This window comes from Emys orbicularis, chromosome 16, assembly GCF_028017835.1.
Source record: "Emys orbicularis isolate rEmyOrb1 chromosome 16, rEmyOrb1.hap1, whole genome shotgun sequence".
Classification (NCBI taxonomy): domain Eukaryota; kingdom Metazoa; phylum Chordata; order Testudines; family Emydidae; genus Emys; species Emys orbicularis.
In genome coordinates, this window is record NC_088698.1 from 15,822,253 (window position 1) to 15,894,341 (window position 72,089).

Here is a 72,089-nt window from a genome sequence, read left to right on the forward strand (position 1 = left end):
TAAAGGTTTGTTTGTTTGCTTAAAGAAAGGCAACTATAGTATGTGTCACAGTTCAGGATAACTGCACCTGGATTCCTTCTCTGTGATTCTTCAAGGGCACCCATTCTTGATTCCTGGCTCTTTAGCCATTACTGCTTTTGGGCAGAGACCACTGTCTCTCTCCCTCTTCACTAGAGGTCTTCCAGGCTGCACAGTTCCTTGCCTACACAGTGATATCCTCAGCAAGCCAAACCACCTAAAAGGCAAGCACCTGCACTTTGCTTTCTCTCCAGAGGCTATGAATAGCATAAATATCCCATAGTTAAAAGTTAGCACCTAGTTCTTAATAAGCAAGCACATTTATTCTTAAGGTGAAAGCATTATAGAGAAAACATATTAAAAACATTAAAAGAACCTGCGTGCATGTTAAAAATCTTACCAGAGGTCACTCCACCTCCAACCATGGGCTCTGGTAGATGTCAGTCCTTCAAAACCTACAAATGGATTTTTACCAAGTTCACAACTATCTCATATTTAGAACCAGAACAAACATGAATAGTTCAGTCTTTCCTTTATACAGCTTGGGTCTTTGATCTTAGCCTTGTGATCAGCAAACAAAAGCCCATTCCTCAGGATGTAGCTTCAAAAGGCTAGGTTTTCATTCATCACCCCCTAGATATTTCCCACAAAAGCCACTTAACACTTTTTGGGCTCATCTACACTACCACACGGGGTCAATCTAAGATATGCAACTTCAGCTACGTGAATAGCGTAGCTGAAGTCAACATACTTAGATTTACTTACTGCGGTGTCTTCACTGCGGTAAGTTGACAGCTGACGATCTCCCGTTGACTTCGCTTGCGCTCCTCGTTCTGGTGGAGTACCGGAGTTGATGGGAGAGCACTCAGCGGTTGATTTATCGCATCTATATTAGACACAATAAATCGACCCCTGCTGGATCGATCGCTGCCTGCCGATCTGGTCGGTAGTGCAGACAAGCCCTTAGTTCCAAAAGTCCATTCTTAGCTGCTACGTTGTTCAATATAGTCCTTTAAACCCCCCAGGTCTCACATCTTCCACCCTTGGAGGTTACATACAATACCAGCCCACAATAATATATAAACCATTCATTTAATACAATGGACCCCAAAGATACTTAAATTTAATTCACCAAGGTCTCCCAAAGATATTGCAGGAAGCTGTCATTTCCCATTGTATATAACAAACATTCAGCTCTAATAAGTTGTTACCATTATCAGTCAGTGCAATGTCTAGATTTTTCTAGTTAAACTAGACATTTGGTAAGTGCTACAAAAACAAATCCAAGAGCCAAATTAGTTGATGTATGAAAAAAATTATAGCTAATAAGCCTTTAAGCTGGCAACACATCTCTTTGTACAGGGCTGGTTAACTCTGGTGAACTTCTTTGCTTTAGGTGGGATGTTTTCTTTTGCCAAAATTATTTTACGTGTGTATGTATTTGTCAATTTGAATATCAAGAAAGTACAGTTTAAAATATGTTCTTGGTACTTTCATAGCCTCAGACAGAGATTAAAAGTAAAGATACCAAATAGTCACTTCATTGCAATGAAAAGCAAAACATTCAGTCAACATTCAGCAGCATTTTAGTATACATAGTGTGCGTGTAAGGGCAGATGTGTATGTGTGCCCATTTAAAAGTCACCTTACAACATTCATTTGCTAGTTTTATAGCCAGCAAATGGATTTCTCTGCAAATATCTCACTACTCCATTTCAGGATAGCTGTGAGAACCCATCATATTTTCAGGACAAATTAGAATGACATTTAATGTTGCATTATGTTCTAAAAACCCTTGCCCTTTTTCTGGTCGTATTCCCCATATGTAATGGCACCATTGTGTTTGTTGGGGTATGTAAAGTCTTCATTCAGTATTATACAGTGCATTTTAAGATTTCTTCCTGATACACCAAGCTGAGGAAGAACTTGTTAAAAAATCATTGCTATCTAACATGCTAAAATGTTGATCTACTGAGTCACCCTTAACATTACTTTACACACATTTCCAACTGCATAAAATGTGAGAGATGCTATTTCAATTCATTTTAATATTTATCCGCTTCAAGGGAGAATAAACAGCTTTACATTGAATGTACAAAGCCATTTTCTCTTTGGGATGTAATAAACAGTTTGATAACTCATTAGCTTCCTTCCCTACATGACCACTACCACTGTGAAGAACCAATTGGTTTTGTTCCTCTTTGTTTTGCACACTCACTTTAGAAACAAACACTATGCACGTGGCTTGTTGTGCACTGACTCCCCTCATATTGCTTCTCAAGGGTAGTGTATACTCTGTTTTTGTTGAAGTACTCCATGAACACTATGAACTAGTGAGATTATGGCATCATAAATCTGAGCAAGTGAGCATGGGATTTTTTAGGCAGATGCTTTGTTTTTGTTAATACCTATTTAAGACTAATTATTGATTAATATTTGGAGAAAAGTTTTTTGTTAAAAATTCAAACAAACTCTCCCTTCTTTTTCAACAGTGGGCTAAGAAAGCTCTTACTCCAATTCTTTGGTCCTCCAAAGAGTTCTCTACTCAAAACAGGGTAGACAAAATTTTATATTTGTAAAGTTAAAAAAAAAAGTAGAACTTTTAAAAATCCCAATATTTCTGAGCCTTTTTCATATATCATAAAGAAGCAACAGAGGGTACAAGCCCAATTCTCTTCCCTTTGTAGGCCACCTTTAAAGTTCCTTTGCATCCCTCCTCCTCACCACACTCTTTTTATTAGGATTCTTGTTTATAGAAGGGCTTTTTATGATTTTGGCTATAAATCACAAACCAGTGCTATTTCTAAAGCGTTATCAATACTGCAGTGTAATGACTGCATGGCATCTCTCCAAGTCCTGCACCCACTGAATTCCAAGGCTGTAAACCACACCCTACTGCTCTGATTAGAGTCCTGTAAAAATAAGAGACCCTCCTTCTCTAAACTCACCTTTAATAAGTTCTCTCACAATGCAAAGTCCATAATAAATATTGAGGCAGGAGCTGCTGCACTCTAGAAATCAATATTTGTAATTAAAACACTGAATATTATAATAGCAAAGATAAAAGGTGGCTGTGGTATAACTGGAGCATTACCAGGGGAGTTTATTGTTTTTGTTTTTTGACAGTAGCACCTACTGTCTCCACTCAAGATCAGGGTCCCATTGTGCTAGGCACTGTACAAAAACATAGTAAGAGACAGACCTTGCCCTAAAACACTCATAGTTTAACTAGTATAGAAATGACTACTTCTTAGTTTGGTCTCTTCCCTGTTTTCCATTTATTCAGACTATTTCCTGTCCATCGCCAAAGTTTCATTAGAAAATCCACAGTATTTTCAACCAAGTAATGTATCAGTACAGAAATGCAGGTCCATTCGGATAAGCCTTAACCTAAAAAACTGAGTGCATCCTTGACCTGTCCACATCTTAAAACAAAGGGGAATAGATGGCTATTCACCAGGGAAGCATGTCTATATGTTACCAGGGAAACAAACAGCAAAAATAAAGGAACCCTCGGTGTCCTTGTCATTTAGATTTTTTTCAACTGGAAACAGGGCCCGTGTTAAAATAATGAAGACATTGTTCTGCCTTCAGGACTGTGTGCTGTCCTCACTGGATGACATACATATCTTTCTCCCCATCATGTTGTCACTCATAAGGAGAGCCACCCAGGTATATATTCAGAGGAGAACCATTGATATTTTCTAATCCTGGAGCAGTGTGCAACACACCCATCTTCTAATGAACTCCAACCACCTCAAGCTGTGGTCATGGCAAATGTCTCATATTAAGCAGGGTCGAAGCTAATAAGTATTTTTGGACACCCGTAAAGAGGAGTTGGACTTAAACTGAATGCATGGTGGGGAGTACGGATACAAAGAAACTTTAAATGTGACCTGCAAAGGGAAGAAATTAGGCTTGTGCCCTCTTTTGCTTCTTTATGCTATATACAGCGATAGGTTTAAACTTTCAAAATAGTATAAGGAATTTTAGACAAATCTTCCATTAAAATTAATGGAAGATGTGTCTCTAAATCCCACAGACTGCTTTGGAAAAAAAAATCAACCATAAGTCATTGCTGCTTTTTCTTTCCTATGTCATATCTGTTATATTAAACTTCTGTGTTGTCACCCATTTTTCTCAATGTAAAATGTTTTAATTAGCATCAGAATTATTGTGGCCGTTTTAGAATTAGGACTACTGGTTACGTTGCCTTTTTCTTATCTCTAGATGTCTATTGAAATTTAATTGTTTTCCTTTGTCTCCTTTGAACAATAGTGTGTACTAATCAGAAACAAAAACAGACAGAAAAAGGAAAGATTACCAAAAAAAAAAAAAAAAAAAATCCTGCCTGTGAGAAACTGTGCAGGGTGTTAGCTGGAGCTGCCCCCAGAAACGATGATTTAGGGGTCAGGCCATGGCAGGCATCAAGGGAGATGAGAAATGAAGGGGGCTAAAATCCCTTTTTTCTTTGCACTAGTGGTGGCAGAATGCTACTGTCCCCAAAGGGCTCAAGGGGCCCCGATTTAGTCTTATCCCCAACCTATCCCTCATTTTATTGAATCTGGAAGTTTTAACAAGTGTTAAAGCGGGAGCGGGGGAGTATTTTTGGGGTTTGTGAAAATAATTAGTATTGGTGGGAGTCGTCGAGGGGCTCCCAATGGACGAGTCTCTGCTTGGCAGGGGGCCCTGTTGTGCAGCTCTTGTGTCCTGCCTCTTTCATTGCTCCCCCTTCTCCTTCGTGCCCCGGAGAGCGCGGATTTCACTGTCGGGCTGTCCTGCGCGCTCCGCTGCTGTGGGCTACGGTCATTGGTCCCAATCGCCGTCATCCCTCTGGCGAGCCGAGCCTGATCCCACTGGCCCTCTGGGGGGGGGGTCTCCTTGTGCAGACGGGGGTTTGTGGCTGTTACGTTCTCCTTGAGCCCGTGCCAACCCGCGCTCCGTGGCAATGGCACGGGGCCCTAGGCTCTCTCTGCCCCGAGTCTTAGCCCGGCTCCTGCGGCCGCGGCAGGCCGCGCTTGCGGCTGCAGCGTGGCTCTGCGCGTACCTCCAACCCCGCCGCCGCTCCATGAATGAAGTGACTCAGGGCGCAGATGCCAGCCGCACAGCGACGCCAGCTGGGGTAGAAACAATGTAGCAAGGCGGGGTCACCGTGCAGGGCTCGCGATCGCCCGAGAACACCGCACGCGCCGCCTATTATTTATAATCCCTGTCTCCCGAGCCAGACCGCGCGCAAGCAGCAGCCTCGCTTTGGCGCGAGGCCTCAATTCCCATTGGACACCCACAGCGTTCCACTTCTTTGCACGCAGGGAACTAAGGACGCAAACGACTAGACCACGCGCTCCCTTGTCTCACGCTCTCCCCCAACAAAAGAGGAGGAGGAAGGGGGATTTGGCGTCGCGCGCTTGAGTCTCGCGCTTTCCCGGGGGTTGACTGGTGGAGCGCGCTGGCTCTCACGCTCTCCCCCTACCGGCACACGCGCGCGCGTTCTGATTGGCCGCAGCCAACGTTCTTCGGAGACGGTTTAACTGCAGCAGCGAGGTTCAGTGAGAGGAAAACAAAACAAAGGAGCGTAGCGGCGCGGGCGCCGGGATGCCTCGGCCACCTCTCAGTCCCGAGGGGAGGAGACACGGGCCCGGCCCCCGGCTCCCCTGATGACCCTGGGCGCTGCAGCCGCCGCGGGGAAGACGCCCCTGAGTCTGGGGAGGGGGAAGGACCCCCCGGGCGCACGCAGAGCCACCACCTGAGCGGGGCATGAGGGGCCACGGCCACTAGACCCTCCCCTCGCCCCAGCTGGCAGCGACGGAGGCTGCTCCTTCCCCGTGCCAAGCCAGCCCCCCACGGAGGGAGGGAAGAGGGGCCACAGCTGCGCGGAACCCGCGGGGGTCCGGCCTGGGCAGCGGAGCCGCCGGTGAGTACCCAGCCCGCGCAGCGAACCAGGCAACAGCTCCCCCAACCCGAGGGACTCTCCCCCGCTTGGCCACCGCCGCCCCAGTCGGTAGCCAGCCGTGGCGTTTCCTCCCCGCGCCTCAAGGACCCGGCTGCGGCTTTCGGTGTCGGCGAGGCGGGAAGCAGAGGCAACTTTCCTGGCTTGGCCCGGCGGGCTAGGGCTCTATTTATAGCGCCTGGAAGTGACGGCAGAGCTGCCCCGGCCGGCTGCCGCCGCCGTGTTACCGGGCGGATTGTGAGGCTTTGCATTGCTGCGGGGGCAGCAGACCAAACGGCGCTGCGGGTCCAGAGGGCGGCTAGCCCCTTCCCAGCCGGGCTGATCCCCGACCCCTTCGCCTTCCCCTGTCCCAGCGCCGCGCCTCCCAGCCTCCCCTGCTGCAGCGGGCTAACTCGGCCAAACCCCGCCGGCAGGCGCCTGCCAGCCGCGGGGCTTTGTTTGTAAACAGTGGGGACGCTTCGAGCCCTTTCCAAGGTCCTGTGGTGCGATCCGAGGCAGGCCGCGGCGCACAGACGCTGTGGGGATCGCTGCTGGGGCCGGAGGTCGCTTGGCCGGACTGCAGAGCCCTGACGGATTAGGATCCCCCCCTACCTTGCATGCAAAGCCCTGTGAAATCTCCCCCCTCCCCCACCTGCTGCTGCATAACAGTGCCCAGGGCTGAGCGCGGGCAGGCTGCAGGCAGAGCAGAGCGTTCTCCTTCTCGCTGCTGCGGCTTCTATGAAAAGTTACATTGTCCTGTAAGCCTCGTAGATACTGTTGCAAACGAAAAGCGGCACCATTTACGGAGGTAACTTTGCGCGCTGATACTGAGGATGGAAACTCATTTGCAAAACGAGCTTGAAATGGGAACAGACGAATAATCGCTTACTATTTAAAACTTTCCAGTAGGGAAACCAAGATCGATCTGTCGAGGTAACTTTCAGCTTAATTGTGTTTATTTTAGTTTATCTATACACTGGCTACTAAAAATCAGGAATGAGATTTAATAATTGCCGATATGATATATTGCAGAGTGTTTGCTTGATCTGAAAACATGGAACCGTATCTGATTAAATTGACTTTCCTGCATTTCTTTTTTTAAAAGAAAGTGTATTCGAATCTTAGTTTATGAACAGTGTATGTGTATTTAAAACAAAAAACCCTGTCGGGCTTGTTGGTGCCAGACAAAACATTCATTTCCCCCATTTTTGTATTGAATGGATTAGGAGAGCGGCCCCTTAAATAGTCAGGTGCCTTGAGTTAACTATTTTCTACTTTATTTTATTTTTGTCATTACAATTCCTGGTGTGACTCTTGAGTTGATCTTACTAAGAGTGGTGGGAAAACTGCCTAGACAGTCATTCAACTGAATTAACTATTAAGTTGTCAAGAAACCGATATATTTTGGTTGACTTCATATATCTAACTTAGCTATGAATTTCTTAAGGACTGGGAATTTTAGTCTGTAGTTGCCTTGTTGCTGATGTAGGGGCCAAACTTAAATACATTTCAAATCAAGAATAGATTTCCTAAGTCTCTTTTAAAGCACGAAAGAGGAGTCAGTGGTTTACACACAACTCTATAAGGTAACCTCTCCAAAAAATAAGCTGTTAGGAATAACAATGAGAAATGCTGTGAAGATGGCATATTTATTAAATGTTAAAAGCTTTGAATAGCTAGCTATAGGTCAGCTGCTAACCTTGTTAAACAAGATTGACTAAAATGTTCAGTTACCTAGATCTGAAATTCAAGTACTCATGTCGGTTACCTGGTGGATAATAGTACTGTCCTTAGACTGCATCTGCTTTAACATGCTTCCTCTCATTGTTTGTTTACACATCCGGGAGCATGGTTGGGGACTGCCCACTTCATTACGATTGGCTGATACTTGGCTACCAAATTTGGACATCCCATTCAGTGATGTCATGCTGCTAGATGGCAGCAGAACTGAAATTACATGATGAAATATATGAATTGTAAGTTCAGATTTAAATGCTAAGTTTCTTTGTTCAAGAAGTTAACATGTTTTAAGAATTGTAAACGTTGTCAGCCTCCAATAACAGAGGGATCGAGAAGCAATGTCAGTAGATTGTAAATACCAAGGTGAAACTGAGAATTATCTTTAACCAATGTGATATATGCCATCATGTGCCAGCAATGCCCCCTTTGCCATGTACATTGGCCAAACTGGACAGTCTCTACACAAAAGAATAAATGGACACAAATCAGACGTCAAGAATTATAACGTTCACAAACCAGTCGGAGAACACTTCAGCCTCCCTGGACCCTCAATTACAGACCTAAAAGTCGCAATTCTGCAACAAAAAAACTTCAAAAACAGACTCCAATGAGAAACTGCAGAACTGGAATTAATTTGCAAACTGGACACCATTAAATTAGGCTTGAATAAAGACTGGGAGTGGATGGGTCATTACACAAACTAAAAACTATTTCCCCGTGTTAATTTTTCCCCACCTTTTTTACTCACACCTTCTTGTCAATTGTTTAAAACTGGCCATCCTGATTATCACTACAAAAGTTTTTTTTCTCCTGCTGATAATAGCCCACCTTAATTAATTAGTCTCGTTAGAGTTGGTATGGCAACCCCCATTTTTCATGTTCTCTGTGTGTGTGTGTGTGTGTGTATAGATATAGATAGATATATCTTCCTACTGTATTTTTCACTGCATGCATCTGATGAAGTGGGTTTTAGCCCACGAAAGCTTATGCCCAAATAAATTTGTTAGTCTCTAAGGTGCCACAAGTAGTCCTCGTTCTTTTTGCTGATACAGACTAACACGGCTACCACTCTGAAACCTTTAAAATGTTAGTTTCTGAAGCTCCATCTCCTACACCACACCCTCCAACATTCACTCTAATACTTAAATTTATTTTGTTTTTAATGCTTTTGACTAGTAAGAATCATTCCTCTTAACTCTGAACCCTTTTGCAACTGGCCCTCTTATTTCTGTTGCCAGATAATTGTGCAGAGTTGAGCTATTAACCCATAAGCAGACATTTAAAGTATGTTTGGATACTGTTGAGATTGTTTGACTCCTAGATTTTGTCATGGTGTTTGTATGTGCTCATCAACACCAAGCATAGTTTATGCATGGTATCTAAGAGTTGTAACTTTTGACACTACCAGGATTCTATCACTACTTTTGATACAACCAGGAGGAAGGTAAAATACTGAATATCTTTGATCCTGATTAATTTTATAAATATAATTATCAGTAACCTAGAACAAGCAACTAACTTTTGGAGTATCTTTAAGGCTAGTACTTCCTGAGTCATATATGCAATAGTTTAAAAGATGGTTAGACTGTACATATTTGCAGACTTATTTTCTTGTATTATGTTTGTGGTTATTCTGTAATCTCTTGCTTTCCAATCAAGAAAAGAGGTTGGGTACTTCAATATGTTCTTGGATTATTTGCTTGGTTTGGGACTGGGGGCTGTGTTTTCTAATTTTCATAATGTGTTATGGATACAATTTTATATTTTTCTCATTATATTTAGTGGCTTTTTTCTTTTTGACAGCAGAGAAATAGTGTGTTGAGTTATTTCAATAGGGAAAAAATACACTGAAGTCATGTGGTTCCTGCATCTTGGCATCAGAGAAACCATTTCTATTTTAACTAGCAAGTAAAAGGTTTTGCTCTGAGGATTATTATTTAACTCTCCATCTTTTCCCAACATGATTTATATTTTAAAAACTAGTGACAGTAAAATTCAGAACTTTCTTAAAGTCAGTCAGCTAATGCCTTCAGGGATATAGATAGTAAGCCTATAACCTAATATTCAGTCCCCTTTTTGACAACAGTTAAAATAGCTTGAGTTGGTAAAGTGCTTTTATGACAAATCTTATAAAAGGAATCTGCCAATTTTAAAAAAATTCATTCCACCTAACATTGAAGTTATGAGCTGTGTATAATTTTTTTAATGAGGAAACCTAAAATAAATCAGGAGCAAATGGTATTCTTTACTAATCACATATTGAATGTGTGCCCTAAGGCCCCAGTCAGGATATGGGGAGCACTGTGTTGTGAATTGTACTAACACTCAAGAAGACCGTTCCTGTCTGGAAGGGCATACAGCCTAAAAGCCACAAGACCAGATAAATTGTTGGGGGGAGGGGGAGGGTTCAGGCTATATCATGATAGTTTACGTGCCTTTGTTACTTTGTGTTAGTGAGGGAGAATGGATGAGGGAAATAGATCAACAACACTCTTGAGGGTGGATATGAAGAGGATGAGAGTATGGTGTTATGGAGAGAGAAAGAAGGATGTCAGGGGAAATAAGGCTGTTAACAGAGACACAGTGAGGGAGGAGTTGGAAGGAGGAGAAGGCAAACAGCCAGTCAGAAGAGACTGAAAGTGCAGATCTGATGACATCACTGCTGTCCAGTAACTGTGAAAATGCATTGCTGCAGCTCCTGCTTCCCAGAGGCCGGCCTGCAAGTGGCAAGCCTTTCCATCAGAAGTTCCTGCTATTCCTTCCCTAAACCCATATTGCTGGAGGGAAGGGCACATAGAGGCTGTTGTCTTGAATTGCACAGTTTGGAATCTGTGTAAAACTTCTCATTTTTTGACTTCAGAATTCTGTGTACATTCAGATTTTCAGGGCAACCTGTGGGTCATGGTCTTGGCTAGACATTTGTGGTGTAAGTAGCAATAATATGCAATTGTCATGGTTCTTGACAATCACTGCAGTTCAGAGACCTGTGGGAAGCTGCTCTGGAAACTGACCCTAGACATGTTTGGTTTTTTACTTCTTGGCACAGTTATGGGCAGTAGTGCTTTTTATCTGGCACTTTTTATCTGCAGGCTGAGGAAGAGAAAATTGCATTGACTTAGTTCAGGTTTGGAAGCTTGCCTTCCATTTTTTTGAAGCAACGTATGAAGGACTACTTTATGAGATGCAAAAAACCTGTGGGGTCTCTCTTCTTGGAGATGAGAATATGGTTTTGCCAAAGGAGCTGTGGAAGGTCTTGGGAATGTTTGAGGGCAACACTTTTTAATTGAAGGGTTAAAATGTCAAGTCTCTAACAAAAGACTTCCTTTATTCAGTTTCCATCACTTGGATTTAAAAGGCATGAAACTCAAACTAGAGTTTTAAACAATCTGACTTTAGAGTAGAAGGAATATTTTAAATTGGTTAACTTTCACTCCGTTACCTCTTGTAATGTCATTATTTCACTAGTTCTTCAGTCATCATCCTAAGAGGCCTGATCCAAAGCCCTACAATTTCTGTGTGTATTTTTTACTTTAGAAATTCAGACCCTGTTTAGTCTTAGAGACATGGGCCCTGATACAAAGCCCAGACAGTGGTTTTGGATTAGGCCTAAAGTCTCCAAATCTGAGGGGGCAGGGATATGGACAACTTTCAGGGCTTCTTAAGAGGTCATAGAGAAATGAGAGAGCAGAAGCCCCCCTGCCCTCCATTTGCAGGTTACCTTTAAAAATGAAAGCTGCAGAAATTGCCTTGGTCCCCTCCCCCCTACCTGGGAAAGTGGATTTTTCAAGCCCTGATGGGTTTTTGAGGGGTGGTTTCTTTCTTTGCATATACATTGCACTTATCCGTAGTAGCTTTCTATAAATAGACTTCTAATACTGTCGTTAGATCTTAAAATGCAGTGATATTTCAGGATGGCTATGCCGAGAGAATATAATGATGCCATAGTGATGTGCATTGTAATTAATCATGTATTGAAACTGACAGGAGTAGTGGCCTACAATAAAGAATTTTTTGACACAAATCCTTGTCACTGGCAAAGATGGGGAAAGGAAATATAAAAATGTATGACAACTTAATAGGTTTTTAGTAAAACGTTTTACATTGGGGTTAGGTCTACAATATTGGTGTTTATCCATGTGTCTTATTTGTCTAGATTTATTTCAAATGTACCATCTTGGGCTCTGGATGCATGTTAGGCAAACTGTGAAATTAGTTACCTGCCAGATCCTTTCCATTCTTCAAACCTCATCTTTCTCCACTCCTGCCCACCCTTATAAACTCTTGGGGAAAACAGGTAGGCCTTGTTATGAACAGAGGACATGCCCTTATTGGCAACATGTTCCCATTTAAAAAAAAAAAAAAATGAAGTAATATAGACATCCCTCTAAGTTTTTGTTGAGGACTGTTTCCTTACAGTTAATTATACAAATAGAATTCTCTGAAGTCCTTTAATTTTATAAAATATGCACCCATCCTTTTATTAGCTTGAGGTAAAAATTCAAAAAGAGCTGATGCGTGTGGTCTTTATACCTCCCGAAGCAGGCATTATATGTTCATATGGTTGTTTCTCAAGACAGTCTGATTTGTAATAATTTACTTATAAATTGCTTCCTTGAAGCAATCAGTGGAATACATGTAATTCAGGAGTGTAAACTTACATTTTGTGGCAATATGAGAAGTAAATCACCTTTCTGCATTTTGAAATGTTAACAATATTTCAGGTGGTGCCGCTTTCCCAACCGTTAACTAAAGCAGTTGAAAAATAAAATGCAAAGTTATGTAAGGGTGGGTGGGTGGCTTTAAATGGAAAACACATTGTCATGGTGGTCTCACATATGGTTTATGCTTGATATCATTTGTTTCATTCTTTTGTCAAACCAAATTTCATTTAGACCTATACAAAAATAGTTGGAGTTTCAGGTGGTGGTTGATTATTTCTTCCATATAGCAGCTAGTGATGGGCTGATTAAACTTTTTGTTTGAGTTTTTTTGGTTCATCAACCACAGATGAACAAATCAATTTTAGTTTCCAGCTATACTTAGGCTACTGCTTTGTTATTAACAGGAAAGAGTAGACTTTTTTTTTTCTTTCTTTAACTCTCATATTATCTAGCTAGTAAACCGAACATGTGCTCTTTATTCTCACTTTTCATAAAGCTAATAGAAAAGACCAGAAGTACAGTGAACTACATTGGCACTTTTATTTCAATACCTCTGGTATTGATCCATTGTACCTGCAGCATAATGATTGGTGGCATAATAGGTGATCTTTTGTACAGCATCACTGAATTAGTAGCCTTCATGCTTGGATTGTTCAGTTGCTTTGAGTCACGTAATATATTAAGTAATGTTTTAGTAAACAGATCTGTAGCTTGCAGATGCAAATTTTACTTTCAAGGTAGAAGATTATAGAAAAGTGTAGCCTTCATTTTTTGTATATTTATATAAAATGTCACAGTGTATGTAATACGTTATTTCCTTTAAGGAGATCTGAGGATCAAGAATGTGTACAGCATTTTGAACATAGAAAATAGAATTCTTAATATTTATGTGTAGGTTGTAAAATCTGTTCTCCGCTACTGAAATTTGTTAGATATTAAGATTATTTTGGTAGAGTAAGGGAAAAAAATAATAGTTGAAAGAACTGATTAGTCTTGGTGGACAGAAGACTGGTCTAAAAGGCTCTAACTTTGTAGCTGGGGAATAGTCTGATCTCAAAATAGTGCAAATTTTTGGTCAGGATTTTATTGTGTTTATGTATCACATTTGACTTCAAGTCCAGTGCTTGTGAAATGCCCTGGAAGTTGAAAAAATAGACACAACTCCCCACTGCCTCTGTGTTCTGGAGTTTAGCATGGGTTTATGAGTTTAGCAAGTGCAGGTTTCCCACACTACTTCCACTTCTTATTTTAGTGTCTACCAAAGTTGTTGAAAAGCTAGTTCAGTCTCCATCCCTTTTAGTACTTTGCCTTTCTGCTGAGACTGCTAAACAAAGATGTCCATTGCATTAGTGGGTTTTGGAGTTTTTTGAAGCGGAGGTGGAGGTTAAAGTTCTGAAATCCAAGAGAGTAGTTGAATGTATTTATAAGCTATTCCTGGCTTTTAAAAAGTTGTCTTCTCTGTTTACTTGCAGGTTGTGATTGTTTCTCTTGTGGCATCTGTGTGGAAAGTGCCACACACACTACAGAACAACAACGGCTTTTGCTTGCATTTTCCAGTGTTTTTTTTGTCAGCGAGTTCAGCAAAGTTGTAATTCTTCAAGTGCCAGCCCTGAGCTGAGTGAGGAGCCACCAGCAGAGATGGTAAAAATGACAAAATCAAAAACGTTCCAGGCTTACCTGCCGAACTGTCACCGAACCTACAGCTGTATCCACTGCAGAGCCCACCTAGCCAATCATGATGAATTGATTTCCAAGGCAAGTGATTTGTTTAGAGACTTCATGTGGGGTTTTTTAACCAAAATTGTTGTCATTGGGTCAGTACTTCCAATACATAAGTGGTATAAATCTGATGCATACTTCAAAGTATCTTCCCAAGAGCTCCATTCTTGGGTCATAGATGCATTATACTGAGGAATGGATGTTTTCTAGAAACTTCGTGTAAAGCCCCATCATCGCAACCCCCCACGAATAACAGGTAGGTGCTACTTTTGAGATGTGCCTGATCTTTACCAGACCAGGACTAGATGTGATAAGTTTGCTAAGGAAGGAAACTGTCTGAGGGAAGTATAGAGCTCAGGATTGGGAAATTATTCTTGTTAAATTGATTCAAAAGATTCATCTACTAGAGAGAGGTCACAAAATTAGCTGGTATTACACAATCCAGAGGATCAACATGAAGTCCATCACTACATTATCTAAGCCCTTCCTTCTCTCTCATTAGTATATACCATCTGGTTAATTTGTGGAGCTTAAAAAACTGATAACTCTGAGGAATGTTCAAGCTCAAGTTTAAATTTCATAAAGAAATTCTGAAGCTTTTGAAATGATCTAGCCCTGTCCTTTATATCAATTGTTGAAAGAAACTAAGACTCCATAATCATGTAGTAAAATTTAATACCGAGGGAAAAATATAAAGTGACGGTGCTTTAAGTCAAATTAGGTTTCTGATGGAGCACCCTGTAAATATTTTCTAAGGAAAAAATTCAATTCAATTTTCAAACTTTGGGTTGTTGTTTTTTAATGGGTGTGTGTTGGGGATGGGGGAAAGGATGGGACTTTCTCTGCCGATAGTGTCTCTTCAACAGGTAGAGTGGTTGAGCCAGAGAACATCCTTCTTGAGGCCGTCCCTTATTTCTTCCCATCTTCTCTGTCCCCCACCATCATCACCCTCTGTTGCTCCTGCCTGCTGGTATCTTTAGCAGCATTGAAGTAAAGCTGCTTCCTTGAGGAGTCCCAGGAAGTAAAGAAGCCACTCCTTTTAAGTACCTTCGGTGTTCCCTAGTCCTCTGCAGAGGCCTGGGGAGTGAAGGAGGTTCCTTGGGCCACACACCCCTTTACCTGCACCTCACCCTTTTGTGCTCCTCAGCTCCATGTACATCTCCTGGGAGGAGATGACATTTCTGGCTCCAAACACAAATGCGAGCAATATTGCTTGTAGATATCCTCTTGCAGGCCTGCTCTTCTCCTCTTCCATTCCTCCTGTTCCTCTTCTCTTCCCCCCCCCCCCCCCCCGCGCCCAACACAAAAAAACACACACAAAAGAAAGGGTGAGTGATGTGCTGTGCTAATGCACAAAGCAGGAAGTGTGACTGATCAAATGCAAAACATTGAAACTGACTATATACAAAGTGCTGTCCAAAGCATACATTTATTAAATTCAGAAAAGATACAGGCTCTTTAGTTCTAGTAACCATAAATATTGCTTTTAAAAGAAACTGTAGGAAAATACAAGCAGAAATGTGACTCAAATTTCTTTTAATCACAAAGAAAAATATTAAGGTAAGAATCACCTTTTCTTCAACAACACTCCAATGTAAATTTCAAGAAGGAGACATGACTTCATTATTCAACACACACTGTAAGTAAGTGGAAGGTTAGATTTGAATAATTGAGGGGGGAATGTTTTCCAGATCTGTGGAGTTACTGGGAATTGTATTTCATACTAAACAAATGGAGGAGGAGTATGGCAAACTTTACCAGCAAAGTTCAGAAAGAAAACTAGAACACTGAACTTTCAAGAAAAAAAAATGAGATCCACCACATGTGGTTGGTATCTACCTTCTCATCCAGTAGACTTTTCTAAGGTAATCTAAATGTGATGCAACAAGCTCTTTAGTTTGACAGTATTAAGGTTTACCATAATTCCCAGACAGGCAGATAGGTATAAAGGTTTTGAAAGAGGTCTTGATAATAAGAATATCTCTTGAATATATGCTCCAGTTGGATCATAGGTTCGTACTACAACTTTAAATTGTCTAGAAAGGATTAAAAACCTGAGACCGTAAAACTTTGAAGAGGGGTTATTGAGCATATGGAGATTTAAAAAAAAAATCGAAGTCCTGTGTGTTCAGATAAATTTAGCCTAAGAAATGTCTTCCAGACAGGAAGGATTCGGGTATATAATATAAAGTCTCTTGTTTAATACTGGTTTCCTATTCTCCAGTGAAGGTTTCTCTAAACCAAGCTACCAAACTTTTAAATGTTTGCAGATTGGCAAGTCAGCAAAATCACATTTATGGCCAACATTCCCTAAACTCTGAGTTTCCTGCCTTTTTTTATGTTGTCACAATCTGTTGGTATATGTTGTGTGTCAGATCTAGAAATGCATTAAATGTGAGGTATTTTTGCTTGTAAATAAAAATGTACTTGATTCTTTGCTGCTTTCTGACATACTGTACTGCTATAGTTGGGACCTAGGCAAATGAAAGGGAAAATGTTCAATTATTTAAAGCTCAGCATGTGTGAGAGAGAGACTTTGTAAGAGTGCATAGACAAATATAATGTTGTGTGAACACTTCTACATTTGAGGGGGGGTTTCTTTCAGCACAGAATATTAATTCCTAATGTGGAATCTTGTAACCTGTAAGCCTCTACGACACATAGTGCACCCACTGGAAAAATGAAGAGTTCACTACTAACTTAAAAAAAACAACTGTAATTGTACTGTTAGAATTTTAACCTTCGATACGATCTTAAAACAGACCATTAACATACTTGAATTATATATTTAGGCACTGTATTTAGAATTATACCCAAGTATAATTGGTAGTTGTAACTCTGAATTTTCTTCTGTCATTCTTGCAAATTGTCCCTCCTTCCTGGATCTCCTTTCCAATGTAGTGCCCTCTTAAAAAGTGTATTCATTAAAAATAATGGGAACATGAATATATCTGGTGTGTGTGGCAACAGTTGAAGATATTTTAAACAAAAAAATACTTTAAATAATAAAAGGCAATGGGGTGATTCTGTACTCCAGAGACTGTTGGTATACATTTGCCATCTGAAGCAAAAATATTTGACTTTGATTGTATAGAATTGCAATAAATAAATATGCTGTACTGCAGTCTATGAATTGTATTGAAGAATAGTACTTTGAAATCCAAAGAAAAGAGTGCATGACTTAAAGACCAACCATTAAAATTGTCACTTCCTCATTAATAGAAAACTAAATGTAAGCTATCATTTTATGAATACTACTCAGTTGTGGATATAACATAAGAGATGTTAGACTGTTTAGATTAGAAGGAATAATAGTTTAACCCTTATGCTGTCTGCTCCACCATTTCTTTTCTGAGAACATATTTTGAAGTGATCCATGGGAAGCATGTAGATGTTTGTGCTGTCTTAGCATGTATTAAAAAAAGACTATAAAGGAGACCTTGTAAACCCTCCCCTGCTGGTTTTTTGTATTGAAATTTTCTGGTTGTGACTTTCTGTTCTTTCTTAAGTACTAGAACTCATGGGATTATGATGTTTCAAGAGACTGAAACAAGGAAATTGGTGATGGGGAGAAGATAAATCGCTGAACTTTTTTTTTCTTTTTTCTTTTGAGACTTATTTTTAACTTTAGAGAAAAGCTAGCCTAGCAAGAGCTTCTGTCTCCCTGTTGCTTCTGTTCAAGGCTACACAATCCTACTCCAGATTGCTTGTTTTCCAGGACTTCCTCAGTGAAAACAGGACAAGCAAGACTTGATAATCCAAACACAGCACTTTCTAAACTGCTCTGTGGTGCTGGTGGCTCTTGTTTCCAGCAGCGATAAATACTTGTTAGAGGAGACTGTGAAATGTCTTGTCCTTTTTTAAAAATCAAATAGATTAAAGACAGCTATACAGTAACTCCTCGCTTAACGTTGTAGTTATGTTCCTGAAAAATGCGACTTTAAGCGAAACAATGTTAAGTGAATCCAATTTCCCCATAAGAATTAATGTAAATGGGGGGGGTTAGGTTCCAGGGAATTTTTTGTCACCAGATAAAAGACTACACACACACACACACAAAGTTTTAAACAAACAATGCTGATTGTGAAGCTTGGTTGAGGTGGTGAAGTCAGAGGGTGGGATATTTCCCAGGGAATGCCTTACTGCTAAATGATGAATTAGCACTCTGCTGAGCCCTCAAGGGTTAACACATTGTTGTTAATGTAGCCTCACACTCTACAAGACAGCACAAATGGAGAGAGGGGAGACAGCATGGCAGACAGAGAGAGACACCCTGTGTGTGAGCAAAAGAGATATGCATTGCTCCTTTAAGTACGCTGACCCCACTCTTAAGTACATTGCCTTTTTAAGTAGATCAGCAAGTCGAAACAGCAGCTGCTGCCAGCAAGCTCCCTCTGTCCTGAGCCCTGTCATGTCCCCCCTGCTCTATGGACATGGGGTATGTGGGAAGCAGGGGGGAGGGGGACACCCTGACATTAGCCCCCCTCTTCCCCCCCCCTCCCCCGCACAGCAAGCAGGAGGCTCTGGGGAGCAATTCCAAGGCAGAGGGCAGGAGCAGCACATGGCAGTGGGGGAAGGGACAGCTGATAGCCTGCTGGGCAGCTGCTGCACAGGGAACTTAGGGGAGTGGGGAGCTGATAGGGGGGCTGCCGGTCCACCTTGGTTCCAAGCCCCCACCAGCTAGCTCCAACAGGCTGCTCTTTCTGCAAGCAGTGGACAAAGCAGGCGGCTGCCAAACAATGTTATAAGGGAGCATTGCGCAACTTTGAACAAGCATGTTCTCTAATTGATCAGTAACGAAACAACGTTAACAGGGACGACTTTAAGTGAGGAGTTAATGTATTTAATTTCCTATTACTTTTTCATAAGTAATCAATTATTATAGCTTCCACAGTAATGCTTCTTAATACAAAATGGGAGGGAAGGTGGTCCATGCTATGAAACACAGATCCCTACTCTAAGGTGTTAGAGTGCCGTGATGGTAGTTGTAGTTTTTGTTTGTTTTTAAATTCAGCCCTTCTGTCATAGAAAAGCTAAAAAACCTAAACACTTTCCCTCCCTACAGGCCTCTTTTAAGTTACGGTGTGGCGAAAAATACTCTTTTGTAGTTTACATTTCCTCTAGCTCTAGACAGCTATAATGTATTTCTGAAGTGGCTTTGTCTTATATAAAAATAATTCTAACTCTAATTGTCTCAGTTTATTTTGATTGAGATGCTATACTTGTTGTTAACCAAAAGCTGAATTACCCTCCCCCCCCAAAAAAGAGTCATTTTTAAACGTTTTCTAATTTTAAGACAAACTTCCTCTTCTCCAAATACAAAAACAGCAAGCATACTCCCTCCTTTCTTTTTGCTAAAGCCTATCTGCCAACCTTCACTGGAGGATTGTGTCCTCCTTTGTGCTGTAAGCAGTCAGCTGAAACAGTTGCCAGTTAGGAGAGCAGTACTAAAATGATTTGCTCCTTCATTTTACTGCCAACAGTTCTGCCAGTCCACTCTGGACAGTATTTTCCTGCCTTTTGGCCTATTCATGTAGAACTTTCTATATCTTCCCCCTTCCTCCCTACCCCCTTGGCCACCTTTCAATAGAATATGCTAATTTTTGAGAGGCACTAGCAATTACCTATAGAAACAAAAATTATATTGGTTTTTATTCAGCTTTGAACATTACTTTTGGGGGGAGGGGTGGGCATTCAGACAGTGAAGCATTCTTCTGTCAACTGCTCCAGTAATGAGTCCTTTAGCTATACTGTGGCTGTTGGAAACACACACAAACAAGGACAATCTCTGCAAAGCCAAAGAAATCTAAGATGCCCAGCATGTAGGTATCAGTTGCCCTCTTTACAGGTTATGCAAACCTTTTCCATTAGAAAGAGGAACACCCAACAGCGAGTTATCTTCAGAGAAACCACAAAGCTGTCCTTACTCCAAATCTCATAGACATGTAGAAGACCAGATAGATAAGGCCCCTTGACAGGCAACATCCCAACACAGATGACTCAAGCCACCAATGATATGGTAAGCAAGCACTCTTGTAATGATCTAGAGACCAGAATGCTTTAGTAGTTTGCCTTATGAAGTACTTACATAGATTGAGACCATCTTTGGGTGTAGTTTTATTTAAGTAGTCTCCCTCCCTACAGCCTATGGAAAGCTTGAATTAGCCACAGCCTTCTTTGAAATCCAAATCAAATTAGATGCTCATGACTAGTAGAGCAATATTGCTGCTGGGTTCTTCATTCTAATCTTCCTTCTCTGTATGTTCTCTTCCCTGTCTCCCCCCCCCCCCCCCCCAACCTTCTTCTGGGGGTTGGGGGGAGAATCCAGAATTTAAAATTGGTCAGAAAAATCTTAATCTCTAACTGTCTTTTCCACCTTCTTTACTGGAGAAAGTAATTTTATTGAGTAGGCCAAGAGCAGTCTCAGGATAGACTGTTTTGAGGAGAGGGTTGGGTTGGGTGTTTTTGTTGTTGTTTTGTTTTTTAAAATGTGTGTTTGCGTGCACAATAATGGTTAATCCTGACCTCTGAGCAAAATAGGACTTGTCTTTTTCCGTCCTTATCGTGTACAAGAAATGCCTGAAAATTTCTCCTCTTCCCCCGCCCCCCCATCTATTTTAAAATATGTATATATTTTCTTTATTTATTTAAAAACAGTATATTCAGCACTGTCTATCTTTAAAGACTGGTGACTGGAGAAGTAGTGCTATCACAAGACCTAAGAGTGCAAGTTCTTTAATTGACAGGGGAAGGGATATTTTTAGTGTATTTTAAACTTTTTTTGTTAATTCCCATTAAAATTCAGTGACTGCTTTTTTAATAAAGGAAAATTTGTGTTTAAAAGGTGTGATACCTTGTCTTTTAAGTTACTGCTTTAGAGCTCACAAACATTTTGAGGCCTCCCTGATATCCTTTAGCAAGACCAGTCTTGATACTTATGTCATTTCTAAGATTATTTATTTATTTATTTATTTATTTTTAAAGCAAGAAAAACAACTCAGAGTGGAGGGAGTGCCTTTCAGTATACTGCTTTTGTATGCAGTGCAAAAAAGGGGATACAAGCCCATTATTTAAAAAAATCCTTTGGAGGGCATTGATTTCATTGAGGGTCCTGTAAAGAACTCTGAAAAGCAAATACTATACGGCCAGCTCATATATAAAAGAAAAAAATCCCTTTTAATCAAAGGACACTAACAGGTGTGAATTGGGAGAGCCAAGCAAAACTGGCACTCTAATAGGCTGACCTTGAAACATTAAGCTGTTAAAAACAAGTTAGACCCCATTCTAGCTAACGTAGATATGACTGACTTGCTTTTTTGGTCAAGGATATGCTGATCTTCTCCAGGGATGATCTTCCAAAAGACTAGACTGACACAAGAGAGAGGTCTTTCAAAACTTTAAGCTTCAGCTGTAGATTTTTAAACTTCAGTGGCTTCCACAAGATTAGTTACAGCCCTTCTCACCTTGTCTGGTGATTTTAAATAAATTTGGAGATCAGTACATAAATGCCATTTTGAAGACGATTGAGGAAAGGTGACTGAGAGCAAAGATGCTTTGTAGAAAGCTTTATTGAGGAACTTTCTTATTGATGTGGCTATAAAAAGCAGATGTCCACACAAAATGGCTTTTAGCATGAGCTAAGATTATAGTAGGCAAAACTTTGGTGAAAACCTAGATGAAGCTTAGGTAAGCATGTCTCACCATCATCAAATGGAGTAATCAGACTATACACCTAGCTCAGATCTTCCCATCAGCCAGTGTGGCAAACAAATTACCACAAGTTACCTGGAAAACAGAAGTGGCTAAAGGTTTTAAGCACTCTTCTAACCACTTCAGTAGGAAGACAGACTAATTGGGCTGTCCTTGGCTTTCAATCTGTAGCCATAGAGCTGGGCTATCTGATTAACTTGCACAGTGAATTAAATTACATCAGACTAACAGATATTGGATGTGAAAGCTTACGTTAATGTTTTGAAATTATTAATACTCCAAGAATGAAGTTCCTGGAATCTCCAGTTTCTTCTCCCACCCTTATAAAACACTTTGAAATCTTTGATGATGGAGGGCACAAGAACAAGAAATTCTGTGGGGTCATACTCTTTGGAATTTCACACGTGCACAAACAAAAGTGGAAGGCTCAATAGAAGCATGAAGAGGTACAAATTCCTGATGAAAATTTGAGAGACAAGGTGGGTGAGGTAATATCTTTTATTGGACCAACTTTGGTTGGTGAAAGACAAACATTCAAGCTTAAGCAGCTCTTCTTCAGGTCTGGGAAATGTACTCAGACTGTCACTCCTAAATGTAAAGTGGAGCAGATTGTTTAGCATAAGTAGCACATATTTCAAGGGGCTGTTCAAGGAGAAGTGGTCCGTTAACACCCCTCCAGTCATCCTACAGTCTGTTTCCCTCATCTCTATCGGTCCATAATCTTAGCAGACACTTCTTGGTCCCCTAAGCAAAGATCATAGAAAACATCTCCAGTATTTGTTGTGAATTTGGAAAAAAGCTTCTTAACCCTAACCCATACTTTTAGCTTGGAATATTGATACATTTCCGGGAGAGGAAGGACCTTCCTATCAATGGAAAGAATAGGAGCTGAAGGAATCTACAAGACCAGTCAGTCTCCTAGAGCCTCGGTTTGACCTTCTGGGAGTGATGATCATGGGGCTATAGATAATTTCTTGGACCTTTCATAAACTGTTGCTATTATATAACAGGTGATCTATTTGATCTCTTGGAAATATATAAGGAGAGTATTCTAAAGAGTTCTCCTGTTGTAGATCGAAGCAAGGATCATTAGCTCAGCCAGTGCATTCCTATAGGGTGAGGAAGCTCATGGAAAGAGATGTCCAGAAGATAGCAAGTGCCTATTTCCTAAGTCCATTCACATATGACACTGGATATATTGTCCAGTAGGAAGCATTTGGCCCTAGATCATCAAGGTATTTAGACTCCTAACTTCTGTTGAAATCAATGGGAGTTAAGATCCTAAATAGCTTTGAGGATCTGGGCCTTAGAGCATTTCTCTACTGAAGGTGACAAGTTTTCTAATTAAATAGGCAGAAATAAAATTCATCCATAAGGGCAGTACACATGTAAGGGAAGACCAACATAGTAGCAGACTTGTTAAGGAGGAGGACTATAATGTAAAATTAAAATTAAATCAGATAGTTATTCTGTAGGAGAAACCATAGGTAAACTTGTTTGATTCAAATGAAAATGTGATGAGTTTCTTAAGGACAGGTTATCACTGAAAAGGTCATGTCAACTTCTGTATGCTTTTTCATTCATCCAGGAAGAAGGAACTGAGGGTAACAATAGATTTCCACTTGCTTAAAGATAAGGCTTTCTGGGAAAATAGGACTTTTTGTGGTAAAGCTGTTCAGGATGACTGACAGATGAAATCTACTCATGGAAGACCTAGTACTCCATCAGAACCTACTCTTTCTCAAGGTGGCTGCATGGTTGTTGAAAGAGAGACAGTGGGGAAAAAAGCAAGATTATTCTGATTACATAATAGACAATAGCTTTGTTTCTAGAAAATCATCTATAATGCCAGAGTATACTAAGATTTGGAGATTTTTGTTTTTCTGCCATAAAGACAAGCCTGATTGCTGTCAGATCAATTATCAAGCTGATAATTTTACGTGATTCAAATGGGCCCTCAATACTGCTTCTGCTAAGGTCTACGGGTTGAATATTTTCCTTTTCTGTTCAAGACCAGCAAAGTTAAGCAAAGATCCCCATGTGAAGCATTGCTGAAAGACAATATAAAAGCCTTCAAAAGCTTTTTTTGTGTACTCTTCTTGGAAGCTTAATTTTTGTTTTTAATCCTCCTAATTGTATCAGTTTGAGCTGATCAGCTCAGTTTTACTTTATGTTCTGACTATCCAAACTGCCCTTTATGATTCTCTTTACGCAGGTATTCTTTGCTCTTGCAGTTGGTTGAACATCATTGTTGCATAAGACACAACAACAAGACAGTGATGTGTACATTTCCAGGAATCAGTACACTTTTTTTTACTTCAGTGGAAGTTACTTGCATCTTCTGTTGGGAAGATAGGACCCTTGGATTTTATCCCAACGTGAATACAGAATTCAGTTCTTCCAAGGAATTAGTACTTCTACCCTACTATGGTTCATGAGAAGGAGAAGTCTTGGCAGAAACTAGATGTCAGGAAAACAGTTTTATCCTAAGTTATTTAGAAAGGCTGCTTTCTTCATTCTTTGCATTTTGGCTGGTGGGGGTGGGATGAGACTTTTCCCAAGTCTACTATTACAAAGTAAATGTGACATTTTAGAATGTTCCAAACCCAGAAGTTTATCTCTCCCCTCCTTTATGGCCTAAGGAATATTCTAAAAGATAATTGGTCACCTTGTGGGCTGAAAAGACCTCTGCGCCTACTGAAAAAAATCCATAAAGGGCTCCATTCATAACATTCTAAACTGGAGTCTTCTGCCCCAGATGCGCCTTTTTGTGAAGAAAGGGAGACCTCTGTTTGTCAGAAGCATGACTTTAAATCCTCAAATCAATCTTTGGTTGATTTCTTCAAGGATAGTGACAAAGTTCCTCCTCTATCTTGGTGGGTCCTGCACTTCTTGGCGGATTTTTCTTGCCTCAGAGATTCACCATGTGGGTTGGGGAACAGCCCAGAGACCTTCCCGTCTGGAAGAACCCACAGTCCAAGTCAATTGGGAGGTTTGGGGGGAACCCGGGCCCGCCCTCTACTCCGGGTTCCAGCCCAGGGCCCTGTGGACTGCAGCTGTCTATAGTGCCTCCTGTAACAGCTGCATGACAGCTACAACTCCCTGGGCTACTTCCCCATGGCCTCCTCCAAACACCTTCCTTATTCTAACCACGGGACCTTCCTCCTGGTGTCTGATAATGCTTGTGCTCCTCAGTCCTCCAGCAGCACACCCTCTCACTCTCAGCTCCTTGCGCCTCTTGCTCCCAAATCCTCACACTCGCACCACAAACTGAAGTGAGCTCCTTTTAAAACCCAGGTGCCCTGATTAGCCTGCCTTAATTGATTCTAGCAGCTTCTTCTTAATTGGCTCCAGGTGTCCTAATTAGCCTGCCTGCCTTAACTGGTTCTAGCAGGTTCCTGATTACTCTAGTGCAGCCCCTGCTCTGGTCACTCAGGGAACAGAAAACTACTCATCCAGTGACCAGTATGTTTGCCCTCTACCAGACTCCTGTACCCCACTGGTCTGGGTCTGTCACATATCCCTCCCCCCGCTCAACGCCAAGGGGTTGGGCAGCTTGGGATGCCAGACAGTGCACACGTGACAAGCCATCGGCGTTGCCATGACGGCTCCCTGCTCTGTGTTGCACACGGAACTGGAAAGGTTGGAGAGATAAGAACCATCCGGTCACCCTTGTGTTCTTCTCCTTGTTCCGCCGCATCCATTGAAGAGGGGCATGGTCGGTCATGAGGACAAATCTGCGCCCGAGCAGGTAGTAGCGCAATGTTTCCATGGCCCATTTTACAGCGAGGCATTCTCTCTCCACCACTGCATATTTTTGTTCCCTTGGAAGGAGTTTCCGACTGAGGTATAGAATTGGGTGTTCCTCCTCCCCGACCATCTGTGATAAAACGGCCCCCAACCCTACTTCCGATGCATCTGTCTGCAGGATAAACTCCTTGGTGAAATCAGGGGCTATCAGTACGGGGTTACTGCAGAGGGCAGTCCGTAGGTCTGTGAATGCTTCCTCTGCTGCGTCAGACCATCTCACCAGATCAGGTCCACGGGCTTTCACTAGGTCTGTCAGGGGGCTTGCCCTAGTGGCAAAGTGGGGGATAAATTGTCGGTAATACCCCACCACACCTAGGAACGCCCGGACTTGTTTCTTGTGACTTGGTCGGGGCCAATTTTGGATGGCCTCTAACTTGTTCACTTGGGGTTTTACCAAACCTTTTCCCACAATGTAGCCAAGATATTTGGCCTCTGTAAACCCTACAGCGCACTTGGCAGGGTTTGCTGTAAGGCCAGCTCTCCTGAAGGTATCGAGGACTGCCTCCACCTTCTCCAGGTGGGTTTCCCAGTCTGGGGTATGAATGACCACATCGTCCAAGTAGGCAGCAGCGTAACTGTTATGCGGGCGTAATAGCTTGTCCATGAGGCGCTGGAAAGTAGCTGTGGCTCCATGTAGTCCAAAAGGGAGGACAGTATATTGAAAAAGACCCTCTGGTGTAGAGAACGCAGTCTTTTCCTTTGCATCTTCTGCAAGGGGAATCTGCCAGTACCCCTTTGTCAAGTCTAGGGTAGTCAAGGGGCATTACCCAGACGGTCCACTAGCTCACCTATGCAAGGTATGGGGTACGTGTCGAACTGGGATACTTCGTTTAGTCGCCGGAAGTCGTTGCAAAATCTTGTGGTGCCATCAGGTTTGGGCACCAGCACGATTGGGCTGGACCACTGACTGTGGGATTCTTCGATGATCCCCAACTCCAGCATTTTTTTTACTTCTGCTTTTATTTCCTCCCTTTTTGCCGCTGGCACCCGATAGGGCCTCACTGTTACTCTGGCCCCAGGGTTCGTGACGATGTGGTGATATGTCTCGGTTGTTCGGCCCAGTTTTGTCGAGAACACATCTTGGTTCCAGAAGATCATCTCAGACACCTCATTCTTCTGGTCTGGTGTTAAATCGGGAGACACTCTCACCTGTTTGGAAGGCTTGTTTTCCTGGGTTAGGTCTTTTTGGACCGTTGTGTATGCCTCTTGTGCATGCCAGGGTTTCAGAAGGTTAACGTGATAAATCTGTTCTTGTTTTCTGCGTCCTGGCTGCCGCACCTTGTAGGTTACTTCCCCCACGGGTTCAACCACCTCATAGGGCCCCTGCCATTGGGCCAGAAGCTTGCTTTCTGCCGTGGGTACCAACACCATAACCCGATCCCCTGGTTGGAACTGTCGTACTTTTGCCTGGCGATTGTAATGGGTTCGCTGGGCCTCCTGTGCCTTCTCCAAATGTTCCCGTACAATAGGGGTAACCCGGGCTATCCGGTCTCGCATCTGCATTACATGCTCTATTATATTTCTCCCCTCATTGAGTTCCTCTTCCCAGATCTCTTTGGCGATATCTAGTATGCCACGGGGGTGACGCCCGTATAATAACTCGAAGGGGGAAAACACAGTTGAGGCCTGAGGTACCTCCCGGATAGCGAACATAAGGTAGGGTAGTAGGATGTCCCAATCCTTCCCGTCCCAACTTACCACCTTCCTTATCATAGCCTTGAGGGTTCGGTTAAACCTTTCTACCAACCCATCAGTCTGCGGATGGTAGACCAAAGTTCTCAGGGTATGTATATGGAGCAGCGTACAGAGGTCCTTCATTAGCTTCGACATAAATGGGGTTCCTTGGTCGGTTAATATCTCCTTCGGTAGCCCTATTCGGGCAAAGATCCCCACAAGCTCTTTGGCTATAGCTTTAGAGGCCGTGTTCCGCAGGGGGACGGCTTCTGGGTAGCGAGTAGCATAGTCCAAAACAAGAAGTATATATTGGTGGCCCTGAGCCGTCTTCTCCAGGGGTCCCACTAGGTCCATGGCTATTCGCTCGAAGGGGACCTCTATGATGGGAAGGGGTACTAAAGGTGCCCTCAAGTGGGGATGGGGACTGTGCAGCTGACACTCCGGGCAGGAGGTACAGTACCTCCGCACTTCTTCATGTACTCCGGGCCAGAAGAACCGTCGTAGGACTCGTGCCAGGGTCTTCTCTACCCCCAAATGCCCCCCCAAAACATGACAATGAGCAAGACTTAATACAGCGTTCTGGTGTTTTTGAGGTACTAGGATCTGCTGTACCTTCTGCCCCTGTACTGGTGCAACCTGGTATAAGAGATCCTTCTTCATTATGAAGTAGGGTCCTGGTCCCTGGGTTTTCCCTTCCACGGGAACCCTATCTATTTCAGTCACCTCCTTCCTAATGTTGTCATACCTTGGGTCTTCTGCCTGGTCCTGTCCAAAATTTCCTCTCCCGGGGCTAATCTGCCCAAGATCTAGGGGCCCAGTCTCTGTTGTCTCTACTGGTTCAGAAGCATTAGGGTGGGGGTCAGACTCAGGTGCGTCTCCCTCCTGCGTGGCCTCCTTTTCAGCTGCACAGGTCCGCCTACCTACACGAGCGACCCTCTGGCTTTGGGTCAGTATTCGGGTTCCCAAGGCCTTAGCTGCCCTTCTTTCCCTTTTTGTCTTTCTACCCTGTCTGGGAGTGGAGAACAAATCTGGGGATATTTCAGAGAAGATTGGGGGTTGACAGTCCGCTGTGGATGCCTCACCAATTTTAGGGTCCCCATCTTTCTCCAATCCCCCTACTGGGAGTAAGTTTCCAAACCCTGGGAAGTCCCTCCCTATGAGCACCGGGTATGGGAGTTTAGGGACTACACCTGCTGCTACCTCAGTAGTGTTCCCTTGGATCTCGATTTTTACTGGGTTGGTGGGGTAGTAACTAACTGTCCCATGGACGCATGTTATCCCCGTATGTTTAGCCTGCAGCAGCTGACTACGCTTCATGAGCTTCCCTGAGATAAGCGTGATAGCACTCCCCGAATCAACCAGTGCCATGGTCCCTACCCCATTTAGTTTCACTGGTCTGGTATACATATGTGGGGTTAGTGAGACCCCCACAAGGTGGATTAGGGAGCATGGATCTGCCCAGTTCCCCAGGTTACACTGCATAGGCTCCTCAGCATTGGGACACTGTGCAGCTATGTGTCCCCACTCCCCGCAGGCATAACATCTGTATGGAGCCCTAGGCGTTCCCCGGTCTCTTGGTTTGGGCAGTCTAACATCACGATCCTCTTCTCCCTCAGTGGTCTGACTCTTTGTGGCCTCTGATGGGCCTTCGGCCTCTCTCTTTTTCCACCTGGGCCCTCCTGGTGGCCCAGTCACCTGAACTTTAGGGCTTGGTGCTGCTAGTTTAACCCGGGGTGCCTCTTCCTTAACTGGTCGGGTCAGCTCCCTCGCTGTCCTTCGCCTCTCTAACAGGGCGACAACCTCGTCATAGGTGGAGGGTTCGTTCTGGCTTACCCAGGCACGAAGGTCTGGTGGTAGTCCCCTCATGTATCGGTCAATGACCAGAACCGCTAGTATCTCTTCCGGACTCCGGGACTCTGTTTGCAACCACTTTTGTGCGAGATGGATGAGGTCATACAATTGGGACCGCGGGGTTTTGTCTTCCTGGTACCTCCAACCGTGATACTGCTGGGCCCGCACTGCTGTTGTTACCCCAGATCTGGCCAGGATCTCTGCTTTCAGCTGGGGGTAATCTGCCGCAGCCTCTTCAGGCAGATCATGGTAGGCCTTCTGGGCCTCCCCACACAGGAATGGGGGCAAGGATGCCAGACCACTGATCTCGAAGCCAGGCCTCCTGTAGGGCTGTCCTCTCAAAGGCTAGAAGGTATGCCTCTACATCATCCTTCCGTGTCATTTTCTGCAGCCAATGGCTGGCCCGTATGAGCTGCGTCCCATCATGGCCGCGATTCAGCTCTGTAAGGGACTTTACCTGGTTTACCAGTTCCCGCAACGTAGCTCGGTCTTGAGCAGCCTGGTCTATCAGCAGGCGATTAGTCTCTTGCTGCAGCCGCACTGCCTCCTGTTGGGCGGCTGCCTGGACACGGGTAGCCTCCTGCTGGGCCGCCATAGCTTGTATCAGTGCCCGCACTACGTCATCCATTGTGGTGAAAAAAAATAAACCCTCTCTCTTTGTTTTTTTGTTTTTTTTTGTTTTTTTTTAAATCACCCTCCTTCTTCCGCCGTGCTGTGCACCCCAAGATCCCACTCCTGACACCAGTGTGACAAAGTTCCTCCTCTATCTTGGTGGGTCCTGCGCGTATTGGCGGATTTTTCTTGCCTCAGAGATTCACCATGTGGGTTGGGGAACAGCCCAGAGACCTTCCCGTCTGGAAGAACCCACAGTCCAAGTCAATTGGGAGGTTTGGGGGGAACCTGGGCCCGCCCTCTACTCCGGGTTCCAGCCCAGGGCCCTGTGGACTGCAGCTGTCTATAGTGTCTCCTGTAACAGCTGCATGACAGCTACAACTCCTTGGGCTACTTCCCCATGGCCTCCTCCAAACACCTTCCTTATTCTCACCACAGGACCTTCCTCCTGGTGTCTGATAACGCTTGTGCTCCTCAGTCCTCCAGCAGCACACACTCTCAGCTCCTTGCGCCTCTTGCTCCCAGCTCCTCACACTCACACCACAAACTGAAGTGAGCTTCTTTTAAAACCCAGGTGCCCTGATTAGCCTGCCTTAATTGATTCTAGCAGCTTCTTCTTAATTGGCTCCAGGTGTCCTAATTAGCCTGCCTGCCTTAACTGGTTCTAGCAGGTTCCTGATTACTCTAGTGCAGCCCCTGCTCTGGTCACTCAGGGAACAGAAAACTACTCATCCAGTGACCGGTATATTTGCCCTCTACCAGACTCCTGTACTCCACTGGTCTGGGTCTGTCACAAAATATATATATATTGGAGGGGTCATGGGAGAGTTGTCATAGCTAATTCTGAAGACCCCCAACATGTTTTAGCCTAAGAAGATAATTTTGTCTTGCCTATCAATTTGCCTACTTCTAGAAATACTGCCTGCCAACCCAGTGTACACTGATAGTTTTTAAGGGTGGACCTCTTCTAAAATTAAGTTTTGCAAATTCAACTTTCATTAGACTTTTTTAGTTTTCAGTGTAATTCCATCTACTGTTCTATTAAGCAATCATTAATCTTTGGAGTATATCCATTTGGTATGAAGTCCTTTGGTGACTCTGCCCTGGTAAGCAGCTAGAACAGAGCTATCTCCAGTTGCCTCCATGTAGTGTGAGGAAAGAGTTGTATCTAGGGAGAACTAGCAACTAATCTTTGTAAGAGAAGAAATTAACCAGTATGACAAATTTTCCTTTTCCCTCTTTTTTTCCTTTAATATTCTTAATCCTCTGAGTAGTTGTCACTACTTCTGTGAAGTGCCAAGGAATCTTTAATATCCAAAAGTGATAAAGACCTCTGTTTTACAGCTTATCCAGAAGATATTGCTTTCAGGATCAGTCAGCTATTGGTCCAGTACCGACTCAAAGGGAAGAGTACCACCCACTGAATTATCAAGTTTCATTTCTTGCAACACATGCTTTTTCTTTGGAAGTGTTGTATCAGAACATTGACTCTGCCTAGTTTAGTTGATCACCATCTAAAATAATGTGGTAGATTAACATTTTGCATTTCTTACCAGACTGTTCTTTACAATTCTGCATAACAAATGAGGAATATGTACATATGAATAACTAACAGTACACTGTTATCATATAGTGCCACTATGTTTAATGACTTCCTCTGCCAAACTTCAGAATTGTTCATAATGCCTGCAGTAGTCCTTGGTAGGACGTGGTAGGCATCTTTCATTCCCCTAAAGTCATTTTCTATGCAGCCACACTCTCTAGTCACATGACCTAGTCTAGTGTGTGTTGTCTGTGGAGCAATAACTAGCTTGATATGCTTTTTGCATCAGGATAAAGCCACATGGTCTGGCTTGAGGGGTGTACATAGAATTGTTTGCTTAACTGCAATTTCCTTTTCTCCTGGGCAAAATTAGTTAACGATGCTACAACAGAGGTCATGTGACTTAGGAGTGCATCTCATACCTAATTCTGCATTCAAAGAGCTTCACTTGCAGGTATGTACCTACCCTTTTTTAAGAGTGAAAACATTTAGAACTGCTTTATAACATACTGACTATGTAGTGCAGTACTTACCAGTTGTATGACATGGCTACAACAAGCAGTTATATTCGACTGTAATAGGCTTACTAAATATATTTTAAAAATCTTACTATTGACTGAATATTTGTTTTTAATGGACATATCTTAGACCTTCCCAATGCTATGAAACAGGAAGAGAGAGGGAACTGAATGGAGTTACTATGTGTAGAAATTGGCTCTTGTTGACTTTCTACAAAACATGAAAAAGCTTTGGAAGTATAGAATCATAGAAATGAAGGTCTAGAAGGGACCTTAAGAGGCCATCTAGTCCACCCCCCTGCACTGAGGCAGGACCAAGTACACCCGGACCATCCAGGATAGATGCTTATCTAACCTGCTTTTAAAAACCTACAGTAACGGGTATTCCACAGTCTCCTTTGGAAGTACTCTAACTATAAGTTTGGTTGTCATTGTCTAGGACTATCAGAAAGCAGAGTTGCAATACATTTGCAGTGTAACCTTCAGTAATGTTTAAATAAAAACAGCTTCCCAGCTGCAAAGTAAATATCTGACTTCTTAGGCAGGATTTTGAGTACTATCTCATAATTGATGGCACACTTTATCATGAATCTCTGCTCCCGTCTATTCCTGCCACTTATAATCCATCTTTTCTGAATAAATCAGAAGCTGAGCATGCCAACATGCTCTAATAAATTTGTTAGTCTCTAAGGTGCCACAAGTACTCCTGTTATTTTTGCGGATACAGACTAACACGGCTGCTACTCTGAATTCTGAACAGGAGGTACTGTAGTTGTTTATAATAGCACATGTATGGTACTTAACATCTTGAAAGTGCTGAACAAGCATTATGGACTATATGTTTGCAGTGCACTGATACAATATCCTCCATAGAGTGAGCTTTATATACTGATTAATGCTGGAGATTAGTCATTTACAGTTATAGATTTAGTTCTGCCACTGAAGTATCATTTCTCTCTCCCAGTCCTTGGGCAAGTTACTTAAATTCCCTCCGCCTCAGCTTCCCAGTCTGTAAAATTGTTATATATTTGAAATAGAAACATGAAAAAAGATAACACAATGGAGAATAAAATTAATGGTGTTATGCATAATGAAATTACTATCTGTGAGCAAACGGATGTGCTGGAAGGTGCAGCTCTGATGATGGAACCGTCTTGTAGCAATGCTTGTTGGAATATTGTTGGCCTCTCCCACACTTTACCTCTCAGGTCCTGAATATTCTTAGTATGAGGCTATAAAAGAGGGGTTGGTACCCCAGCTGCCTCAGTTCTTTCCAACAGCAGCAGCAGATGGCCATAAACCTGACTAGATCCATCAGATCTAGATCTTCTCTCTAAGAGAGAGCCATTGACATAGCTTAATATTCTTAGGTGTTAGTTCTGGTGTTAAGGTTCGTTAGTCTGTTTCTTGTTTGTTTCTAAAAGTTTAATTTCATATTTTAGTTTATATCTTTGGTTCCGCTCCCCAGATTCATGGTGGATATGATAGCTAAAAGACCCGATTTCAAGAGGTGCGCCTCTTGTCCCTCACCCTTCTAATGGTGATGGCTTGTTTAGTAATAAAACAGATGAAACACTAAAGGAAACTAAAGATGCAAGATCATTAGGTGTCTCCCAACCTGCAAGAAGAAGGACCTCAGGATGTGTATTTGGGTATCATAATAGACCCTTCTGCCTCCTTGTCTCACTTTTCCCAAAGGCATGAGTTTCAACAACAGTAACCACCTCCTTCACAGCCACAAAAGAGGAGAAAGTATTTTAAACCCAGAATGAAAGGGAAGGAACTTTCAGCTTAGTCTTCAGGATTGAATGTCAGCCCTCAACTTTTATGTGAGGTTGGGGAGCTTCAGCTAACCCTCGTCTCCACCTTTCCCACTTTGTCAACGCTTGGCATTGCAGCACATCAGACAAATAGATTCTGGTGCTAATAAAAGTTGGATATGTCATTCAATTCAATTCCCTACTCCACCTAACTCTCCTTCCCCTCTCAGAAGGTGCCACGGGAATTCAGAGGTCAAAGTTCTTTTTTCCATATCAGAAAATATTTGGACTAAAATATTGGGCTTTATCCCATATTAGAATCTATAGAAGCACATTTTCTTTATCAGAAAGTTCCAATTCTGCATGTTAACACTAGTATCCATTATACTTTTGCTAACTACCCAAGATTGTTTTCAGCTTGTGAGCTGAAAGATGCATACTTCCATATCTCCTTCAGACCCAGGCACCACAAGCACCTTCATTTTCTGATTGAAGAAGACCATTTCCAGTACAAAGTCTTACCTTTTGACATATTTGCTGCTCCCTGGGTATTTACAAAGTTTCTATCCATAGTAGCAGCTCATTTAAGATGCCAGGATATATCCATTTACGCTTATTTAGACAACTGGCTGATCAAAGCCTAATCAGAAGAAGGCCTTTCCAAGGACATAACTTATATCTGTTCCCTCCTCAAGATGTTAATAGCTTATTTAAAAAAAAAAAAAAATCTGCTGCCTACTCAAAGGATTCACTTTCTAGGATCAGTTCTAGGGTAGGCAGAGCCTTTCTGCCAGAAGACAGATTTCTGAAGTTTCAATGCATTATAGCAGTGTAACACCAGAATCCTACTCTGAAAAAAAAAATTTTTTACAGTTCTCATGGGACTTATGGCTGCAATCACTTATGATAACTTCTTACTCTCAGCTCAGGATGAGAAGTCTTCAACCTTAAATTACAGACCAAATGCAGCATTAAATTACAGATCAAATGCAGACAGCATATATACATGATTGACCATCCCATAAAAGATATTTCTGTTCTTGACATGACATGGTGGACTCAGTGTTGCAACATTCTAAGAGGGGTAGCTTTAAACCCGCCATCTCCATTGGAAAATTGCCTCAGATGCTTCCACCAGGGATAGCAGCGCATTTCAGCAAATTAACAGCTGTAGCCAGCCATTGGAATTCTCAAGAAAAGATACTGCATATAAATATCTTTGAGTTGAAAGCAATCTATTATGCCCTCAAATCTTTTCTACCTCAGAGCCAAAATAAGGCAGTACAGATCTTCATAGACAATATAAGGGCAATATGTTGCATGAACAAACAGGGAGAGATTGACCCTTCCTAGCTGTGCCTGAGACAACAGCCTGGTGGCCAACTGAGCAATCGTGAGGATCCATAGGTCTGGAGCCTGGGTCCACATTGCCACTTGATAGCCCTGGTGAAGTGGTGAACAGTGGTCTGTGCCCCTTGTGTGCTCAAGCACTGCTGGATGTCTTACCCATGGAGACCATAATGAACTGGTCCCTACTGCATTCCCTGATTACATAAGAACAGCCATATTGGGTCAGACCAAAGGTCCATCTAACCCAGTATCCTGTCTTCGGACAGTGGCCAATATCAGGTGCCCCAGAGGGAATGAACAGAACAGATAATCATCAAGTGATCCATCCCCTGTCATCCACTCCCAGCTTCTGGCAAACAGAGGCTAGGAATACCATCCCTGCCCATCCTGGCTAATAGCTATTGATGGACCTATCCTCCATGAATTTACCTAGTTGTTTTTTGAACCGTCTTATAATCTTAGCCTTCACAACATCCTCTGGCAAGGAGTTCCACAGGTTGACTGTGCATTGTGTGGAAAAAATACATCCTTTTGTTTGATTTAAACCTGCTGCCTATTCATTTCATTTGGTGACCCCCTAGTTCTTGTGTTACGAGAAGGCATAAATAACATTTCCTTATTTACCTTCTCTGTACCAGTCATGATTTTATAGTCCTTTATCATATCCCACCTTAGTCATCTCTTTTCCAAGCTGAAAAGTCCCAGTCTTATTAATCTTTCCTCATATGGCAGTGGTTCCATACCCCTAATCATTTTTGTTGCCCTTTTCTGAATCTTTTCCAATTCCAATATATCTCTTTTAAGATGGAGCAACCACATCTGCATGTAGTATTCAAGATGTGGGCGTACCATGGATTTATATAGATGCAATATGATATTTTCTATCTTATCTACCCCTTTCTTAATGGTTCCCAACATTCTGTTTGCTTTTTTGACTGCTGCCATGTAGTTTTGTATCATCTGCAGATTTTGCCCCCTTACTGTTTTACCCCTTTTTCCAGAACATTTATGAATATGTTGATTAACCCATTCACACTACAGTAGAACCTCAAAGATATGAACAGCAGAATTACGGACTGACCGATCAACTGGACACATGGCAATCAGGCAGCAGCAGAGACAACCCCCCCCCCGAAACCAGCAAGTACTCTACTGTACCCATATTGCATCTTAAAGGTAAGCACATCTGAGCTGCCTGTCCTCACCCCTACCCTCTACTTGCCACGCGTGGGGCAGCCGCTTACAGGTAGGAGGTGAAGATGCTGAGGTTCACAGGCATAGCTGTGAGCCCCCGAGCAGGCAGAGCAGGAGCAGCACTGGGGCCTGTGCTGCTTTCCTGCACTGGGAAGGGGAAAGCTCAGTCCGAATCCGAGAAAGAAACTTCCCCAACCCAGCTGTTGATGCTGCAAGAAAGCTGCCAGTGCTGGGGCAGGAGCTGCTCTGGAATCTGGCCTGGAGTGTGAGCTTGAGCTTGAGCTCCTGCCTGTATACTGCACTCTGGAGGAGTGGCTCAGTTTTAAAGGGCTATAACCTGCACTGCGCGCCCACTGACACCACAGTGTCCCAGGGTGCCTCACTCATCACTCTTGCAGCCAGGAGGCTAGAACCAGCTGCCTGTCCCCATCCCCACTTGCTGGGCAGCCCCAGATAGGTAGGAAGGGAAGATGCTAAGGTTTGCAGGCACAGCTATTAGCCCCGCTCTGAGCAGTCTGGCCTGAGGAGCATCCCATAATGACTTGTTCAGAGTGACGAACAACTTTCATTCCCGAGGTGTCCGTAACTCTGAGGTTCTACTGTATTTAAAGCCTAGGGAAATCACCTGGAAGCTGTCTGTGCAGTTAGGCAGATCCCCAGCTTGCTGCTACAAACAGACCCTGCTGCCCTGTTCCTGATACCTTGCCTTGCTCCTGGTCCCAGTTCATGGTTTCCTAGTTCCCACTCTGCTCCTGACACCTCTCCTGGCCTCTGTTCCACTAACCCTACCTTGGCTGACTAATTTGTCAATGAGCTGCATCGGATTGGAGCCCTTGACTCCAACCTGATCCTCTGGCATGACACTAGTATGGGCTGCTGCTTCTGGTCTTGACCCTCTAGACCAGGGGTCAGCAACGTTTGGCACGCGGCTCGCCAGGGTAAGCACCCTAGCGGGCCGGGCCAGTTTATTTACCTGCTGACGCGGCAGGTTCGGCCGATCGCGGCCCCCACTGGCCGCGGTTCGCCGTCCCGGGCCAATGGGGGCGGCGGGAAGCCGCAGCCAGCACATCCCGTGCCGCTTCTCGCCGCCCCCATTGGCCCGGGACGGCGAACCGCGGCCAGTGGGGGCCGCGATTGGCCGAACCTGCTGCATCAGCAGGTAAATAAACTGGCCCGGCCCGCCAGGGTGCTTACCCTGGCGAGCCTCATGCCAAACGTTGCCGACCCCTGCTCTAGACTGAACTCAGACTACATTGAGTCCCCTGCAACTCAGATCCCAGCCTCAACCCATGCCCCATAGCCAGGATCCTGATAGCAGGGATGTAATAGAACTGAATGAATGGTCATTAAAGAAATCAGTGGTAGACAAGTTCTTCACTGTGTGGGGGTATCTGGACATAATCTTGAGAAATCTTGCCTATTAAAAGTGCAGCAAATATTGATTTATTGTAGAAAACAGTCAACTCGAAAGTGCTATGATCTCAAATGGAGTAGGCTTTGTAAAGTGGGCAAATGATATGTTTATAGATCCACCATTTGTACCAGTTCAGTCTATTCTTGAATACTTACTTCAGTTAAAGCTATTAGAAATGTCTATATCCTCTTTGAAAATCTACCTAGCAGCTATTGCTGCCCACCATGCATTGGTAGATAAGTCAATTCTTTGTGCATGATATAGTAAAGAAATTTATGAAAGGACCTGTCAATATGTATCCACTGATAAAGGGTTCAGTACCATCATAAGATCTCAATTTAGTCCTTTTATGGAGCTAATGAAATCTCTCTTTGAGAGTGTTCTTTGTTTCACCTGTCTATTAAAACTGCTTTCATCATAGCCATCATGTGCGCAAGATGAATGACTGAGCTACATGCTTCATGGCTAATCCTTCATTCAATGTCTTTCACAAATGTAAAGTACTGCTTCATCCTAATCCTAGATTCCTCTCCAAGATGGTATCTGACTTCATCTTAATCAAACTATTAATCTGCCAGTATTTTTCCCAAGACCTCATGCTCTTATGGGTGAGTCAAAGCTGCATACTTAGAATGTTAAAGGAGATTTGGCTCACTCACTATCCTAACAAAACCAAGGAATGTTGCAAGTCTCCTAATCTCTTTTTATTTCATATGCAGACAACTATAAGGGACGCACAGTCACTGCACAGACACTCTCTAGATGAGTTAGATGGTCCATAGAGGAAAGCTATAAAGTAGCATTTATTCCACAACCTGTAGGGGTTAAGTCATGCTCTATTATATCAATGGCAACTCCACAGCATGTCTTTAGACTAGGGCTGTCAATTAATCACAGTTAACTCACGCGATTAACTAAAAAAAATGAATGACTATTAATCGCTGTTTTAATCACATAGTTAAACAATAGAATACCAATTGAAATGTATTAAATATTTTTGGATGTTTTTCTACATTTTCAAATATATTGATTTCAGTTACAACACAGAATACAAAGTGTACAGTGCTCACTTTATATTATTTTTTATTACAAATATTTGCACGGTCAAAATGATAAAAGAAATAGTATTTTTTCAGTTCACCTCATACAAGTACTGTAGTGCAATCTCTTTATTGTGAAAGTGCAATTTACAAATGTAGAATTTTTTTTTTGTTACATACCTGTACTCAACAAAACAATGCAAAACTTTAGAGCTTACAAGTCCACTCAGTCCTATTTCTTGTTCAGCCAATCGCTAAGACAAACAAGTTTGTTTACATTTATGGGAGATAATACTGCCTGCTTCTTATTTACAGTGTCACCTGAAAGTAAGAACAAGCATTCGCATGGCACTTTTGTAGCCGGCATTGCAAGATATTTGCGTGTCATATATGCTAAACATTTGTATGCCCCTTCGTGCTTTGGCCACCATTCCAGAAGACATGCTTCCATGCTGGTGATTAATTAAATTTGTGACTGAACTTCTTGGGGGAGAATTGTATGTCTCCTGCTCTGTTTTACCCACATTCTGCCATATATTTCATGTTACAGCAGTCTGAGATGATGACCCAGCACATGTTGTCCGTTTTAAGAACACTTTCACTGCAGATTTGACAAAATGCAAAGAAGGTACCAATGTGAGATTTCTAAAGATAGCTAAATCACTCAACCCAAGGTTTTAGAATCTGAAGTGCCTTCCAAAATCTGAGAGGGATGAGGTGTGGAGCATGCTTTCAGAAGTCTTAAAAGAGCAACACTCCAGTGCGGAAGCTACAGAACCCGAGCCACCATAAAAGAAAATCAGCCTTCTGCTGGTGGCATCTGACCCAGATGATAAAAATGAACATGTGTTGGTCCACACTGCTTTGGATTGTTATTGAGCAAAGCCTGTCATCAGCATGGATGCATGTCCTCTGGAATGGTGGTTAAAGCATGAAGGGACATACGAATATTTAGCGCATCTGGCACATAAATATCTTGTGACACCAGCTACAACAGTGCCATGTGAACACCTATTCTCACTTTCAGGTAACATTGTAAACAAGAAGCGGGAAGCATTATCTATCTCCTGTAAATGCAAACAAACTTGTTTGTCTGAGCGATTGGCTGAACAAGAAGTAGGACTGAGTGAATTTGTAGGCTCTAAAGTTTTACATTGTTTTATTTTGAATTCAGTTATTTTTGTACATAATTCTACGTTTATAAGTTCAACTTTCATTACAAAGAGATTGCACTATAGTACTTGTATTAGGTGAACTGAAAAATACTATTTCTATTTTTACAGTTCAAATATTTGTAATCAAAAATAAATATAAAGTGAGCACTGTACACTTTGTATTCTGTTATTGAAATCACTATATTTGAAAATGTAGAAAACATCCAAAAATATGTAAATAAATGGTATTCTATTATTGTTTAACAGCATGATTAATCACAATTTTTTTGGTCGCTTGACAGGCCTACTTTAGACATTTTCCTATTTTAGAAGTCTGTAGAGCTGCTACTTGGAGCTAGGGTGACCAGATGACAGAGGTCAAATATCGGGATGCGGGGGGGTCGGAGCAAAAAAAAAAACGAGTCGGTGGCGGAGCAAAAAAAAACAAGCAGGTGGCGGAGCAAAACAAAAAAAACAAAACTGCCGGAGCACAGGAAAAACAGAGAAATCACCGGCAGCTCCACGCCTCCCCCCCCCCCCCCCCCAGCTTGCCTCTGCTCCGTCTCCACCTCCCCCCTCGGGGAGGGAGGGGGGCAGCACGCAGAGCCCTCCCCCCCTGCCAGAGGGACCTGCCAGGAGGCCAGTGAGTCCCAGGCAGTGCTAGCCTTACCTGGAGCGGCTCCCAGGAAGCATCCAGCAGGCAGGTCCCGTCCCTCTGACTCCTAAGGTTGCGCGGGTCGAGTCGAGTCGAGGGGGGCAGGGGTAGGGGGGCTCGCTGCCGGCGCGGCTCGCTGCCAGCGCCTACGAGCCCCGCCCCTGCAGCACACAGTGGAGACCTACTCGCCGTCTCTGTGCGTGCCTGGGGAGTGGGGCTGCAGCACTCTGCAGGCTCCTGCCGGCCGGCGGGCGAGCACCGGGAGTTCAGCTGCGCTGCCCCAGGCCCAGGAAGAAGAGGTGAGCGGCGCCGGCAGCACTGGCTTGTGTCCTCCACCAGACGGTCCCCCGATATCGGGACAAAGTGCGTCCCGACCGATGTAAGGTTGGGACGCGGGACAAGTCCCCTAAAATCGGGACTGTCCCGATAAAATCGGGACGTCTGGTCACCCTACTTGGAGCTCTTTATGTACATTTACAAAACATTACTCTCTAGACCTAGTGTCCAAATCAAACCCTCAGTTTGCTAGAGCAATAATTCAAACCTTACTCAGGACTCTGAGCTCTACCTTCTTTACATAAGGTACTGCTTATCAAACTATCCCATGAGTGGCAGTAAACAAAAGGAAGAAGAAATTAAGGGTACTTACCTATAATCAGAATTTGTCAAGATGGACTCTGCACATTCATGCTCCCACCCCATCTTCCCTTCTTCCTCATAGTCCTAATGAAATCCTAGGCCTGAGAAAAAAGTGGAAGGAACAGAAGCAATCAGGAGTGCCACACACCCCTTCTATAACCTTGCCATCACAATTTTCAGGGAGGGGGAGAGTAGGGAGGGGCACCTGAGTGCTCCCATAGGCATTGATGTGAGAAAATTTCACTGCTGGCACATCCAATGAATGGGAATATGCAGAGTCCTTTTCAATGAACTCCAGTTGTAGGTAAGTAAACTTCATTTTCTGGAACTCTGCTTTCAAAATATATCAAACTACTTTGATGGGGCTTACAGTTTTGCAGCAGAATATTTCTTAAATATATGGTAGTTTGAGTCTGTTACTTTTGGGAAATAAATCAATTGTAAGATGGTTCCTGTTTTAAGGGACTGTGGAACTCCCATTCTTTGGTTATTAAAAACTAGTCAAACATCAAGAATCAAGTAACAATCTACAAGTTATGTCTGTGGTACAGCACTTTCCACATAGGTAGTTCATAATGTTGCCATGTCTTGAGCTCAAGAAAGCTGCTACATCATCTGGGAAAAAGGCCTAATTGCAGGCAGGTTGAGGGTGATGACAGCAACTGCTTATCTCAGTTGTCTGAACTTCTCTGCTATAAGGAGGAAAGAGAAGAGAAGGAACTTTAAGAGTGAGTTCCTGAATAGGTAAAATTTCCTGAATAACATTTATATAAAATTGCTTGTTTCACCCCTTCAGTTTAAATCTAGATTAGTTATTTTTTAAAATAATTTCGGCAAAATCTGTTTATGGAAAAGATGACCTAGTTTAGTTAATTTGCCATGGAACTATAAGTTAGTAATTGATGTGTTCCAATCCCAGCTTTGCCATTGTCTTTCTGTGTGGCTTGGATAAGTAATGAAATCTCTTTCCTCACCCATAAAATAATGTCTTACCTGCCAAACACGGTATTGTGAGGCTTAATTACATAATGTTTGCATGCTGTTTTGAAGCTGTAATGCACTATGTAAGTGCTAGATATTATCAATAAATGAAGATTCTTTAAATATAAGCATTAATCTATTTATTTGACTTTGATGCCATAATACTTAAGTAGATAAGTTGTACCTTTCTTGCTAAAGTCTTAGGAAATTTAGCCTTAAAATGACTGACACATGATTGAGTATATAGGATAAAATAGCAGAATTTATTAAACCCACAGTTGGAGATTGTGCCTAGATCCTCTCCTCCTGTAGAAAAATGGAGAGGCTCAAAAACTTCTGAGTTACCACTACCACACAAAGGGTTTTGCATAATGGAGGGTAGAGGCTACTTCAAATTAAAGAGTCTAAGAATCTCTGCGGTAATAGGGTCCCAGCACCAGAACACTCATTAAACTTTGGGGAGCATCTCTGGGGATGCCTGCCCTCAGCATGGTCAGTATGGCTATAGCTGCCATCCACCCTGCTGCTGTCAGTTGTGCCTTACCCTCATATCTAGGAGGAAGGGTGACATTGTCCTGCCTTGAGAAATCTAGCCTAGACATATCCAGTACAAATGTACTAGAAGATCTGGAAGATGGGGCTAGCTAGAACACCCCCCAAAAAAACCCCAAACCACTTAAAATGTTTTACCATCATGGATTAATGTTTGTGGGCTTCACAAAAGAAATGAGTTTTTTAAAGAGAGATTAGAATGACGTGTGAGATGACTGGCACAGGAATGAGTGCAAGGTACAGGGAGCAGTGTGAAGGGAGGAAGAATAAAGTTTTTGAGAGGAAAGATGCAGAGCTTAGTTTTCACCATATTGAGCTTAAGCTGTGACAGAGCAATACAGCATCCTGTGTCAGAAATACAGTAGGTGATAATTAAGAGGTAGATTTTCGGAAACAGTCTAAAATGGTGGTAATAGAAGTTCTGCTATTAGATTACAAGGAAAAAAGAAAGAGACCAAAGATATAGTCTTGAGAAACATTGATGACGATGGAAGGAAGAGGAGTGAAATACAGTGAAGGGTTGGTTGGAGGGAAGAAAAGAACCAGGAAGGAACAGAGTTGATGAGGGAATGAGACAACCTGTTAAAGAAGGTGAAAAGATCAAGGAGGTTAGAGAAAAGGTCCTGAAATGTGGCTATGGTGAGTCATTGGAGGCCGTGGTGAGGACAGTTTTGATGACGCATAAAGAATGAAAGGTAATTAGAAAGAGAATCCAGTAGAGAAGTAGAAGCAACAGTTGTACACATGATTCAAGAAGCTTACTGATGGGAGATAGGACAGTCCTTACTGAAGTCAAGGGTCATTTTTGAAGGATAGGGGATATTAAAACATGCATGAATGCTGAAGAGAGAGCCAAGAATGGGAGGAGCTGTAGTCAAAATGACTCAAATCACACAACCTGTTCTAGTCAGTTTCACTGTGAAGCTAAGTACAGAGGTAGAGCATCTTAGTATCAGTGCTGCATCAATAAGGTTAAATATCATTCCAATGTCTTGACTTATGTGTCAAAGTACAGTGGCAACTATGGGCAAGCAGACAAAATAACTAATTTTAAAAGACAAAACTACCCTTTTAATGAATTATTATCCATTGTGCATTCTTGTTGAACTTTCCACACAATTATAAATCACAAAATTGTAAGCACAACTGCAATTTTTAAAATGAGGGAAAATGCATGCAATGCTTTCCCTTTTTAATATGAGAATTTTTTAAAAAATGTACTTAGCTCTTAAAAGTTTTCATGGTAATTTTAAAATTACTATTTTGCATGGTGTGATTTTAATAATAGTCTTCCCCCTCAGACCAAGGCTTTGTGACTGCCGTGGTTTGACTTGGGGTTATACTTGCAGCTGCTACTAGAAGATCAAACAGCAGCAATAGCCAGTTATTTATTTTAATCTACTTACAGACGGGCTTATGACTGTTTCTTTTGGATGTGGATCTTGCCACTATTATCCATGCTTTTTGTCACCTTAGGACTGGAGTACTGCAATGTACTTTAAATAGGGCTGGTACAATATTTGGCAACCATTTCTTAAGTATTGTTTCCTTTTGTGAATACATTATACTCTTTTATCTTCACTAATTACTTTTTGTTTCTGGGTTGAAAAGTATTGGTTTTAACTTGAAAAGCCCTGAGTGGCCTGGGACTATCATGCCCCATTACAAAGAGACCACCCCTCTCTGTTTCTATACTGCTGTAGGTGTGGTCAGCAGAGGTACCTAGTAAGTTGGAGTCCAATTGGTATAAAAGAGGGAGAGCGCTCTGTTAGGCCCCCAGACCTTTTTGGAACACTCCTCTCCATGGTATGTAATGGCTTGAGTTTGCTAACCTTCATTGTGTGCCCCAAGGCCCATCCTCTCTCCCTCTGTGGCGAGGAGTAGTGAGTTTTGTGATGCTGGCTAGTGGGAGGAACATATCTTTGCTATTTGTGTTCCGGGATAAAATGAGTCTTTTTATTCCTTGTATGTAGTGTATGTTTTTAAAAGGAATTGCTTTGATGCTCCTTTTGATTGACAGTATAAATCTAAATAAATAAATGGCAAAAAGTTGCTAAGGATAAGAGGATTTTTGTTTTGTAAGCAAATCTTTGTTACCAAAGTCACCTTATATTATAAAATAGTATTTTTAAAATCTAATTTCCTTTCAGTATTTTGTGATGATTAGTTTTACATCTACTTCGGTTTGGATTGTTTTCTGACATGGCTTCTCATCCTTGCCTCTCTAATGTGCTCTGTAATCTGTCCCTGCAAGCATGGGAGCAGGTATAAACAGGCCTCCTGCCTACTGTCCATAGTGTTCCAAAGTGGCAGATTTCTCCTTTCATATTGCTAGGTGCCCACAATTGCATCCCAAATCACTGGCCATTCCTGGTCAAAATGGTATAATTCATATTTACCTTTTCCTTTGACTGACACCCTAGTTTGCTAACTGTATTTTAACGGGATGTATGAGACATGATTATTTCAAAGCTGATACTAGTATCGATGCTTTGTGTCCTTCAGACTGTGTAAGAACATATACATATACTACGTTGACTTAGTCATTGGCTTCTTCTCTTTCACAGTATATAGAGGTGACAACTTTAGATCAAGTGCATAACAATTTGTATGGGAAAAGTCTCTTAAAGTTACTGCACATAATTTAGATCTTTCATGACAAACTCTCCGTCTTAAGCCTTAATGATACAGGAAATGCTATGAGTTATTAGGGTTGGGGGAGGGGCCAGGAGACATTGTGTCAATGATGCCTATAATTCAAATGGTTTCAGGTAATAAAAAGTAAAAAATCTGTACTGCAAATTTCTGTGTAATGGGAAGTCCTTTCAGTGGTGTTTATTTATATATATAATATATATATATACACATATACACACACACACACACACACATGAATGTAGACTTTCAAAGAAAATATTTACAGTGGGATTTTTCAAAAGCACTGTGACCTAATTCTGCTCTCACTGAGTTCAGTGGGAGTTTTACCATTGATTCAGTCAGAGCAGAGTTAAGTCAGTGCTGAGTATTCTTAAAAATCCCTCCCTTAGGCCTTGTCTACACTACGAGAGTACTTCGATTTTAGTTAATTCGACTATGTGGAATCGATATTACTAAGTCGAACGTGTGTGTCCACACTAAGGACAGTAATTCGACTTTGTGAGACTTTGTGAGTCCACACTAACGGGGCAAGCGTCGACATTGGAAGCGGTGCACTGTGGGCAGCTATCCCACAGTTCCCGCAGTCCCCCCTGCCCATTGGAATTCTGGGTCGAGCCCCAAATGCCTTCTGGGTAAAAAAATGTGTCGAGGGTGCTTTTGGGCGCCTGTCGTCATCCGTCCGTCACTCAAGCCCTCCCTCCCTCCCTGAAAGCGCCGGCGGGAAATAATTTCGCGCGCTTTTCTGATTACTGACAGCGCGGACGCCACAGCAGTGCGAGCATGGATCCCGCTGCGACCATCGCTGCAGTTGTGGCAGTTCTCAACGCCTCGCAGCTTCTCCTCCACCTGTACCAGAGGCAGCTGCAGATCAATCATGAGAGGAGGCTACGGCACTACCGTGACGGCATGAAGTCGGACACTAGCTCCGACCTCTCTGAGAACATGAGACCCAGCGCCCAGGACATCTCGCTGTCACTGGGTCTTGTTGATACTGTTGAACGGCGATTCTGGGCCCGTGAAACCAGCACGGAATGGTGGGACCGCATAGTGCTGCAGGTCTGGGATGAATCCCAGTGGCTGCGCAACTTTCGCATGCGGAAGGGGACTTTCATAGAACTGTGTGAGTTGCTGTCCCCTGCCCTGAAGCGAAAGGACACCCGGATGCGGGCAGCCCTGACTGTCCAGAAGCGAGTGGCCATAGCCCTCTGGAAGCTCGCAACGCCAGACAGCTACCGGTCCGTCGCTAACCAGTTTGGCGTGGGCAAGTCTACCGTGGGGGTTGCTGTTATGCAAGTAGCCAGGGCAATCGTCAAGCTACTGCTATCTAAGGTAGTGACCCTGGGAAACGTTGAGCTCATCAGAGATGGCTTTGCCGAGATGGGATTCCCAAACTGCGGTGGGGCTATAGATGGGACTCACATCCCTATCCTGGGACCGGACCACCAGGCCAGCCAGTACATAAACAGAAAGGGATACTTTTCCATGGTGCTGCAAGCACTGGTGGACCATCGGGGACGTTTTACCAATATCTACGTTGGGTGGCCTGGCAAGGTTCATGACGCTAGGGTGTTCAGGAACTCTGGTCTGTGTAGACGGCTGCAGGAAGGTATTTACTTCCCGGACCACAAAGTAACTGTTGGGGATGTGGAGATGCCTACAGTCATCCTCGGGGACCCTGCATACCCGCTAATGCCCTGGCTCATGAAGCCCTACACTGGCGCACTGGACTCAGGGAAAGAACTATTCAACTACCGGCTCAGCAAGTGCAGAATGGTGGTGGAGTGTGCTTTTGGCCGTCTCAAGGGCAGATGGAGAAGCCTACTCACTCGCTGTGATCTCAGCGAGACCAATATCCCCATTGTGATAGCTGCTTGCTGTGTGCTCCACAATTTGTGTGAGAGCAAGGGGGAGACCTATATGTCAGGGTGGGAGGTTGAGGCAAATAGCCTGGCTTCTGATTACGTCCAGCCAGACAGCAGGGCGATTAGAAGATCACAGCGGGACGCACTGTGCATCAGGGAGGCTTTGAAAGCCAGGTTCCTGACTGAACAGGGTCTACAGTGACTTTTTACTTTGTGGACACAGATGCTGAACCTGCCCCCGTTTCTTTACCCAGTTACTGTTGACTATCCTTCCAAGTTACATACCCCCTTCCCCACCTTCCCAACAAATAAAATCTGTTCTGTTCTGTTAATGAACAAGGTTCCCTTTTCTACTGTTTTCGCGGGAATGTTTTAAACCGGGGACGCAGACTGTGGCGGGGGGCGGGCTTACTGTTTTGATGCAAATGATGCTTCTAAAGTCCGGGAATGACAGGCTCCGCAGTGCTGCGTTGGTTGTTTCAACGCAGCCTGCCAGCAGTCCTGGGCGGGACTGGATGTATGTGTCGGCCAAGTGACTTTCTGGCAGGGGGTGGAGGGTAACAGATCCCCTGCTGCGTGGCTCTGTGATCCAGGATAAGGACCGCGGCATAGGATCTCTAACTGCCCTCCCCCGACACAAAGTCACAGATCAACCCCCTCGCACCCCAGAACAAGAAAACCGCCTCCCAGACTGACCAGGGTAACTGGTGACTGTGCTGTGTATGTGTCCTGATGCTGGACCTGCCCCCGCCTCTGTAGCCTGCTACAGGTGACTGTCCTGTCCAAGTAACAAACCCCTTCCCCCCCTTCAGACAGAATCCCCTCCAAAAGACACTCTCGGAAACAGTACTTAACAGAAACAGATGTTTTATTACGAACCGCACATGAAAGGGGGGGGGGGGAAGGAAACTTGGACATGGGCTAGTGTGAGATGGGTAGGAAAGGACTTTTCAAAGTTTGGAACGAGAGCCTTCCATTGCTGCAGCAGTGTGCAGTGGCCGACTGACAGTTTTAACGGCCCTTGCCGCCCCTCCTTCTTTGTACTTTTGGTGAGGGGGGTGTGGGACTTGGTGGCGGGGGAGGGCGGTTAGAGATAGACAGCAGCAGTGCTCTGTCCTCCTGCCTCCGGTCTTGCAGAACATCCACTAGGCGCCGGAGCGTCTCCGTTTGCTCCCTCATTAGTCCAAGCAGGGTTTGAGTAGCCTGCTGGTCCTCCTGGCGCCACCTCTCCTCCCGTTCCATGACTGCTCTGTGCATTTGTGACAAGTTCTCCCTCCACTGTGTCGTCTGGGCTGCCTGCTCTCGTGAGCACTCCATAAGTTCATAAAACATGTCTTCACGAGTTTTTCTCTTCCTTCTTCTAATCTGCGCTAGCCTCTGGGAGTGTAATGCCAGGCTGGGTTGGGAGACAGTCGCAGATGTGTCTGTGGGAATGGGAAAAAGGGAGTAAATTCCTGAGCCAGATAAATGAAGTTGCTAACAAAGAGCATAGTCTTTCTCTGTGAACAACACCATGCACTGCACCTTTCACATGCGCACTCAGGACAAGGTCGAATTTTCGGCCCTCGCCTTATGTGTCTGGGGTCCTGCAGTTGCGATCAGAGAAGCGTTGCAGGACACCTCTACTTCTGCTGCGGGCAAACATGGTAAGCCGTAGACTTGTGGCAGCTTAAACATGTAATAGTAGCACTGGGCTCCTTTCGCACTGAATGCAAGGCCACTCTCTGCTGGCAGCAATCAGGGAAGCATGAGCTCTGCCCCTGTCCCACCACCTCGCGGCTGTCCCTGGGAAAGATCCCTGTATGCTGCCCCTCTGCCGCCTCCACCGCGTGGCTGTAAAGCAGTCCAAATACTAACATTCCCCTCCCTAATTTAAAGCAGGGCGTCATGTGACATAACCCTCATGAGGATCTCGGAGACCGAGAGGGGAAGGATGCTGCGTGAATGCATGCAGAGGCCTGGGCCATATGCCGCCATGCTGTGCCGCGCACTGATCCCCGACTACCTCATGGACTCATGGCGTGGGAACGTGTGCTACCACGGGGGACCAAACAAGATTGCCCTGCCGTTGAACCTCGTGCGCATGCTGGAGCGGTACCTCCAGGAGAGCTATGCGGAGCTATCCCAGGAGGACTGTCTGTCCATTCCCGGGCACATTGACCGCCTTTTCCTTTAAGTTGAGCATAACGGACTACAGAGTGGAGGGGCCGTGTTGTGGACTAATCATGAATATCCGGACAGTACTTGATTTTCTATACATAGTTAGTACTAAAAAGTTTACTAAGCCAAATAAATCATGAACAACAAATTACTGAAATAGTTATTATTCCTGTTTTGTTATAAATAAAAGTTTCTATGTTTAACTGAGTGACTGAAAAGCCCATTCTTAACAATATAAATATTCCACTTATGTTAAAATGAAATGTTTAGATGTTTAAAGCACTCACTGCTTGATCCTTCCCCTGATTCGGTGTCCGGGGTAAGGGCTGTGGACGGTTGGTAGGGGATCTCTGTAAGGGTGATGAAGAGCTCCTGGCTGTCGTTGAAATCAGCGGTGCAAGCGCTGTCGACTGCCTCGTCCTCCTCATCTCCTTCCTCATCTTCCCCGTCACCTAACATTTCCGAGGAGGAACCGGTCGTGGACAATATCCCATCCTCGGAGTCCACGGTCACTGGTGGGGTAGTGGTGGCGGCCGCACCTAGGATGGAATGCAGTGCCTCGTAGAAACGTGATGTGTGGGGCTGGGATCCGGAGCGTCGGTTTGCCTCTTTGGTTTTTTGGTAGCCTTGTCTCAGCTCCTTGATTTTCACGCGGCACTGCGTTGCATCCCGGCTGTATCCTCTCTCTGCCATGGCTTTAGAGATCTTCTCATAGATCTTTGCATTCCTTCTTTTGGAGCGCAGCTCTGAAAGCACGGACTCATCGCCCCAGACAGCGATGAGATCCAACACCTCCCGATCAGTCCATGCTGGGGCCCTCTTTCTATTAGATTGCACGGCCAACTCTGCTGGAGAGCTCTGCATCGTTGCTAGTGCTGCTGAGCTCTCCACGCTGTCCAAACAGAAAATGAGATTCAAACTGGCCAGACAGGAAAAGGAATTCAAATTTTCCCGGGGCTTTTCCTGTGTGGCTGGTCAGAGCATCCGAGCTCGAAGTGCTGTCCAGAGCGTCAACAGAGTGGTGCACTGTGGGATAGCTCCCGGAGCTATTACCGTCGATTTCCATCCACACCTAGCCTAATTCGATATTGCCATTTCGAATTTAGCGCTACTCCTCTCGTTTTCGAGGATTACAGAAGTCGAATTTAAAAGAGCTCTATTTCGAACTAAGTAGCTTCCTGGTGTGGACGGGTGCAGGGTTAATTCGATGTAACGGCGCTAAATTCGATATAAGCTCCTAGTGTAGACCAGGCCTTAATCTACAAACAAATTGCACTGCCTCTTCTGCATGATTATGATTCATTTTCTTTTGAAGTAATATATGTAAGGGAAAATGAGGATAATTTAACAAAAATATCCAACTTGCTTCAATAACTAATGAAATTTCTATTATTACAATATTTATCCCTATCAATATTTCTCAAGATGACCCATAATACCTGATAACATAATTGATTTAGCAATTTTAAAAAGTGGAGAAACACATTTCCATCTGAGCATTTTGAATACTTTCATTGTACACTTAATGGTGGGTTGCCATAAAACAGTTTTCAAGGAATAATAAAAAGTACTCTAGTTTTCAGGTAAAACCTTTGATGAGAATGCTTTTTTGTTGTTGTTGTTGTTGGGGGGGGGGGGGGGGAAGATGATTGTAACCATACCATCTTGAGTTGTAATCTTGTGAACTACATAGTGTTGGATCTATTCTATTCAAGTTTTTATAGTGCATTAGCGCCATGGTATCTGAGCACTATCCCAAAGTGCAGTAAGTGATCTGAATAGCATCTATCCTGTGGTTCTTTCCTTCTTTTTCTCTTTTCCTGCTTGGGGGGATAGGGATAGGAATTGTATATGGAATATTGTTGAAGTTAGTGGGTGGGGGTGGATTTGGTATGTATGATGTGCTATGGGTTTATATGAGCAAAGACATGGTCAAAGAATTATTTCCTGCATTTGAAATAGAAAGTGGTGAGATGAGTTGTGTTTTCTTGGGGGGTCTAGCCAAAAAACAACCAGAGTACCCAGAAAGTTGTGCTGGTGATACAGAATGAGTGCTGAACAGATGCCCCACAACAGTATCAGAGGGATGTGTGCACTGTACTTTTGGAAGTACTGTTTTTTATGAGATTTAAAATCAAGATCCTGAGTACGGTAGTCATTGTGGCCCTTTCCCCAAGAAAATGGAATTTGGTCAGGACATTGGGGATAATAACATCCAACCTGGATAATTACAGTCTCAATTCTAAATTCCCTCTATACTTTCATTTGGATATGATAGTCTTCAGTTCCTTATCTAAACAGAGCAATAGTATTGCTGTAGCTGTTAAACGCTGTCTCATTCTTTGACCAGTGTGGCTGCATTTCAGTAGTAGGTGACTTGACCATATAGCTATATCTAATATATATTACATCCAAAAACCTGTTAAGTTTGCATGCCTCTTAGTGTGTCTACAGTCTTTGTAGGGTTTTATACTGTTTCTCAAATAATACAATGTTGCATAAGTTTTTTTCCCTACAAACAGATATACAAATGTACAGTGTAGTTTACTACTTTATATATCAAAAGTAAGCAATGAAGGATGTATGTGTGTGTGTGTGTGTGTGTGTGTGTGTGTGTGTATATATATATATATATATATATATATATATATATATATATATATATATATATATATATATATATATATATATATATATATATATATATATATATATATATATATATATATATTGTGTAAGGTACTTTACAAGACTGTAGAAAAAACTGCAAAATTTCATGATGATGATTGAGAAACGGCATGTAACTGCATAACGAAAAACTGAATTGTAATGCGTACGCACAAGGGGACAAAGTTAAGTAGGGTGACCAGATGGGATGAAGAAAATATCGGGACACGTTGGGAGGGGGTGGGGGAGTCCCGCCGGTAGAGGGGGAAAAAAAAAAAGGAGAGTCCCGCTGGCAGAGAAAAAAAAAAAGCAGTGCAAAATATCGGGACAAACGCCTAAATATCAGGACTTCTGGTCAACCCTAAAGTTAAGGGTTGTGCATGCAACCTTAATTCTGATAATTTTAGACTTTTGAGTGCTTAACCATTCAATCTTAACATAGTTTTTATGAAGGAATTTCCTCTGTGACAGCCATGCTTGGGGAATAACATGGAGATTAGCCTGATAAATTTCTCTAGGGCAGACAAGGGCTAAGTGGCAGAATACTACTATCTTGTTTCTTTTCTGGATCAGTGTCTGAGCTCAGCCTCTGACAGTCCCTACTCCGGAATGATTGGGGAAGGAAACATGCTTCTGCTGGGCTTTTCTACCCTCTGTTTAAGGGTCATATTCTACACTTTTGATGGGAAATTCCCATTGACATCAGTGAGACATTTCCTTTGGGTCAAGTGTAGCATATGGCCCTAACATAGGCCAGTCTATGGACTCTAACAAAAATTGTAACTTGGCCCACTCCATAGAACTTGATTAAATACATTTTTATGGACAGTTAAGGGGATTTCTAGCCAATACATTATGCAACCCTTTCAATTAAAAAAAAAAAAAAAGTAAGATGGAAAATGTGAAGTTTGGAGAAAAAATTGTGTTTTCAAATTGAGGCCTTTATGGTATAGCTTTTTTATTTGTTTCCTTGTTCTTTGCTGGTACAAAATCTTCCATTATTTTCATACTACATACAGATGTGGTTAAAAGTTGTCATGTGCAATAAAAGTAATTTCTGTATAAACCTTAATTTCTTTAAAGGCAACACTATATTATTTAAATGATTTATAATACATCACTTCTGAAACTGTTGTATTTTAAAGATTATATTTTTCTCGTTCTTACAGTCTTTTCAGGGAAGCCAGGGAAGAGCCTACCTCTTTAATTCTGTGTAAGTATGACTACAATTACATACTTTCTATGCAGTATCATATTTTGGTATGTTCCTCAAATGGGCAAAATACTCAACATTAGTAACAGTCACATTTTCATCTGCTCTTTCAAATTCTTTTCTTAATGGACTACAGCCTTATACTGGCAATCCCTGTTGATAAGTGTGACTGGGATAACTGGCCTTTCTCAGGAGAATGTTACTATTGTGCAACTTGTAGTCTGAGTCTTCCTTACAGTTATTTAAGAAATCCTATCATTAGTCACATTTAACTCTTAATTAGAAATAAAACTTTCAACTCCATCTGATTCTAACTGAATTGAGGCAAGTGACACTAAACTGTTTTATTCCAGAAAACTAGGTAAGATTTGAAATTCAAGTAAATTACGTTACTGTAACTTTACTCTGGACATCATCACTATAGTCCAAAGCAAAGCCGTTATTTTTTTAGGTTAATCTTTAGAATGCTTGAATATTGGCCTTGAAAATTGCAGATTTGTCAGAAGCAAAAAGCCAGACATATCTCAAGAGGGTTCAATGTTTGCTGTAGCCCCTTAACATTGCAGTCCTTACATACATGCTTGTTACCTTGCTTTTATAAATCATGAACTAATTTAGATTTTGTAATATGCTGGCATTGGATTGCATCTCTATTTTTAACTAGCTGAATTGCTCAAAGCAGTTCCTAAGTAGAATGCAAGTCAGATGTGTCTGTTTTATTTTTATAGACCAGGTAATTACGGTGAAGATTGAAAGATGTGACTCTACCTTTTACAGATATCTTTATTCTTTTATCTGTAGTTGCTTCATGTAGAATTGAGATGCCAAGCATAGTCAAGAGTACTACAGATCTAGGTAGTATAACAGGTTTAACAAAGTGTTGCCTGATTTTCCTAGAATGACTATTTGACTAGTATTTTAGGCATATGTTTTTGATTGGGAAAGTTTCGTTTTGGAGCAGTACTCCATAGCTAGATGTGCAAGAGGCATTCCATTGGTTTTTAATATTCACTGTCTGTGATTATTGTATTTTAACCTATGGTCTATAGCATAGAAATATTGCTAAAGCCTTTCCTACATTAGTGTAATTGCATTGTTACAAATGCCTAGTGTAGAAAAGGAAAGCTGTAATTGGCACTGGTGGCGCTTACCCCTGTTTGAAAGCAGCTAATTCCCAGCATAGGCAAGGCCTAAGTTATAAGCCATTTGTAATTTATTAATATATTGTTTTAAGTACTGTTAAATAGTTCCCCATTTATCGTGCTTCGTTTTATGTTACTTGATGACATGAGTGATAGTTAACTCATGCTAGAAATGACACCATTTCACAGTAGAAAATGAAAAACAAAATAATTACACTTTTTTCTTCTTGCCTCTTTAGGTATAACCCTAGAACTTAATTTCACAAATGTTTGACTAAAAATAGTGGCATATATATCTTGGAGACTTGGTCTCAGATTTTGCTTGAATTATTTCATCTCCAGGAGAAAAGTAGGATGTTGTCAAACAAAAAGCAAGATCTGTCTTGCGGCTTAAGATACTACTATTTCTGTTCTTTGTTACAGGGTAAATGTGGGCTGTGGTCCAGCAGAGGAGAGAGTTCTTTTGACAGGTTTACATGCTGTAGCAGATATCTATTGTGAAAACTGTAAAACCACTCTTGGATGGAAATATGTAAGTAATGTATATAATAATTTCTTTCTTGATCAAACATTCATATAGGTAGCAGTCCACAGAACTTGTCTTTAATCTACTGAGGCACCATTCGTTATTGTTATAATGAGTGACTCTTAATCCATTGCATCCACATCCAGCAGGAAAAAAAATATTGCATGTATAACTAGCGTGTGCAATAGAAGCAAAACTATTATTACTTTAATGTTATAGCAGGTTCAGCGTCTCACATTTTGAGAATAATAAAGCCAATGTAAGATGTAGGCCCCATTATAGTAGTGTGGGGATTTTTTCTATAGTGCCTATTACCTTGGAATTTAAGTGCCACACACATTTTGGTATTAAAACTTTGGATGTCAAGTTTTCAGATTTCTGTATTTTCTTCTTTAATTATCTGTCATTTTAAGAAAACACAGTGATTTAATCAAAGCATGAACTATGTTGTTAAATGGCGAGTATATTGTACACTATGCTACAAATAATCACAATAATTAACTCAATTTTGTGGCTGAAAAGTAATCCAGACTGCTAACATGCTACAGTTTTCACACTGTGAAAATGTTAAATTCTTCTTTGAGGTGACCTTTGTATATTTCCACTTGTAGGATGTACTCGATTCAGCTGAATTTCAGAATCTTCTGGAAAACAGCTGCATGTGTTCCCTCTCATAGTAATAATAAACATCCAGAGCTGAGGTTGTAAAAGGACTATTTTCTTTGTCCAGTCATGGAATGAAGGAAACCGAACAGCTACATTAGAAGGTTCCATTTCCATATACTAACTTTGGTTTCTGTCATCCCTTCTCTTACCATGTAAGACTGGTTTGGAACTCAGAACCTATGATATTCTGATAAACACACTCCATCCACACTCTTTCAAGTAATGAAAAACAACACCTGTCCAAAATTTTAAGTTGTTGCTAGGAAATCACCTACAATTAAGCTGTGGCTTAACAAAATAAAAAAAAATGGCAAAAATCACAGTCTGAATCCAGCAATCCCAGGGCTAGTTTGAGGAAAGATTGGCCTTAGCAGACCTGTAGTTGACAATATGTAAAAGAACAGACACATACACAATCTTGGCTCTGAAATAAAGTACGAACATGATAATTCTGGCATTCCATAGAAATGACAGTCATGTTAAATGTCTAATGTACCTTGAGAACTGCTCAAGATATTATACTGATGGGGGTCATAGTAATATCTAGGTAAATAGATATGTGTATGTACTATAAATGTTGAATTATAGTTTTATACATAGGCACGTGCAATTTTATATTAACATTTTAGTGTGGATTTTATGTAAAGGACACCATATGTGCTAAAAATTAGGTATTTCAATAAGGAAAGAGAAAACATCCATACAAATAAAATATCCCAGAAAGCCTTAATAAATGTTACAAATGTTAATTATCTATTCATTTTTATTTGTATATCAAAATTGGTAATGAAATAATGTGGAAAAACTAACTCTAACTATTTTAAATATTTTTATTTTCTTGTTTCTAGGAACATGCTTTTGAGAGCAGTCAGAAATACAAAGAAGGAAAATTTATCATTGAACTTGCCCATATGATCAAAGACAATGGCTGGGAGTAAATTAAAAGCATTTTTTCACTCTGTTTGGACAATATTCTGTGGAACATGCTTTATAAAGACTAATGCAAATGAAAGGAGGATTTTGGCTGAGGTAGCTCTGAGAATATCACTGAACTTTGCAACCTCACAAATGAGTAGTGTAGTTTATGTGGCTCTTTCAGGCCATGTTTGCCTTTTTCTCCTTGTGTAAGTTCCCTCTTTTGTATATGTATTCTTGTGTGAACAGTTGTTTTGGAACATTTTGGATGACCTTTTTCTAAACTCTCAAGTTCTAGAGAAACAGTTCACTAACTGCAAATGAATTTTACTGGTTAGCATTTTTATTTGACCTATGCCTTTAATGCTACCCTTTGCTGTGCATGCTTCTTGCCTAAACACCTACACCAAATCTAGCAGAAGACTGATATGAGTAGTCCTGAAGAATGTATGGGCTGGGGGTGTCTTTTTATATGTAGCAATTTCTGATATCTCTGGCAGTGAAAGGGATGCAGTATTTAGAGTATTCATTAATTGCTTTTTAAAATTTGGGAGTACCATAATCTGTGTACATCTTGCAGGCAAGTAAGTTAAAGGAACAGTGCTCATTTAGAAATCTTTTGGTTGCACTGACTCATATTAGTAGATCTTAAGTTTTGCAAAAAAGAATACATTAATGATTCAGTATTTTTAGTGCAACTAATTTTCAAGAATACTAAGGCAGTGATACTGTAGAATATATTTAATCAACATAATTGCATTCCTTATCCAGCAAACTTGTGTCTTGAAGGGAGAAGTTGATAAAATTACAGCCTGCAAGATCAAAGGGCACAAAAATATATGCATCTTGTATTTATAAAAAATTAGTCAGTGTAAACAAGTTTTTGGTACTGTATCTTTTAACAGTAACAGGGACTTGTGCCTCAGTGAAGTTTTATGGCTGGTTCCATGTAGCTGTGTAGTCTAATGCACTGGACAAAGAGGTTGTTATAAAGAAAATTCATTGAAGTATTCTGCTTTTGCTACACTTTAACAAAAATATAGTTATTTTTGTGTGACAACAGGCCAGAGCTTATGAGATGAAAGTTAGTAACAGTACCTGCAGAAGAGTGGGGGTTGGTGGATGGGCAGGAAAGTGTGAAGTTGACTTCATTTCTTCATAAAATAGAATAGCAAGATAATTTTTAAAATAAAAAGGGGTTTGTTGGTTTGCTGGATAAATCATCCCCAAAGACATTTTCATAATAAAATTTATATAAAGCTCACATCCTTTCTGTTTTTTGCTTTTTTTCCAGCTGCTTCTTAACTGGAGTGACTTAGTAGGAAAGCCTTCTGTGGATGTGTATCCACAAAATTTACTATTGGGTTTTGTGCATGCACTTTCCAGAGAGGTTTTAAAAAAATTAATCTTGTGTCTTGTATTAATTGCTATCTTTGTTATCAAATGAAAAGTATTTGTGGAGGACCTTTTGTACTTAGCTCCCTTAATGCTTGAGGACAAAGTGGTTGGCAACGTCTTTTACGTTAACACTACGTAAGTACTATGATGGAATGAACAATATGAAAGCCTTACAATAGAATAGAAGTTAGTGTCCTTTTAGTAACTATTTTAACATGGCATTTGTGAAGGTTGCAATGTGTGCCATTGCTGCTGCTGTTACATTTTGGATAAATCTCTGACAGGTTTTCAAAAGTCTACTGCACTTTATTACCAGACATCATTCATTGCATGCCAATGACTAGGAGCAATACAGAAGCTCTACATCAGGAGCTGTGATAATGAACCTACAGAACTTAAATTTTAAAAAGTAGAAATAGTAAAAACCCTTGGGTTTAAGTCCAAAGAACTGGTCTAGTACAACTGGGTCCAATATGGATTTTGTGGGGTGGCTTATACTGCTCCTCCATAATCAAGAATTAGATTGAACCCAGGAGTCCCCTTTATCTGAATGTCATTGGCACGAGATGGTCATCTGGTGCTGCCATCTGTTCAGTCTGAAAGAACCTGGAATTCTGTTTTGTTTGGGCTATTTTTCAATTTTCCTCTAATATAATGTCCATTGCCAACAATGAAAGCACCGAAACAGCTATCAACAAGGAGTTTGTGTTGGCTTCAAAGCCTAAATGTAACACCCATGAAGATGTCTATAGGAAATTTATATTTTCTTTGTCTGGCTACAGACTCAAGAAGAATTACACTGAGTTGAAGAAAAAAACACCACGATCCTTCACTATAAAAATGAGAGTACAAATTTAAGGTTAATTTTTTCTTTTTATGAGAGAGAACAATCTCTAGTAATATTTTAAATAGTGGATTTGGATGTTTCCTATTAATGAGCGCTTTTTTTTTTTTTTTAAACTAGAAAAGATATTCTTATTTAGATGCTCAACCTCTTTTTTCAGTGCATTATTTATTTGTATTTCAAACTGGATATTTTCACCAAAACCTTAATTACCCTTGATGCCAAAGGTTGGGATTTCATTAAGTGCTTAGCACCTAAAACTTCAACTACTGGCATAAGGAGTTAATGTGAGTTATGTATAATGTTATGGCTTTTAAGAGAACCAAATAAAGCAATATTCTTATTAGTCTTTTGAGGGGGGGTAAGAGGGAGTAGAGAAGGAGCTATAACTAATACAAAATTCCTACTCCACACTACTATGTAATAATTCTTTATGCTTGCTATGATATCTGGGAGTATGTGAACCTTTTTTTCTTATTGCTTGACTTGAGCAGTGATTCTTTGAAACAATTCTCCCATTGTAAAGCTGTGGAGAGTTACGCCTAATGGTTTTGGTGAAAGTTGGTTCCAGATATTAGTGGCTACTGGTTGATGTGAAGAGGTCAGTCTGGTCACTGAACCTTCCAGCAGTACATTAAAAAGAAAAACTTACTTGAAGAGAATTCTACAAAGCATTTTCCCTCTAACTTTTTTTTTTTTTTTTTTTTTTTTTTTTTGTAATATATTAAGATTATATTTAAAGGTTTTGTGTGTTCATTCTGGGCAAGTTTACTTCCTCTCCCACTTGAGCACTTTTGTTACTTGTACTGGTTATTTTTATTGTTGGTCTTAACATTTATTTTGTATTTTTTTTTATAAACTGTAACAAAAAGCTATTGTGAAATCTTGTTTCAGGCTAGCTCTTTCTTGGACCAAATGAACCAACTACGAGCTGGCTTCTTGGAAAGAATGTTCATTGGGATACATAAGAATATGCTAGCGAAAAATATACATGTATTGAAAGGATTTTCTTTTGAACCCATAAAAGCTATGGCTGTCCTAAAATAATTAAGCATCATAATTTGACATGATTTTGGAATCTGGTGACACATTCTTCATTGTCTAGGCCCTAAATAGTGGCTGTAACACTGGTGTTACAATATTGAGAGTCTGCTTCAAATGCCAATATTCTTTCCTTGGTTTATAACTATGGACATCTTTTTAACCAATGAAAGGCAATACTGTCATTTACAAAATGTTAAGTTGCAAAATTTCCTGTAAACTGTCTGACAGAATTAGGGAGGGCTTGCTGATACATCAGCCTTACCACTTTTGCTGTTTTGGATTTTATTTCTTTCTTTCATTGTGTTGCCATTTTAATATACAGTATTTTATTACCCTCTTAACCATCCATAACCTCTTCTGACTAGTTTCTGCCTGTTGCTAAAAGGGGCTGGAATATGTGAACTTTTTAATTATCTATAAACTATATAGTGATGTAGGTTGAATTGTAACAGTACTAATGTAACAGAGTACAAATAAAGTCCTGATGCCCTACTGCAAACTAAATATTTGGCAAGTTTAAAAATAATCAGCAGCCTCTCTGTAACTGGCTTAATTGTCATGCATCTAATCTTATAGCAGCTTGTGGAAGACTTGATTTGAAATTAATTTGATTTCAAGTGAACGATATCTCAAAGTAACAAACAGAAGCAATTAACCCTTTGATTATGGAAATAGTAATACATCCATATTTCTCCCTAATGTAAACTACATTTGTGCTAACGTAGGGTGCTCGGTACCATTTCCAATGGACTTGAAAATTTTCCTTTATATATTGCTCTCTCAGATTTTTTTTCAGATATGAGGATCATATAGTCAAATCGCAAGACCTGTATCTAGATTGAGATACCAGAGCGCCACAAAGAGAGACAAATTTTAACATCCCAGTTGTATGATAATGGGACAAGAGTGGAAGGAAGCCATCAAATTATTGTTAAACTTGTAGGATATTGTATTGTACTTCATTTAGCACTCGTGTAAGCCAACCCGCAGTATCTATTGTAAAGGAACAGGAATTTCAGAGGTAATTTTGAAAAGGACTGTTACAAATCATTTAAGGCCTAAAGCATGAGTCATAAATGGCAACTGAGTTGTGCCTCATATTGTTTCTTAAACACTTTAAAATGCTTTCTTTTACAGATGACATTGCTGCTTTGCTGTTTTGTCCTAGCAATACTGTATATCATTTGTTGTTTCACTATATTGTATCTGAGGTATCACAATAAAAGTTTCAATGGTTTTGTTGAATTACTTTTTAACTTTGTGCCATTTGTGGTCATGGGAATAGTGGTACGCTATGTGAATACATATTTGAGTTATAATGTCAAGCTAAATATTTGCTTTTTCTTCATAAAACTGTATTTTCTAAAGATAAGAAGTTAGGATATGTCCCTGGTCAGTGGGTCTCAAACCTCTTGCTCACAACTTTGGAGAATGCTTAATGGCACTTTCAGAACCTAAAAGCATAACAAACTTATTTTCAAAAGATTCTGCAGAGGAATTGCCTTCTTTTTGAAGGAAGATAATTTGGGGATCTAAACAGATTGGATGATGCCTCTTTATTTTATTTAGTAAACTTGGCCAGCCTGACACAGCAGGCATGAATTTCAGGGAAGCACAATAAACGCAGACACTTTCTTTTGTATTTCTTCTTTGGTCAGGAGGAGCTTTTGTGATTCCTCTTTAATCAGAAAAGTTTTTAAACAGTAAACATTAATTTAGACAGCAGCTGAAAACACCTTTGAAGGAGTTCAGTCCAATGATTAAGTGCAGAGATATTTGGAGTCACTTTTTAATATATACATTACACAAAGTCTCAACTTTTAGTCAGTAACGGGTATGATAGAGTTCTGTGAAATGCAACTCAGGCTCCTCCATTTGAGGACTTATGCCATCATAGACTTTGCAGAAAGTATAAATCTAAGCTAGCATGTATGTACAAGGACCTTGGAAAGTATGCTGCATCTCCTAGTAATGAAGGACTCTGCAGCATTAATGCCATTAACTGCTAATCTCATTCCCTAGACCTCCATAGGTGCTGCTAGGACACCCTCCACCATCTCTTCTGGGGTGCCTGAGATGGTTGATGATTACTTTTTCAGGAGTTCCAGCAGAAAATTTGTTTGAGCAAAGAGAAAGTTTTGACCATACAACTGGAGAGGAAGATATTGTGATGAAAGGAATTCATTTAGAACTCAGGTGATATGGGTTCAGCTCCTGCCTTTGTAATTTGGGTAAGTCACTCTTTCAGTATCTCAGTTTCTCTTTTATAAAATGAGACCTCATGGTGTGCTGTCAGCATAAATTCAATTAACATATCTAAGGCACTCCTATGCTATGGTAATGGGGCTATACCAGTGCCTAGATAGTTCCTGGCTTCTCTTTTGAGAATATGCCCTGGCAGTATCTGAGCTTCTTAGGGATTTATAGGAGTTTGACCCCAAACATCATTCAGTCTCTCCCATCAGTCATCGCTTATGGGTTCTATGGGAGAAGTATTCAGAGGTTATTTTAATAGTTGATTAGAATGCCATGTTTGGATGTGTTTCAGAGTAGCAGCCGTGTTAGTCTGTATCCTCAAAAATAACAGGAGTACTTGTGGCACCTTAGAGACTAACAAATTTATTAGAGCATAAGCTTTCGTGGGCTACAACCCACTTCTTCGGATGCATATAGAGTGAAACATATATTGAGGAGATATATATACACACATACAGAGAGCATGAACAGGTGGGAGTTGTCTTACCAAGTCTGAGAGGCCAATTAAGTAAGAGAGGAGGAAAACAAAAACAAAACAAAAAAAACTTTTGAAGTGATAATCAAGATAGCCCAGTACAGACAGTTTGATAAGAAGCAAGTGTGAGAATACTTACAAGGGGAGATAGATTCAATGTTTGTAATGGCTCAGCCATTCCCAATCCCTATTTAGCCCTGAGTTGATTGTGTCTAGTTTGCATATCAATTCCAGCTCAGCAGTCTCTCGTTGGAGTCTGTTTTTGAAGTTTTTCTGTTTTAAGATAGCCACCCGCAGGTCTGTCAAAGAATGGCCAGACAGGTTAAAGTGTTCTCCCACTGGTTTTTGAGTATTATGGTTCCTGATGTCAGATTTGTGTCCATTAATTCTTTTGCGTAGAGACTGTCCGGTTTGGCCAATGTACATGGCAGAGGGGCATTGCTGGCACATGATGGCATATATCACATTGGTAGATGTGCAGGTGAACGAGCCCCTGACACCATCTGCTAAAAAAACTCCCTGACAAAGCACAGGAACAAATCTGTACAGACACATGCCTAGAACCCCGACCAGGGACATTCTATTTGCTACCCAAGATCCATAAACCTGGAAATCCTGGACGGCCCATCATCTCAGGCATTGGCACCCTAACATCAGGCTTGTCTGGTTATGTGGACTCTCTCCTCAGACCCTACGCTACCAGCACTCCTAGCTATCTTCGAGATACTACTGACTTCCTGAGGAAACTAGAATCCATCGGTGATCTCCCAGAAAACACCATCCTGGCCACTATGGACGTAGAAGCCCTCTACACCAATATTCCACACACAGATGGACTACAAGCTATCAGGAACAGTATCCCCGATAATGTCACAGCTAACCTGGTGGCTGAACTCTGTGACTTTGTCCTCACCCACAACTATTTCACATTTGGGGACAATATATACCTTCAAGTCAGCGGCACTGCTATGGGTACCCGCATGGCCCCACAGTATGCCAACATTTTTATGGCTGACTTAGAACAACGCTTCCTTAGCTCTCGTCCCCTAACGCCCCTACTCTACTTGCGCTACATTGATGACATCTTCATCATCTGGACCCATGGAAAAGAAGCCCTTGAGGAATTCCACCATGATTTCAATAATTTCCATCCCACCATCAACCTCAGCCTAGATCAATCCACACAAGCGGTCCATTTCCTGGACACTACTGTGCTAATAAGCGATGGTCACATAAATACCACCCTGTACCGGAAACCTACTGACCGCTACACTTACCTACATGCCTCCAGCTTCCATCCAGGACACACCACACGATCCATTGTCTACAGCCAAGCTCTAAGATATAACCGCATTTGCTCCAATCCCTCAGATAGAGACAAGCACCTACAAGATCTCTATCAAGCATTCTTAAAACTACAATACCCACCTGCTGAAGTGAAAAAACAGATTGACAGAGCCAGACGAGTACCCAGAAGTCACCTCCTACAAGACAGGGCCAACAAAGAAAATAACAGAACACCACTAGCTGTCACCTTCAGCCCCCAACTAAAACCTCTCCAGCGCATCATCAGAGATCTACAACCTATCCTGAAAGATGATCCTTTACTCTCACAGATCTTGGGAGACAGACCTGTCCTCGCTTACAGACAACCCCCCAACCTAAAGCAAATACTCACCAGCAACCACACATCACTGAACAAAAACACTGACCCAGGAACCTATCCTTGTAACAAAGCCCGATGCCAACTCTGTCCACATATCTATTCAAGTGACACCATCATAGGGCCTAATCACATCAGCTATACCATCAGGGGCTCGTTCACCTGCACATCTACCAATGTGATATATGCCATCATGTGCCAGCAATGCCCCTCTGCCATGTACATTGGCCAAACCGGACAGTCTCTACGCAAAAGAATTAATGGACACAAATCTGACATCAGGAACCATAATACTCAAAAACCAGTGGGAGAACACTTTAACCTGTCTGGCCATTCTTTGACAGACCTGCGGGTGGCTATCTTAAAACAGAAAAACTTCAAAAACAGACTCCAACGAGAGACTGCTGAGCTGGAATTGATATGCAAACTAGACACAATCAACTCAGGGCTAAATAGGGATTGGGAATGGCTGAGCCATTACAAACATTGAATCTATCTCCCCTTGTAAGTATTCTCACACTTGCTTCTTATCAAACTGTCTGTACTGGGCTATCTTGATTATCACTTCAAAAGTTTTTTTTTTTTTTTTTTTTTTTCCTCCTCTCTTACTTAATTGGCCTCTCAGACTTGGTAAGACAACTCCCACCTGTTCATGCTCTCTGTATGTGTGTATATATATCTCCTCAATATATGTTTCACTCTATATGCATCCGAAGAAGTGGGTTGTAGCCCACGAAAGCTTATGCTCTAATAAATTTGTTAGTCTCTAAGGTGCCACAAGTACTCCTGTTATGTTTGGATGTGTAGATGTAGATTATAATCTGACACTCATCAAACCCCTATCTCTCCTAACAGAACTCCCATCAAATCAAACATCCTTCACAGGAAAATCTTAGGAGATTAAATAGGACCTACAGCATGGTCTGGGGGTCAGCTGATGTTTAGGTTTTGGCAAACTGTTAAGGAAAACAAATTAATTATCTGAGGATGCCAACAGAAAGTGTCCAGCTTCTTATCCCCTCATAATTAAACTGACCCCGCCTGGTTAGAAACTGTCAAGCCTGAAACAAGACAGGGGAGCTGGAGGGTGAATCCTAGGAGCTGCATAGGACAAAACAAGCAGGAAGGCCTGAATGAGTGGAACACGGCAGGAAGTCCCCTTGCAGCAGGCCTGAGTGGAGGACTGTGGGAATGGGAGCCCAGAACAAGAGGTCCTTCCCAAAACGGGAAGGAATCACAGGCAGGGAGGCCCGGGTAAGTGGTAAATTGTGGGGAGCTCTCTTGTGGGAAACCTGACTTGGGGCTATTGAAAAAGTGTCACAGGAACAAAGCGACTGTGGGAGCTCTCCAGCAATGTCCTGGAGAGTGGAGGCCTGGGACAAGGGCAGAAAGAATCTGGGGAAAAGCCGGGTTAATGACTCCAAATATGAGCTGGAAATGACACTGCAGGTGGGAGAATGGAAAAGGATCCATTTGGAGCCTTTTTTACTCGGAATTTTGGGAGAATGGTTTTATCACGAGGGTTCTGTGGACTATTGAGCAGGCAGAGGAATAAATAAATCATGCCTAGAGGCAAGCTTTAGAATTGGATATGGAGAGAGACTGCTCCTTTTATGGCTGGACCAAGGGGAAACTAAGGTAGGTGCACCTGTCATGGCAGGGTCTGACATGGGGGCGTGCAAGGCAGGGCTGCTCTATTGCAAAACCCTACCTACAGTCAGTAAAAAATCTCTTAAAATTCCTTTAATCAGCCAGTTGATTAAACTAGTTACATTTTCAAAAACGCTTCAACTGATTTGAACAGTTGTCCATTCTTTTGAGTATTCTAAATGGGTACTTCCTTCATGTATTGACTGAGTCTTATCTATACAAGGTATTAACGGAATTGGAAAATATGCTTCCTAGAGCATAAGTGTGGATGGTTCAAGAAAGCTACCAGTTCTTCGAGGCTTATGAAGCATGGGCTTTGTTGTGGTTTTGTTTTGGTGTGGGGTGTTTTTTGTTTTGCATTACTAGGGAAGATACACAACAATGGTGCTAGATACAGATATTTTGAGTGTGCAAGATTTAAAATATCATCCTTTCTGGAAAACTGCCTACATTTGAAATGGGCTAAAATATACAGCTAAACCCACTTGTTCTAGTTCCTTAGCATTGTAAATTGTTGCTGGCTACTTGTGATATACAGGAGGTCAGATTAGATGATCGGATAGTCCCTTCTGGCTTTAAACTCCATGACTCTATGTAACCTGTAGTGTCATTGTGCATAGTGCGTATTACTGAATACAAAGCTATCGGCCATCCTTCAATTGTTCCAGTTTGTGCATTTTCCTTTGGGTGGAGGAAAGGAAGTGACATTGTGTCCTTGCTGAGGCTAGAGACCAGGACCTCTTACATAGATGTTTTTTCTCCTTATGTAGCTTTGCCAACTTCGAAAGTACAGTGATAGCTGAATGCTACAACATTGGATCAGGACATATAACCCCCTTTGAACTGCACAAGAATGGGTATTGTCTACTTGCCATGAATTCAGCTCAGGTTCACACTGCGCCTCCAGTAATCTCTCATTCTGTCTCACAAAAGGGTGTGGGATTCTTTACATTTGAGTAAAATTCTGTTTGATCTCATAATGGGAAAAACTATTTCACTGCTGCATATATAATTTAGAGTAATTCAAACAGCTTCTTTATAACTTTATACTTTTCCTGGATTCAGTCCCCAATGAGAAAAAGTACCTTTGATATGTTTTGAGAAACTGGTTTAGAAATGCCATTCATGTTTGAAACTTAGATATTTTCACTATTTGTACGGATGCAACAGAATTTTATGATAAAAGTTGATAGAATGTATACTAATTTTGGCAAAAGAGATAGAATCTGAGCTACCTACATGTTACCAAATGATGGAAGGGTCCATTTGGAACAGAATTTGGAGCTAATATAGTACTTTTCATACTCCAGGCACCTCACAGTAATAACACATTAGGTGTTGATAGTGCAATGACTATATATAGGCAGCTACACCAGCCATTATATGCTCAGCAATGTGCTATAGTACACTTTGGCAATCAGATCAACATCACCAAGGGAACTGGAATGTTATCTATTCTCTTTAAAAGTGCACCTAGGATATTTGACTTCCAGCTGGACAGCCATTAGGGGGTAGGGAACTCAATCACCTTTTAGTAACTTTTATGAGAACGCAAACTGTTTATCTTAAGAAATTAACCCCTGCATTTGTCACTTGGTGGAAAGCCCTTGTCTTTACACCTTAAAAATATCTCAGCCATGAGGCTAGCCTATGGTAAAATATGACAAAGTCTCTATTTACAAATGTCTGATTATTCTAAATGGGGTGTCAGTAGTGACTACAGCTTAAGCAGTTAACCCACTTAGAGCCCTTCTCAAAGGCTAATCTTGTCCAAGTGTGTTTACCATTTTTCGCCTTCATCTGTTGATTTCCCAGTCTTGCACAGCCTGTGGAACAGCTGAGTAACTTGTGTCTGCAACTGGTGAGCAAGACAGCTATGGATTCATTGGCTGAGCAGTGTAATTCTTTGGCTCTGGAGCATCTCTTGAACAATGTGATAATATTAACTACGACTTCTCTTGTAAAGACTGGCCCATTGAAGGTTATTTGCTCATTCATTTTTGGCGATGTCACTGGTTGGGACTTGGAGGCTGAGCACAGCAAAGGCAGACTTTAGGCTCTGGGATGCTTCTACAGACATAGAAGCAGGTTAGTCTGTGGTTAAGTTAAATCACAAGCCAGAGTATTCAAAAAATTTGACTTAAGTACAGATTAATAATTATGGGATATAGGTAATATATGCTTACTAAGCTTTTCATGTCACGATTGCATGAAATAATGTGCTGTTGCTGTGGACATTCTGGCTTCTGAACATTAAATCTGAATTTTCCATAGATAAATGTTATTTCTTAACTTCAGTCTTGGGCCAGATGGCATCTAGGTTAGAGATTTCTAGAGCTCTGCCTCGAAGGGTATATATAAATAATAATACATAGCATGTATATCACTTGACCTTAAAACTTGACAATCTTCAGAATGTCCTTTTTAAGATAGAAATGAATGATTACCATCTCCATTTTCCACATGGGGAAACTTAGGCAGATAAGTGGCTTTCCCATAATCACATAGGGAATTGATGTCAGAGCCAGGCTTAAACATGAGTTTCTTGTTCCCTGTCCTTTTCTTCCAACTCAGCCTCTTTATTTGCAGTGCATTACTAGTTTTCAGAATTATGAAATGTTTAAATAGCAAAAATGTACAAGTTCTTAGGATCTTCTGCTAGTCATGATATTTTAAGCAATATTTCTTTTTATGCATTTGACCTGTCTCTTATTATTTGGATTTATATTTGCTCATTTGTGCTGTTATTGTCTCTTGGTTCTGAAGTATTTTGTGTGTTTTAGTAGATTGGAGAGGAAGCAGACTCTAAAGTTCTCCACCATTCTCACTCTGAATATAAACCATATGCCAGAGCCAGCAGGGTTGCAAATGATACATTCCTGGGTTCAAGGAAGTCTCCTAAATTGTAATCCGAGTCACAGAACAGAAGCTCAAGTTCACCTTTAGCTCTTGCTGACAATCTCATACTTCACTGTCTATTAGCTATTCCTGTGGTATTGGAAAAGCTGATTCATCTGCTTACCCTGGGGATCTTCCCTTAAATAACTCTGCTTTCACACAAGCCTGGCAAAAATCAGAATCCCTTAGTGCATGGGTTCTCACAGTTTTCCATAACGTGGATCACCCTTTGTTAAAGACTGGCTTGTAGATTGCCTTCCTTCACTGAGACTGAGCAAGCTTGTCTCCCACTCATGACTGAGCAGACCACCTCCTTTTCCACTGGCAATCAAATAACATCCTATGACAACTAAAGCAATTGCTTAGACAGTAATATTAATAAATATATGTTTAGCAACTTTTAATGCAATACAATGGCTGGACTCAGAAAGAACCAGAACCATGTGACTGGCCAGGACTCTGCTGATCACCAGCAAGTGCTGTGTGGAGCACAGGTGCTTCAGATCACAGTTTGGGAACCAGTGTGCTAGTGGCACTTCACCATCATCAGGCATAGGAAAATACAGTGATCTGATCTGATCTCCTAACTGGAGAAATCTCTCGAACAAGACCCAAGTAAGCGTCTTTGCTCCCTCCACCCATCTGTCACTCTCTCACTGAACATTCTTGATATTCAACCAAGATGGAGAAATTAGCTATTTTTCAAAAGAGCTACCACCCTTTCGGCAGTATGCCCAGCTTATGTTGATATTCCCTTTTCTGTGCTGTGTTGCATATAAACATGCTGATTCTATCCATAATATGACTTGCTCCTCAGAATCTGACAACCTTTTGTTCAGGATTTTTGTACTTCCCTCTGATAAACAGGGTTTTCCTGTTCTTAAAGTTTCAAGTGTGCTGTTTACGTAAGATCTCAATCAGCTAAGTAGTAGTAGTATTTAGTTAGTGATTTTATTCTGGTATGTGCTTCTCTTGGTGTGTGAACATATACAACTGATCACCTGCCCCCTGGATTCTATTATGGAAGCTGGGCTGTGATCAAAATTGTAATAGAGGTATGTTGATCATACAACATACATTTAGATTGGAAGCAGACATAGCCAGAATCAGAATAGTCCCTTTGAGTCTGTTCCCAGAGGGTGGGCAGAAGAATGGAGCGGAGTTTACTGAACAGCTCTGAGAAAGGGAAACTGAGGGTAGGGGTGCTGCAGTCCAGTATGAGGGGCATGCTGTGGATGTAGTGACCCTGGAACAATCAGCATGCTAGACGTCAGTCTCAGCACACCAGCAGTCTAAGTACTGTCAAGTTTCTGAGTTGGATTTCAGGAGTTGGAGCAAAATAATCACTGTTCCCATCTAACTATTTGCCATTCACTAGTTCACACTTCAGTCATGCCAGCACTCAAACAGGTGCTTGACATGACACACATGCGTAGTCCCATTGAGTTCAAGGAGCCCCATTCATTATCACCTGACACCTTATGCAGTCATTTGCACCAGGGCAAAATGGGTGTAAAACACTCACAAATGAGAATGATGAGCATTTTGTGCCCACTGTCACTGGTATGAATTCAACAAAATTGGGCCCAAAAGGGCTATTCGCCTGTATATAATTAAGCACAAGCAAAAGGGGCCAAGGGAACTAGATAGCAGGTCTGTCATAGCCAGTTGCTTCTTTCCCTCTTGCAATAGAAGGCCCCTTGGTCATGTGTCCCAAGACTTTTGATCCATGGCCAGAGCCAGCCCACAACATTTTGGCACCTGAGGCAGGGAGCTCAAATGACGCCCCCATGTCTCCTCACTTGGGCCAAAACTTTGAAAGGTCTCAATTCTGCCTTCTTCCTGCTCTACTCCTCTCATGGTACTGCTCTGCTATCTACCCCAATAAAGGAGAACTAACAACTTAAAATGCCTTGTTCAAAAATTTTAAGTAACACTTAACTTTCAAACACCTGAACAGCAAATGTTACTTTTCTTGTCTGCATAGTAAACACTGGCATTTTTATCTATTTGAATAATCAAAGTGGTACTTTCCGTGCCTTCTTGGTTGCAAAGATTTGAACTGCTTCCTGAAGGTCCACAGTCTGGGCCAGCTCATGCTCTATTGAGATGGTTGCAAGGCCAACCAGCCTCTCCTGTGTCATTGTGGAGCGTAGATGTGTTTTTATTAACTTCAGCTTGGAGAAGCTGCGTTCTCCACTGGCAACTGTTACAGGAAGTGTTAGAAGTATGCACAGAGCAACAAAAGCATTTGGAAAGAGGGTGGTCATTTTATTTGTGCACATATATTCCAGAACAGCCTTTGGAGTTGATCTTGCTGAAATGTATCTCGAAAGGGCTTTCAGTTCATCACCTAAATCACTCGCATCAATATCGCGCATGTCATCATGTGTCAACACTGTCTCTAGTGCCCTGCATTGCTGGTGTAGGTCTTCTTCAGATTTAGTGAGGAGTTTTGGAATATCATACAACATCCCAAATATACTGCTGTGTTCCTTGAGCTGCATGAAACGTTCTTCAACTGACTGTATGCACAATCTAGCACCTGGTTAAAGAATTCAACTTTGAATTGTTGTTTGGGGTTTCTTATGGGATTATCCCGTGCCTCGTAATCAAAATGTCGTCTTCTTCAGTGACTCTTGTATTCTTGAATGGGTGGGAAAATAGCTTCAGTGTGAAGTTCCTCTGCCAACTTCTGTGCACTCTTCAGAACATTTTGAAATCCCTCATCTGACCGGTAAGACTGTAGGTATGACTTTGCTTTGTCCAGTTGTTCCATTGCTCCAGATATATCAAGGTCAACACCTTGGAGTCTCTTGCTTACAACATTTATTTCAAACCATATGTCATGCCACAACACTAAGCCACACAGAAATTTGAAGTTATGTATGTTTCTGGTGATTCCATTTCCCTCTGCCACTGTTCTCCCATGAACAGTTCCTGTCATAGCACTATCCTCCATAATGGCAACTCTGGCATCATCTATCTTCCCAAATTGGTGTTTGATAGGCTTTATCACCTCCACTCGACTTTCCCATCGTGTGGCACTCAGTGGTTTCAGTGTCAGAGAGGATGTTCCCAGATGTTGCTTCAAAATTTGCCATCGATGAGTTGATGCAGAGAAAAATACATAGATGCTTTGAATTACATTAAAAAAATTCAGCAGCCTCACTAGAAGCTGATGCTGCATCACTGACCACCAAGTTCAATGAACGAGAACTGCATGGGACAAAAAAAGCTCGAGGGTTTAATTCTCGGATCCGTGTGTCTGCACTCCTCTGTTCTTTCCTCTCATGTTGGCACCATTATCGTAGCCCTGACCTCTCATGTCAGCTATCGCAATTCCCGTATCTTCCAGCTTTTTAAGAAGCACATTTGACATACCAGCTCCTGTAGTATCATCAATGTCAATAAATTCTTGAAATGCTCTCTGACAGTCACCATTGCAGGGACATTTTCACTAGGTTATGTTGTTGTTACAAAATGCATCATTAAAGTCATTTGTTCCGTATGGCTGATGTCAGGTGTGCA

At 41.9% G+C, this 72,089-nt stretch overlaps 1 protein-coding gene across 1 annotated transcript; it reads left to right on the forward strand.

Annotated features, from left to right (window-relative positions):
* The first annotated feature begins 13,911 nt into the window (after window positions 1-13,911).
* YPEL1 (yippee like 1) lies at window positions 13,912-56,353 on the forward strand. Its single transcript, XM_065417924.1, has 4 exons — window positions 13,912-14,100; window positions 53,038-53,081; window positions 54,647-54,755; window positions 56,264-56,353. Exons 1-4 carry the CDS (start codon window positions 13,984-13,986, stop codon window positions 56,351-56,353), a joined length of 360 nt encoding a protein of 119 aa, XP_065273996.1. The 5' UTR covers window positions 13,912-13,983.
* The last annotated feature ends 15,736 nt before the right edge of the window (window positions 56,354-72,089 follow it).

Coding starts and splice junctions, on each gene's coding strand:
- YPEL1 (XM_065417924.1), top strand. CDS start 13,984: ATGGTAAAAATGACAAAATCAAAAACGTTCCAGGCTTACCTGCCGAAC. Junction 14,101..53,037: donor ATGATGAATTGATTTCCAAG/GCAAGTGATTTG, acceptor TCGTTCTTACAG/TCTTTTCAGGGAAGCCAGGG. Junction 54,756..56,263: donor CCACTCTTGGATGGAAATAT/GTAAGTAATGTA, acceptor TCTTGTTTCTAG/GAACATGCTTTTGAGAGCAG.